Below are 72,089 nucleotides of genomic sequence, written 5' to 3' on the forward strand. Positions count from 1 at the left end.
TTGTTTGAAGAACAGAACCTGCGCCTTTTTTGCCATCTGGGCACAGGTGGCTATGGAACGAGCCCTTACTCAGTCATTGCAACCTAAGATCCATTTTATTTGTGCCTTTTCAATAACTTAAGTGGCATCTCCAAACAGCTATGCTTTTATCACTCATATTTCTTTGAAAGGATTATGTGAGAATTTCTAAGTCCCATCTGCTAAAATATGAATCACAATCCTTGCTACAGCTGTACAAATGATTGTGCTGTATGTGAACTTCCCTGGAGCACAGGAATCTCAGGAGGATCGTATGCCTTCATGGCAGCCATTTATTCTTGGGTGTCCAGCTATCGCCTGTAAATACAGTGTCTGTCTAACTGCTTTCTTGGTGACTCCCCAGATGAGCATAGTCTTGTTCCACTGATCATCGGGTTTCCTCAGATTTTCTCTATGGTATATGTTCTATATTCATTGAGATTTAAAACTAGCAGCCTATTCTTATCATTGATTTTTTTCTGCTCTGTATACCTAAAGCAAGAAACACAAATTGACATGAATCAGGAGCAGGGATGGGAGGGGAGATAATTACTCTGAGAAAAAAATTACATAGTGATTTAAAATATTATTCAACCAAAGATTATATTTTTCTCATCTAATTCTACTCTTGTTACGGGACTGTTTAACTGAAATGAATCTGAGAGGATAATACTCCAAGGTGTTCTTGCCAATAAGTGGCAGAAATGAATAGAGAAGTTCCTTTAATAAAAAGCTTCCCATACCAATTCGATCTAAGGTTTCTGTCAACAAGGTAAACAGAATATGAGACAGCAGTTAATCAGAGCACACATACAAATCCCTGCAGAGACAGGGTAATAACAGTAACAGAAAGTGTATTTCTACTTTTTAAGCACTTACTAGGTGCTGGTTTTAAAACCTGTGTTCTTTATGTATATTATTACATTGTTTCCTCATAACAGTCATGATTGATGCTATTCTCAGCCCTCATTTTACATAAGAGACAACCAAGATAGAGTTTTAAAATATTCCCCAAAATTCACAGGCAGTGAGTGTGCTAAATGTAAATTATGTGCACTTTATGTACTTTTTCTTATCCATTCTTCCTTACATCACCCAGGTGATGTTATTGTTAGTCACATTTCACATTTCTTAACACCAAGGATCTTAGAGGTCAAAACTTTACTCAAGATAATAGTGATTTTTAGTGTTAGAGCCAAGATTCAAATCCAGCCTTAATGAACTCTAAAGCTTCAGCATTTGATGATCACATATTGCTTCCAAAGTCAGAATATAGATGTTGAACTGTCTCATATATTTACATATATTTAAAATTAGATATTGTTTTTGTTTGGATTTGTTTTCATAATCTAGTTTCTGCAAGGCTCCTAAGGAAAAATTACATGTTGTAAGTCTCTGTATCATCCTATGTTTTACATTGCCGTGTTAAGACCCCTGTGTTCATCTGCACCCAATAATCAGATGCTGTATCTTCAGTGGAAGTCAAAAGAAAAATTAGATGACAATTTTCCAAGCTAGTGTCTCATCTAGGTGCCAATTGCACTGTGACCACACTGTTTTCTAATGACTCGTCCCTGTGTACCAATTGAAGACAGGTCTCCCATGTACAGAGTTCTCAGTTTTTCATGTTGTTTTGTTGTTGTTATTGTCCTGACTGGTAAATTCCAAAATTTATATTTCCCTATATACTTTCTAAGAGTTTTATATGTCGTACAGTGCTACCTATCACGCCTGTTTGCCATCTTGCTTCAGGTGGATAGATAGAGGCTGTGCCTAGTAAAGTCATTATCCGCTCTGATCTTCTCTGCTATTTTAAGGACAAAATTGGACATCTCAGGACAGTCAGTTTTCTGATGCATAATGACTTGAAAGAAAGTTCCCAATTGCCTAAATATGTGATATAGCAATTTCTGCAGCCATAGGAATCATTATGCTGTGCCTAAAGACTCTAGGACAGGGATTCTAGAAAGAAGCACATGTCTCCATGGCCGCCAATGCTTAATAACACAATGCATTACTTCTGCTTTGGTGACCAGCCCACAGGTTGTCTCACCACTCACTCTAAGATTGACCAGCTGAGCAGGAAAGCATTGTCCTTACTCATCATGGTTTCTCCCAAAGATTTTGTGTATGATATGGGTTCATTGTGCTTTTGGATTCAAAACGTGAAGAAGACAGAAGCATGACCTTTAGTCATGACTCCTCTGAAGCACAGATCACATAATGGCCTGAATCGTGATCGGGTATGGTAGCAGGGATTAATTACTATGAGACAAACAATCAGCTACTGTATTAAAATATTACTCAACCAAATCTATGATTTTAGGCATGCAAATTCTGCTGAAATAATGAGAATATTTGTTTCAACTTATTTTGAAAAGAAAATTACTCAAGACGGTTTTATCAATGATATTAAGCTGCCACATTGTACAAGGGAATAAAGAGGCTTTTTTGGTAATCCTCCTATACCTCCTCAATCAGGAGCTCCCTATAACTGGGTCAATATAAAGCATTAAATATCTTTAAACAGGGCAGACATTAAAAAAAAAAACCTGCACAGAACATAAAATAACAATGAAAATATTTTTCTGCTTATTGAGCGTTTATTAGATGCTGGTCTGTGTTCGTTACAAAATTATGTCATATATTCGTCATTGTATCTCCATAAAGATACAATTTTTATCTCATTTCACATATGACAATCATGAGATATCAAGAGGTTAAAAATACCATTCAGGCTAATAAAAACAGTGTTAGAGTAAGGATTCATATCCAGCTTTAGTCAACTAAAAAACTTTGGTAATTATGCAAATATATTTCTTCCAGTATAGGACCGTATATATTAAAATTTCAGCTATATATCCACAAATATTCATATATGTAGTGCTGAATTTTGCATTTGTTTTCATAATCCAGATGCTACAAGCCAGAATAAGGTGCATAAGGGGCCTATAGGGTTGGGTGTTTGAAGCTGTAATCAACAAGCAGGTTTTATAGCCCCTTTTTCAATCTATTTAAGGACCAGAGAAATATATTTTATAGATGAGTCTCTATATATTGGAGATGGGTCTCACTCTGTTGCCTAGGCTGGAGTGCAGTGACTCAATCAAAGCTCACTGCAACCTCAGACACCTGGGCTCAAGGGATCCTCCTGCCTCAGCCTCTCAAGTAGCTGGGGCTAAAGGTGCACGCTACCAGGCCTGGCTAACTTTTAAAAATGTTTTGTAGAGATGAGGCCTCACTATATTGCGTAGGCTTATCTTCACCTCTTGGCCTCAAGTGATCCTCCTGCCTCAGCCTCCTGAGTTGCTGGGGTTACATGTGTAAGCCACTGCATGCAGCTTAAATGTTCTTAACAGTCTTCCATTAGTGACATTAGAGGAAGTCACACATGATTTTCCCGACACCCTCTATCCTTACTTTAACAAGATGTAAAAAGACAGGTGCTGGGAATGCCCTACTGGAATCTGGAATTATCCTGATTACTGTCGGGAATCCTGAAGGATTCTGAATATCTGATGCACACCACAGGACCAACAGAATCCCGCCCCTGGAACTGTGCTTTCAGGGAATGCTTCCAGCAAAGGGAGGATCAGTGTGCCCAAACAACCAACACATGAGTTTCCTGGAACCTGAAGTGCAAATTACAGAAGTCAATTTGTATATTTGCTTGATGAGAATAGCTTCTATCACTTTGGTTAATGTTGTTCTGAAATTTGCTGCCCTTATAAACTGGGAGGGTTATTTAGCAAAAATAACCTCAATGGACGGGCTTAACCAAGTTGGCCTAGATGGGTTTTCAGCAGAAATAGAGCCAGGACCCAATCACACACCAATAAAATTTCAACCAACAGGATGAAGGCTATAATACTGGTTTGTGAGTGTACAGTTGAAGGAGTTAGGATATCTAAATTTACACTCTTCTTCCATAGAAAATACCAGACAGATGACAGCGAGAACAGAATAAAAGGAAAAATAAGAAAACCAAACATATACAGATGTAGACATGGATATATTAGGTTTTTGTTTGTTTGTTTGAGGTAGAGTCTCACTATCACCCAGGATGGAGTGCAGTGGCATAATCTCGGCTCACTGCAAACTGTGCCTCCCGGGTTCAGGTGATTCTCCTGCCTCAGCCTCCCAAGTAGCTGGGACTACAGGTGTGCACCACCGTGCCTGACTAATTATTGTGTTTTTAGTAGAGGCGGGGTTTCACCATGTTGGCCAGGCTAGCCTTGAACTCCTCACCTCAGGCGATCCTCCCGCCTCGGCCTCCCAAAGTGTTGGGATTACAGGTGTGAGCCACTGTGCCTGGCCAGGTTCTATCTCATTCTGAAAACCACAAGACAGAAAAAACTCAATCTTTTCCTGAGAACATGGAGGCCAGAATCACCCCAATTGATGACTTCAATAGAATAAAGTCTTCTCAAGACTTGAGACTGCATCTGCAAACTTCTGGCTTCAGGAAACCTCCAGGAGTGAGCCATCCTCAGACTTCACAGAGAATTATGTAAACCCCATCCAGCCATTTCTTAGCCAAATCACTAGCTTACTATTATCATTTGTGCCTCCTCAAAGGCATATTTGCATTGTATAATGCAATGGAAACCATTGCTGAAGAGGTACAAATTAGTACAAGCATTTTGAAAACCAATTTGGTGCTATCTTAAACCTGAAAACATGCATACTTGCCAATGATGCAAATCCAACTGGGCATATGAATGAATAAAACGTATACAGATAGTCACAGCAGCATCACGTGAACTGGAAAAACCTTGGAAGAACCCATAACCTACATCAAGAGAATGGGTAAATTAGGGAACATGATGTTGAATTGAAATTAAACAAGCTGCAGATGCATGCATCACAGATGCATATGAGGCATATAATAATTGGAAAAAGCAAATCACAGTAAATTTTAAATAGTATAATAACATTTTTGTAAACTCTGAAACTAATAAAACTAAATATCATATTGCTTGAGAATAAATGCCTTGTGTAGTAAAAGCTATTTTTAGAGCTATTCATCATGATTCAAGACTGCCCTTACCTCTGGGAGCTAAAGCTGGTGGAGGATGCGTTCAGAGAGAAGCATGTTGGTAATCTTTTCTTTCTTAAATTGTTTGAGTGTTTTCATAGCTACTCATGCTACCAAGTGTGTAGTTTTAAATGCTGAACAAAAAAATTTATGTTCTAAATTTAGAAATGTACTCCTTTCAATAAGATTCCATTACTACATGTGGCATACTTAAATAGAGAAACATTTTTAATAAAATGATTTTCATCTTACCTAGATCTGGGGTATCCATCAACAGAGTCAACATAAAGCATGGAAAATGTGTGCATCAGGCAGAAATTCAAATACTGCACAGGCCATTATTAACAATGACAATAATTATATTTTTGCTTATTGGGCATTTACTAGGGTCTAGGCTCTAAGCTTATTAGCTATGTATATTATGTAACTTATTCTTCATTACAACACCATAAATATGATATTGTTAGTCTCAATTCATATATGAGAACACTAGCATTCATAGTATTGGAATAATGTTTCTTCCAATGTGAGAGAGATTTAAAATTGTCTCTAGTATGTTTATATGTATGTGTACACTAACATTTCAGAATAGACCATGTCAGACTTGGGTTTGTTTAATAGTCTGAACTCTGCAGTCTTTCAGTGATGGAGGAGATGCACGAGAGTGGTTAGAGGCTGTTCTCATCAGAGAGCCACAGCACTGCAGCAGGCTCCTGCAGCCCTCTCACCTACCACTTTTTCAGCAAATGGTGCAATAGAATTATATTAGTGAAAGCCAGAAGTGAGAAAAACAATGACAAACGGACATCATATGTAAATGGTTAGAAATGGGTTTTCACTATTATAATTAATGGTAGTCAAAGTATATGATTTTGCAACACTCTGTCCTCACTTGAACAAAGTACAAGAAACAAGCTACTGGGAATTCTCCAGATGGAACCTGGAACCCTTCTGATTTTGATTGAGAATCTTGATGATTTCAGTTTGCCTCATGTAGACAGCAAGGGCAACATAATCCTGCCTCTGGAACTGTAGCTTCGAGAGAATCCTTGCAGCAAAGATCACTTTGCTGAACAAAATGATGGAGAGGTTGGTGTATTAGAGCCTGAAGAGCAGATAGCTGCTACCTGCATGTGTACTCATTTGATGAGACAGGTTTACCTATAAATACTCCTCAGTTTGGTTGATTTTCCTCTGAATCATGCTCCCCTCATCACCAGGGAGGATTATCTACCAAAAAATGATACTAAGAGGTGTGCTTTAACTAAGCGGTCTCACATCAGCATACAACACAGATAGATCCAAGAATCTAAGACCAGTGAAAGAAACTTCAGTCATCTGAGTCTTGACCATTTCGGACTGCAGACCATAATCCTGGTCCTATGTGGGCTGAGGAAACTAAATGTCAGTATACTATACAGAGACATTAGCAGAGGGAAGAGCCTATAAAAAGGGAGATTTTGAAAAAATCATATATGGAGCCCATACCTACTTGTTAATAGTTCAAACCCTTTTTTTTTTTTTTAAATCTTCTACTTCAAAGACATAAGTAAATATCCCTGGAAAATTCTGATTTCTCATACCTACTGGCTTAAAAGGGACACGTGATGTTTTTTTAGGTCCAACCCTTCTAAAATAAGCAATGTGTCCATTCCTGTAGCCATAGGAGTTATTCTGCTGCACCTAAACCTCCCTTAGCTTAGGAATCTCAGTCAGGATCATATGTCTTCTACCTCCAGTACAGCCATTTTCCTCTGGTGTCCAGCCAGCCCCGTAGGAGGCAAAACCTGTCTGACCACTTGCTACATGATCCAGTAGCTCTGCAGGAAATCTTTATTCTTACTGATAATAGGTTCTCTCACAAATTTTGTGTGTGATACGGATTATTCCTGGTTTTGATTAGAAACCAGAAGCATAACTTTTTATATTTGATATCTTCTGCCATGTCTCCCTTAAAATAAACAACACAAAATGGTTTGAAATATGAATAGGAATAATTGCTGTTTTTTCTGAGTAATAATTCCCCCAGTATTACTATACCAATGTGTTCCTCCTCTACATTCCAGTTTCTTTTCAATCCTTTCTCTTTTGCTGTCTTACCATATATCAGAGTTTAGTTTCAGTATCCATGCTTTTAACCACAGCAAGGGTTTTGATACTTCCTTTGATGTCAGATTTTTCCATCTCAGTTCTCTCCCCAAATATCTTCAACCATAAGGTACCAGTCTAATCTATTCCTTGAGTAAGTTCTCACTAATACCCTCCTCCCAGAATAGATCTTATTTTCTCACTGTTTGCCTTCATACGTACCTTTCTGTTTCTTTATAGCATTTATCATAGCTATAATAAACCTATGACTTCCTTCCCTACTCAGCAATAAATGTAGGTTATAGGTACCCTTTCCTAGGGGAAGACAACACGGGTGGGAGACGGAGTTTACACTTGTGTGTATCAACTCTTATCCCAGCTTGTCTTTTGTTCTGCCCTGATATCACCCCCTGTATTACCTACAATCCAGCGCTATGGGGCCTATACCCAAGGCGAATGGGCAGGGAAGGAATGGGCAGGGAAACACTGACCCACAGCAACTTGAGGGATAGGAAACTCTAAGATTTACATTACTATTCTCCAATATCGTTTCTCGCCCAAGCCCCAAGCTGCCCCTGGCCCAGGTTGCAGACCTCAGCACCACTCCACACACATCAGTTGAGGACAGGCTTTCTCCATGCAGGTTTTCTCAATTTTTATACAGTTTTTTTTTTTTTTAGTTATTAATTTCAAGAATTCATATTTCCCCTTATATAGTCTTTCCTGGTTCTTTGTGGGCAGAGCTAGCTGCTTGTAACTGTTGCCATCTTGGGACTTGCCATCAAGGCCACAGGTAGAGCCCATGTGTAGTCATGAAAACCTCAGGCCCACTGTCTCTCTGTTACTGCAATGACATACATGGACATCATAAGACAACTACTCTGTCCACGCATACTGGCTTGGAACTTTCTAAGACCTTGCCTGCCTAAATAGGCAGCACAGTCATTTCTACTTGCATAGGAATCATTCTGCCTCTCTGAAAGCACAGGATCCGAGGCAAACTCATCCACCTAAACACCACGTAGTCATTTCTTCTCTGGGATCCAGCCATCTTCACAGGAGGCCCGCAAAAATGGTGTCTGACCAGTCAGTCTGTGATTCACTATGTAACCCGGAAATCCTTGCTCTTATACATCGCAGCTTCTCTCAAGTAGTTTTTCCATAATAGAGTTCCTTTTGACTTTTTAATTCAAAGCCAGAAATAGATTATTATCTTTGATTTATGCTGTTAGGTATCCTGAAGTGAACAGCATAGAAGGGCATAATTCACGAACAGGGTAGGGTGGAGGAGGATTTACTCTGAGGGAAAACAAATGTTTGCACTTTTAAAATATTATTCAAACAAAGATTATAATTTCATCATCCAAGCCGGGCTATCATGTGACAGTTTAAGATTTCATTTATTTTTAAAAGATAATATCTCAAGACAATCTTGTCAATAAAATTACATTGCTACACATGGCAGATCTGAATAGAGGGGCTTCTCTCATATTATGCTTCCTATATTACCTCCATACAAGGTTTCCTTCAACAAAGGCATCATAAAACATGAAATATCTGCTCATCAGAGCAAACATGCAAACCCCTAATAGATCGTGGAAAAATAATAGCAACAAAGACTTACTTATTGAGCATTTACTGAGCTCTGGACTCTAAAGCCCATTCTTTGCACACTTTACCTAATTTATTGTTTATAACATCATACACAAATGCTATGGCTAGTCCCATTTCACATGTGAGAAAACTGAGGTGCAAAGAAATCTTCCTCAGGGTCATACAGATAGTATTAGTCAGGATTCAAATGCAGCCTTATTGAACTTAAAATGTTAACATTTAACATGTGAACATTTAATGAGCATAGATTGAATCCACAGTAGGTGTGCAAATGTTAAAATGTCTGCAATTTATTTTTAATCAATTTTGAATATACAGTGTTTTGTTTGGGGTTTATTTCCAGAGTCCAGGTGCTCAGTGGTGGTCAGAGACCGTTCTAATCAAGAAGCTGTTCTCCATGTGAGCTCACTACAAGCAGTTCTTTTGTGTACCTCTCTATCAACAATTGCCACTTAAAAAGTTAGGTTACTGAATGGCAAAACTGCTAAAAAAAAAAAAAAAAAAATGTGCCAAATTGGCCAAATAGGATGAATATTTTTTGGACTTCCATTAGTTTAATTAAAGGTAGTCAAAGTATGTGATTTTAGAGATATTCCAAATCTTATTTGAAAAATGTATAAAAATGTAGCTAATGGGAATGCTTTAGGTGGAATATTAAATTGTCCTGAGTGCAGCTAAAAACCCTGAAAGATTCTGATTGCCTGACCCACACTGTAGAGATCATAGAACCTTGCCTGAGGAATTGTGAATTTCAGAGAATCTTCTTGTTATGGCTATGATCAGAGCTCCCCAAAGATAGAGATCTGGTTTTCTTGTATGCTGAAGAGCACTTGAGAGAGACTGGTTTGTGTATCTAATTGATGAGAAAGGCCTAGTTAATAAATGTCCATAAATGTAGCCAACTTTATTGTAAGTCATGCTGCCCCCAAAATAGCCCTAAGAGTTGTACCTGACCAAATAACTTAGTACAGTTTTACAGGACATGAAGACTGAGGATTCCATCCCCAAACAATGCAATTTCAGTTATCTGAGTTTTTAATCCTGATTGGGATGAGAGAAGGCTGAGTGATAGAAATGTCTGAATATGTGCTATTACTCCTCCTCGAACTCAGGGGAAAAAAGAGAAACTGGCAAAGTGAACATCCTATTTAAAAAAGAAAAAAGGAAAAGATGTGTTTCATTTGATCTTGAAAAACATTAACTAGAAAAAAAGAACAAGCATCTATTTTCCTTTAGAAAAGTGAAGACACAGTCACCAAAATGAATGACCTCATGAGTATGCAGATACTGAAGGAAAAGAGTCATTTTCCAGGACCATTCATGACCAGCATTGGCACAGCTGACAGCCATCTCCACACTCCTCAGATGCCTCCATCAATACCAAGCAGCAGTTGCTTAACCATGGTACGAGTTCCCTCTTCCCAATATGTTCCCCTTGCTACAATATAATGACAAGGATTAACACAACCTTGAAAGTACTTCTCACCAATCCCCTGCTACATACAATGCTTTATTTAACCAAATCAGTCATTTATTTATCAAGTGTGTATTTTGAGGTCCTATCCAAAGTTAAAATTCTATTATTATCATCTCTATTCCATAGCAGGTATAATTAGATGTTTGTTTAATTTCATTTTTCTTTTGGCTTACATTTCTGTTTTTCCCTCAATACAACATGAAAATCATACCTTAAGGTAGAATAAGGTGGGAAGAAACACAGCCAACCATAACACTATCACTGATTTTTTCCCTTTCATTTATTATAACTCAAACAATATCTTTAAAAATTTAGGAAAAAAAGATACATAAGCAAAAATAATTAACTTTTAACTATCAGAAATCTCTAACTAATGCCACATTTCAGTACATGGTCTTTCTGATTTTATACTTTTCATTATGTATATACAAAGAGTCTTATTTTCTGTCAGAGTAAATCACACTCATATATTTTTCCATAACCCATTTTTTTATTAATATATCTTGAACTGCCATTCAGTCATACAATATAGATTTAAATTATTTTATTGCACCAGAAAAATTGCAGTTATTCCATACATTATCAAATGATCCTACATTATTTGGCTTTATGTTGTTTCCAGTATTCTGTGTATTTACAACGAACAGTATAAGATCGCATGCCTCTCAGATCTTTCATTGTCCTCATAGTAGCTTTATAATTATTTCCTTACGTCCTGTGCACCTTGTGTCAGGGTACTGATGTCATGGCTATTGTGAGGTGATTTGATACTGATTAACTTCATTGGGAATGGGTTTCCTAATGCTATGGAAAATTTGCCACACTGATGAGTTCATTAGAGTTAAATCCATCAGAGAGTTAAAGCCATCACTCACAGGTGGCCTATATAATCTTCCGGGTCAGGTCACACTGCTGGTCTGTGGAGGCAGCCATCCTGCCTCCATGTTCTGGTCTCTAAGACTCCCTTGATCCCTTCTTGCCTCCATACTTCATCTTCCAGATCAGCAGCCTACCCTGCAATTCAAAGTCCTCTTCTACAACTCAGAAATCGTGCAGGCCACTGTGGAGACAGGAGGTTAAAGAAAAGTCCCCTCCTGCCTAATTTTCCAAGTCCATGACTCTTTTTAGTTCCTGCCATTATTCAGATTGGACAGCCTCTAACCTGGGCCCCTTCAGATTAGGGAAGTTCATGGAGTCTTCCAGTGGCTGCCTCAATGATGTTTTTGCAACACAGTGCTGCTTCATTGGAAAGGGCTTTGTGATTTGGGTCTTTAAAATGCCCCTATCTACTAGAATGAGTTCCAACTGAAATCTCATGAAATCTAAGGTTTGTGATTGAGACTATTCCTTACTCTGAGTGCTATTAATAGTGATTTTTTTCTCTATGTTTATTTATTTATTTTTTTTGTCGCTGTCATATTAGGCAGGAGGGGACTTTTCTTTAACCTCCTCTCTCCACAGTGGTCTGCACTATTTCTGAGTTGTAGGAGAGCACTTTGAATTGCAGGGGCTGCTGATCTGGAAGAGGAAGTATTGAGGCAAGAAGGGATCAAGGGAGACCTAGCGACCAGAACATGGAGGCAGGACAGCTGCCTCCACGGACCAGCAGTGCTCAATGTGACCTGACCTGGGTAGAAAGGAGTAAAATTGAGATTCTTTTAAAATTTCATCTCTTTTGGGAGTCACTTCATGGCAGCTTTGCCTTTACCCTCTGCTTCCCCATACCTCTTGATAGGGGATATGCCTTTTCTTTATGGGTTAATTCTCATCAAAAAAGAAATATTCTTCCTTCCACTCTCATAAAACAATGACGATGATAAAATCACTCCTTAAATCTTTTTAATTTCTTCCGTTACCTAAATTATACTATCTCAGTGATCTCTGTCTAGTTTTCCCTACTTCACCCAGTTAAGGTGATACTTGATGACCAACACTGAGACTGGGATGACTCTCACTAGAGAGTGACCCTGTATTTCCTGTTTTAATTGTGCCTGTGTTTTGGTCTCTACATTCTAAGTTGACACCAAGACTGAGGACTGGACCCGAAGAAGTTTCCACAGAAGACGGTGTCCAGAGTGACCTCAAAGAAGTGATGGTGCTGAACACAACAGAATCGTTTGTGTATGAGCCCATAGAGCAGAAGAAAATGTTTCATGCCACAGTGGCAACTGAGAATGAAGTCTTCCGAGTGAAGGTTTTTAATATTGACCTAAAGGAGAAGTTCACCCCAAAGAAGATCATTGCCATCTCAAATTATGTTTGCCGCAGTGGGTTCCTGGAGGTATATCCTTTAACAGTTGTGGTTGATGTGAATGCCGACCGAAAAATGGAGATCCCACAAGGATTGATTAGAAGTGCCAACACAACTCCTAAAATCAGTTATCTTTGCTCACAAACTAAAGGAAGTTTTGTGAATGGGGTGTTTGAGGTACATAAGGTAAGCCCACACCATTGTTTTATAGTTTCTCCTGCAACCCCAAATTTTTAAAGTCTTGTCAACTGGAGTTTGGTCAACTTACTCAACACAGGAAATCAACCCCTTCACCCCGCTCCCAGCACTAGAGATAATTGAATAGAGTTCATTTCAGGATATGGGGTACGTTATATCTCAACATTCCTCTTCTTAAGGTGTCACCATGCAAGTTATTTAGAAAGACAGTCACTAGGCTGGGCATGGTGGCTCACGCCTGTAATCCCAACACTTTGGGAGGCCAAGGCGGGGGGATCACGAGGTCGGGAGATCGAGACCATCCTGGCTAACAAGGTGAAACCTCGTCTCTACTAAAAATACAAAAGATTAGCCGGGCGTGGTGGTGGGCGCCTATAGTCCCAGCTACTTGGGAGGCTGAGGCAGGAGAATGGTGTGAACCCGGGAGGCAAAGCTTGCAGTGAGCCAAGATCATGCCACTGCACTCCAACCTGGGCAACAGAGCAAGACACTGTCTCAGGAAAAAAAACAAAAACAAAAGACAGTCACTAGGGAACTTGGCATTTTATCAGCTGTGATGATCTATTCACAGCCACCCTTGTCCAGGGCAGTGCAGTTTATATCAACACACATATCCTTAGAATTTTGTTTCTTTGAGTTCTGCTCCATCTGCATCAATGACAACTTAATTTAATTGTGAACAAAAGAGTTGCTCTCCCAAGCCTGAATCCTGATTGTGACAATCAGAGTAAGAAATCAAATAGACTACTCTGCTTTAGAATGCAGCTATGTCTAACAGTTAGCTAAAATTCTGATCATTTGGACTTCAAAGTGTTCTTGCCTCATCTCATTCATTAATTCATCAGGAGATTGTTGAGCAACTGACTTCTGCATTAAATAATAAGAAAAATATGAAAGCAAAAAGACTAGAAGAGTCACATAGCTTAACTGCTCAATTTATAAATAGGGGCAATAAAATGCAAAAAAAAAAGCTTCGTGAATTCTTAGGCTTACAGTGTGCCTTTCGGTTTCAACACATCATGTAAATATTATGCTTAGCTGATTTAACTTGTTTGAAGTACTGTTTCGTACTCCATTATATATGTCTTCTAAGGTGGCTTACTTTTAATTGTGCTGTTTTCTGTACACTCTGTTTAAATGACTGTACATATGTATGTGGTTGTAGAATTAATGAATGAAGTAATGAGCTACAAACCAGAATAATGTGACTAGATGGATGATCTAGATTTGAGATCTGGGCAGATTGGCAAAGAGCGATTATATGGAGAAGAAAGAAGGAGTTACATATTGAAATAACAGCCTACTTAATGAGAACTGGCAACATTCTTTCTCAAACTTGTAAAGAGCCATGAAGAGCCTCTATTATCTGCTCTTGGGCAGATGTGAAAGATATCTACCAAAGTAATCAGATTTTTCTGTATCCAGGCTCCTTAAAAAATCCCAGCTATGCTGATGTTAAAACAGGAAAAAATTAGTAATCAATTTTTTTTCCTAGAAAAACTCCAGCAGATAACGAACTTCAACAAAAGAGGCTCAAGAGAGGATTGAAAAGGCAGGATTCACAGACCAAGTGTCTGAAGCTATTTGGTACCTGTCATTCAGGACCTCCAGCTCTATTTACTCTATCAAAGACCAAAATTTCCAGAAACACCCTGTATTTCTCATAGATTGGAAAATTATTGATCCAGTTTCAGAAGATAAGTGTTAATTTTCTTTTGCAGAAAAATGTAAGGGGTGAATTCACTTATTATGAAATACAAGATAATACAGGGAAGATGGAAGTGGTGGTGCATGGACGACTGACCACAATCAACTGTGAGGAAGGAGATAAACTGAAACTCACCTGCTTTGAATTGGCACCGAAAAGTGGCAATCACGGGGAGTTGAGATCTGTAATTCATAGTCACATCAAGGTTGGAACTTCATGGGAACATCATTTTTCCAAAGTGGCAAATCGTTTTGTTTATACTTTAAGAAAACTAGACTGCTACTATTACACGGAGAGTTTAGCAAGTGGAAAAGGAACAAAGCCTTGCACTTTACTGGGTGTAAACTTCCCATCATTGTTTTTGAAGAAGGATACTTGTAATCATAATAAAAAAAATTAGAGAGACTTTCAAAGGCTATGATACCTAAGTTAAATAAGAAAGAATTGGTTGCTTTTACCACAGCATGGAGATAATTTAATCAGAATTTGGGTTTGGTTAAGGCACATTTGTTTCAAATGCTGGCTCTGTGATTTTCTAGTTGACTAAAGACTTAACACTAGGAACCTCAAGTTCATCATTTGTGAAATGGGAGAAATATTGTCTACCATAGAGGGTCATCAACTTAGCTCACAGCAGCCCTAAATTACCAAGAATGCATCTGAGCAAATCAGATCACAAAGGTACCTGCCTTTAGTGAGATACATACACTGGTTTACATCTGACAGAGGTAGTTGGGTCTACATAACAAAGTTCATGCTTTTTGCCACACTGACACACACATTCATGTGGGATTCTTGGAACACTAACAAAGGCTAATATTGGAAGGCAAACAGTTCAAAACAAAGGCTGACATATTCAGGCACACACATGCTCTCAGATTGCTTCAGTTCTCGGGAACATCAGTCAAACATTCCAAATCTTCTTTGATAGCAATTGCACCAGGAATACCTTTTGTACTCTCTTCCTTCCTTTCTACCCAATGAAAACCTTCCCCTCAACTCTAGTCATTGGGTACACCAGCTCCTTTCTCTCTCCTGTTGTTCCCTGACATCTCCTGCTCTTTCACTTGCACTCATGCTAAGTAGGAGTGAGTATCTCATTTCACGGTCCCAATTAAAGAGAGAGGTATGACTCAAAGGTCAAGAATTTATTAAAGGAGACAGATGAGAGTGAGAAAAGAATCATTTAGAAAGGAATAGGGGAAGAGATATGGTGCATGGGGAGGAGATACAGTGTGACTGAAGAGAGAAATGTGGGATCACCAGCATCTCAACTGGTCTGTCTTTATCTCTTTCTCCTTCAAGGTCATCAAGGCCAGGAAAAACAAGAAAGACATATTCAATCCTGATTCAAGTATGGAAACTTCACCAGGCTTTTTCTTCTAAAATCTGAATGTCATTGATGGTAATGTTTATGGAGATAGGTCTAAGTGCCTAAAAAATGTACATATACCTGGTTGAAATACGACACTATATATGCACACCATTATCATATATACCAGCTGTTAATCCTATGGAATGGGGTATTGGGAGTGCTTTTTAAATTCTTTATAGGTTTTTTTTTAATAAAATGTCATATGTTGCATCTTCAACTTCTATAATTTGAAAAAAAAAATAAATAAACATTATCTTTTTTCTGAAAGGAATTCTTCCCCAGCAGTCTTTTTACTCCATCCATGAGTTGCTTAAAAGCAAATAGTTTGTGGTCTGCAAATCAGGGTGGGGCACACAGGCCTCAAGCAATATTTGGATTTATACTTTGGGTGTGATCTTTACAGGGTAAATCCCTGGTCAAGAATGAACAGGCTGTGTTCTGCTGAAAGAAACCAGGCTGAAGGGGTAGGTAGGGTGAAATCCAGCTTGTGGTTCAGTTGCCAAGCGCTGTGTTATTGTTTTAGCCCAGAGCAGTAGATACCTTTTCAGAATTGGTCTCCTGGAGGGGGCATAATTGGGTAAATTTTCTGCCAAATAAAGTACCTTCTGGTGATGTGCATGAAGGCACTTGTCTGTGTTAGAGGAATATCTGGGCCTGCCTGATGTGAAATATCTGGTTTTATGCATTTCCTCAAACACCGACTGCTCTTCAGGCACTTTCGAACCATATTTCCTTTTCTCACAATCCACTATAGTGATCTGATCCATTAGAAAGCTGCCGTAGGAAGAGCTGCATTACGCAAACACTGAAGATAATTAATTTTATTTAGAACAGAATAGAATAGCAGAAAGTACGTATCTAAAACTAAAATTTAGCTGAATTTATTGATTATATGTTTGGTACCTGGTACTTTGCAATTATTTTGTGACACGTAATCTTCATATTAGTTCTAGAAGGTTGATTGTTTTCTCCTCTTTACTCACCGTATAATATGTGACAAACACGGAATAGAAAGGCAAAGTCACTTTCTTAATGACCCTTAGATGGTAAATTAGAGAGCTTGATTTAGAGCTCAGGCTGTTGTTCTCTTTGGGGTGTGTGTGTGTTAGGAGAGGGGTATAGGGATGTGGTGGAAGCTGTGAGGGATGGAATGGGGAAGTCTACTGTTGCAGGACTTTTCCTTAGTTCAGGTAAACATGGGAGTCCTTATCATGTGGCCATGAAAAGTTAGGCTCGCAGACAATTTGAAGTGTGAGGAGGGCAGAGTTTATTGGGTGAAAAGGAAAGAGGGAAACGGTCCCTCTGCAAAGCCAGACTCCCTGCTGGTGTGCTTCCCACCTCACAGTTTGAATTTCAGGTTCCACCCAGGAAGAGGAGGGGCCGGGCTCTTCCCCACTGCAAATGGCACAAACTTATGTGGCTCCACCCCAGTGTACACTCCTCTCAGTGTGCAGGCTGGAGTTTCTCTGGGGACCCCTTCCCACCTGGCTGTCTCATTGACCCCTCTAAAGAAGTGCATCTAACTGCCATTAGAATAAGGATAAGGATAAGCATGAAGACCGATCTCAACTGCTTCCTGCTGACAGGGGGCGCTGTTTTGGCAAAACAGCAGTCAAAGTCCCTTAGAGGCTTATTTAAGGGTTCCAAGCAGAAGGGGCCATTGTCCGCCTCTCCAGTTGCATGACTGTTTGGAGTTTGATGGCCTGAAGGGAAGAAGAGACAAACTGTATTATCAGAAAACATGTATCTAAACAAAGGGAGGGGTAAGGACAGCTCAAAAATCCTGAGGCCTTTTATCACTTTGCACAAGGAGAGGGAGGTCACAAGCCCAACTGGTTTAAAAAAAAATTAAAAAAAAAAAAACTTTACCCTTTAGCCAGCATGTTGAGCTTCTGGGTTCCCTTCCCCTGAGCCCAATACTAAGCTGACCAGTTTAAGGTTTGGGAAATTAACTCTTCCCAGTTTGGAGGATGCATCTGTCGGGAGTGTCCCACAGTACAAAGACACAATTGCCTATCAGTGAAGAGAGAACTGAGGGGGAGAAAGGAAAAATGAAAGGTGTTTTTTCAAAGGAGTCCTAAAGGTTCAGGATGCTTCAAAAGGGGTACAGACTGAAAATGAATGGTTACTCATCTAGAAAGAGGGGAGCAGGCATCCCTGGTTCCCATCTCTTCCTAGCAGATACCCGGGGTACATGAGGGAGAGAAGGAAGAGCATCCTCTTTCCCTCTTCCATCCTCACATCCCCAAGTCCCAGCAACCTTGGCAGGCACCACCATGGGTGTTAAAGCGGTTTGCACCCATGAAGCAGGGGGGCCTAGGAGATAGGAATTATCTGTTCTACCTATGTACACCCTACCTCCCCTGCTGTCAATAGCCTTGATTCCCTAGATCTCATTTATGAATTGAGTTTGGGACAAAAATGTGTCTTGAGGGATGTTGCATGGACTCCTTATCATCAGCTGAATGCTAAACTGAAACTGTGGAATTGAGTCCTCCTGCAACAAGGAAGAGAAAAGGATGTCTTGTGACACACCTAGATAACTGGTGGCTATAGTTATGCTTGCTAGGATTTGGGTGCATGGTGCTTGGCTTTGGTTAGCTCCCTTGGTCTTACTTTCCCAAAAAGGAAACTTTCACGTGATGGGCATCCTATTTATTCCCATCACCTGGCAGGATTTTGCAGGATTATTGCTCAGAACTAGGATGCCAATCGAGATTTTTACATTACCCATACCTTTTGTACTTTCTGAGCTGGAGCTGGAGCTTGCTGGTTGGTTCACAGGAACAAGCAAGGTTCATCTAAAATATAGGTAAAAACTTAAAAACAACTAATGAGTTTAGAATTTAATGGCAAATGTATGATAAGTTTTGAAACACAATTTCTCTCTCTCCAGTCCTCATTTTTGGAAAAACAAAAAAACAACAACAATAAAAAACATAAATCATGATAGGACTGAGTTGTTGGCAAAATAGATTGTAGTCTTACACTTGGTCTGATTATTTGCATAAAGTGCAAGAAGAATAATTATTTCTACATAGGCCTTTTGGATTGGCTTTGATGGAACTCTGTTTCACAAGGAGTCTCAGATAAGACCTTTTAAAACCAAGACCAGTTACGGGTTTGTATCCTCAAATGCCTGTGAGGTGAGTGATTCTCTTCTCTTAAGGTCCCAAGATAAACGGAGTTCTTGGACCTGTTAGAAAGTGACATTCTTAGGCTGGGCACAGTGGCTCATGACTGTAGACCCAGCATTTTGGGAGGCCAAGGCCGGCGGATCACTTGAGGTCAGGAGTTCGAGACCAGCCTGGCCAACATGGTGAAACTCCATCTCTACTAAACATACAAAAATTAGCCTGGTGTCGTGGCACATGCCTGTAGTCCCAGCTACTTGGGAGGCTAAGGCAGGAGAATTGCTTGAACCCAGGAGGCGAAGGTTGCAGTGAGCTGAAATCATGCCACTGCACTCCAGCCTAGGTGACAGAGCAAGATTCTGTCTCAAAAAAAAAAAAAAAAATGGAGTGTGAGATGAAGCTGGCCTCCTTGACCTGGGGAGGGAGAGACTCCATGGGGCCATGGCAGAAAACACAGCCATTCACCTGGGGCGCCTTGGGCTCTGTGTCCCAGCCTCAGCAGGGAGGGGAGGGTGGTGAGGGGCCACTGCTCACTGGTTCATCTGTAAAAAGGAAGTAGAAGGCCATGGAGACTGAGGTCAACGGTTCTGACCCCTGGAAGCAACGGGGGTTGGGGCATGATTTCCCTTACCCTCAGAAGTCTGAGGATGAAAGGCTCAGAAAGGAGAGGGAAAAAGTTTCCTTGGTTTGCATCTCACTAACCAATTCTCGAACCCCATTTTGGGCACCAAAAATGTAGGACTTTTCCTTAGTTCAGCTAAAGACAGGAGTGCTCATCACATGGCCATGAAAAATTAGGCTCACAGACAACTTGAAGCATGAGGAGGGCAGGGTTTTTTGGGTGAAAAGGAAAAGAGGAAAACAGGGATGGTCCACAAAGCCAGAGTCCCTGCTAGTGCACTTCCCACTTCACAGATTGAATTCCAGGTTCCCTCCAGGAAGAGGAGGGGCCAGGCTCCTCTCCACTGCACATGGCGCAAACTTATGTGGCTCCATCCCAGTGCACACTCCGCCCAGTGTGCAGGCTGGAGTTTCTCTGGGGACCCCTTCCCATCTGGTTCTCTCACTACTGTGAAGGTCCAAAGCTATCTATGCCCAATAAGGAAAAGAGGCATTAGAGTTTGCCATTGTGGTCTGCGTCAAAGAGTGAAATAATAAAAATGTACTGTTTTACACTACCTTTCTGCTTATGTGTCTTTCATTATAGTAGGCTTAGATGCCAATTAGACATTTTTATATTTTTTTGCCCAATGCTATTCTAATATGTATACACACACACACACACACACACACACATCTGTGTATGTATATGTGTGTATATATGTGTTTAAGATTATTTTGCTCATTTTGGGAAACCAAATTCTGAAGAAACTTCAGATGCTACAGAAGCCAGTTTTCTCACCTACAGTGAGAATACTGAAGTTCAGAGAGATTGAGTGAAGTAGTCAAAATCACAGTATCACTCAGCTAGTAAGGAACAGACATCATCCTAAGATGTCATAGACTGCTAAAACTGCCTCTAAATTCAAATTTGACTTAATGAACACTAAGAAAAGGACTGCTTTATACACAGATGATGTTTGTATTCTCAGCTAGTCTAATATTTCATATGCATATCACTTGATGTAAGCTTTCTGTAATTGCCTATTCTTGAGTATGTGGATGATGGTGATTTGGAGTTAGTGTCATTTAAGAGGGCTACTACATCCTGGCCTTTGCTTGCTTTCCTTAACATCATGCTGATTCCCCTTCAAACTGTACTTTCTAAGGACAATCTATGTTCAAATGAAATAAAAACATTACCCTCTGCCCAAAATAATTTGCCTCTTCAATTTTGTTTTCACTTAAATAGCTTCATCCTCTGATGCCTTGACTGCACTGTGTCATATTTTTCCACCTTACCACATATCAGAGCTTCTCCATGGGACTCAAATCAAGTAGATGAGAAGCTGGAGCTTCCCCTAGATCTGTAGTGTGTAGACCAGAGAGGACAGAACAACTCACAGAGATGCTAATCTGTCCTCATAAACATTTTACAGACTAGTTTGTACCAAGTGGTTTTAAGGTATGCAATAGCGCTAAAGCTGACATTTTAGGCTAAATACCTGTATGTGGAATTACTGGGTCAAATAATATGAGCATAATTACTAATAATGTTGCCAAACTAATATTTCAATTAACACTTCTGAGGACATTTTCCTTAATCATATCATCATCACATTCACAAATCCTGGACATTATTAACCTAATGGATAAGGAATATTCATTGTTTTAAAGTCCCTGATTTCTGTGGGTCTCTTTAAAAAGTGTCATCTTTCTTATTTATTTTAAAAGCAATAGGTATTTCTTCCAGAGAAATAAAAAAAACAACAGAATATCAAAAACATCCATAATTCTATCTTCCAACTTGATGCATGTTTTCCATGTTTATCATGGCATAATCTACAAACAACCATACTTACTCTTATTAATGGAAATTTCTGTGAATTTTTACAAATGCATGTAGTCATGAAACTACCACAAAAGTTAAGATAGAGAATAGTTTCATCATGACAAAAATGTCCTTCCTGCTGCTTTGTTGCCAGCCTTCCTCTCAACTCCAAGCTCCTAGAAACCACTGATCTAGTCTTTACTATACTTTTGCCCTTTACGGAATGTCATAAAATGAAATTAAAAATGTAGACTTTTGAGTCTGGCTTCTTTCACTTACAGTAAAGATCTATCCATGTAGATGTGTGTGTCAGTAGTTACTCCTTTTTATTGCTGAGTACAATTCAATTATGTGGATCTACAACAGTTTGCTTATTCAATTTTCAGGTGAGGGATAATTGAGTTTTTTACATTTTTGCATAATTACAAATAAACTTTCATGAATATTTACATGCAGATTTTTGTGTGAACATACATAATTATTTCAAGCGGATAAAAAAACTTAGAGTAAGCTTGCTGTGTCATGTGGTAAGTGTATGTTTAAATTTATAAGAAATTTCCAAACTCTTTTCTAAAGTGACTGTAAGACTTTTCATTCCCACCAGCAATAAGTAAGAGTTTCAACGGCTCTGTATCCTCCTCAGACCTTAGCATTGTGGATGCGTATTAAGTTTGTAAAAATGGACAAACTCTTTTGCATAAAGGTTATACCACTTGACATTTCCACCAGCAGTGCACGACAGTTTCAGTTTTTCCAAATCTTTGTCAGCACTTGGTATGGGTAATCTATTTTAATTTTAGCTGTTCTAATAAATGTATAATGGTATCTCACTGTAGTTTTAGTTTCCATTTCCTTAAAGATGAATTATGTTGAGTGTATTTTTATGTGCTTATTTGACACCCACGCATCATCTTTTTGCCCATTTTAAACATTTAATTGGTTGTTCTGCAATTATTGAATTTTGAGTGTTCTTTATAAATTCTGGATACAGGATCTTTTAGTTTTTTGAGACAGAGTCTTACTCTGTCACCCAGGCTGGAGTCCAGTGGTGTGATCTCAGCTCACTGCAACCTCTGCCTCCCGGGTTCAAGTGATTCTCCTGCCTCAGCCTCCCGAGTAGCTGCGATTACAGATGCCCACCACCACGCCTAGCTATTTTTTTTTTTTTTTTTTTTTTTGGATTTTAGTAGAGACGGGGTTTCACCATGTTGGCCAGGCTGATCTCAAACTCCTGACCTCGGGTGAGCCACACACCTCGGCCTCCCGAAGTGCTGGGATTACAGGCGTGAGCCACTGTGCCTGGCCTGGATACAGGGTCTTCAGCAGCTATGTGACTAACAAATATTAAGCCACAATCTATGGTTTGCCTTTCAATGCTCTTAATGGTACCTTTTGAAGAACAGAAGTTCTTCATTTTGATGAAGTTCAAATTATTAAGCATTTATGTTATGTAGATTGTGCTTCTGGTGTGATATCTAAAAAATCTTTAATCTTTCCCTAGACCAAGATCACACAGATTTTCTCCCATGTCTTCTAGAAGTTTTATGGTTTTGGATGTTTATGAAAAGCCAATGATCCATTTGGACTTTATTTTTGTATAAAGAGTGAGGAATGGCTCAGATTTGTTTTTTTAAGTACAGGTATCTAATTGTTCTTGTACTTTATTTTAGTCTTTTCTCCATTGAACTGTGTTTGTACTTTTGTAGAAAATCAATAGACTGTAAATTTACAAGCCTAGTTTTGGCTCTCTAGTTTTCCATCAGGCTTTATGCTTATTCTTTCTCCAATAACACAAATTGTCTTATTATTTATATACCTTTTAAAATATTTCTAAATCATTGCCCTATGGGACAAAATATACATTTTTAATTATGCAGTATCTACTTTCAAATAATACTGCACTGCTTCACATGTTGTACAGGATCTTCTAACAGTATACTCCTAATTCTTCCCTCTTGTATTTTGTGCAATCGTTGTCATGTAGTTTACTTTTAAATTTGTATAAACATATAATACATTGATAAAGTATTTTTGCTTGAGACAAGGGATTGACAAATTAAATGAGATACTGTAATGAATGAGAAACAGATGTTTATTGTGATCATCTGTTGATATTCTGAATTTGTTTATCCAGCAATTATCCTATCCTAATTTGGTGGAGAGAGGAGCCTGTGAACTGCTGCTCTCAGGTAACTTACAATCTGACTGAAGAAGATGTATCACGTATTCTTCAATTAAATGCTGCTTAGACCAGTTGGCTTGAATTGGTCCTTTTTATTTCTCTATGTTTTTTTACTGGCCTTAATAACCTGGATGGAGAAAAAAAAAAACATGCAGTCTGAGATGCGGTCAATAAGTGGCCCCTCCTCTGTTTGCAGTCACTATGGCCTTCTAAAGTGTATATCACCTTCTGATAAAATTATTTTGTTCCCACCCTTCTAATACATTGGTTTGTCTTGGATCATACTCCCAAAGTGAATATCTGACCTGAGAAGTACACTCCAACTTAGCAAGGTCATATATGCATATTTCTCAAGTCTTGGCCTCCACTCCTACAGAGACAGCAGGCAGTGCAACCGACACTGAGACTTGGGGAAGAGCACCAAGTAGTGGCAGGAGATGGGTAGGAGGGTGTGGTGGAAGGTCAAGAGTAGGGGTTTACATGGACTCAAGTGCCCTGGACTATGGTAGGTGCAGGCGTGGTGGGACTGGCGAGGGAAATGTGTCCTCAAAGTATCTATTGTGTGTCTACTTTCAAAGACATTACTCAGAATGACTTTTCCAACTCTGGGCAAGCTTTCTGCTTTAGACTTGTAGTGTTACTGAGGAGCTCTTTCTTGGGCTCTGTGTGCATAACAGTATGCGCCTCTGCCTTGAAAAGCCCATGTTCTCTTAACTGTGTATCTAGAACACGTGTTTCCTAAGAGGGAGGTTCCTCAGTTCTGGGAGATGGACGTGTACTAAATATCAATGTCTTCCATTCCATATCCTGTTCAATGGCTCCAGTCCAGCTTCCTGACAGAAAGCAAAACATATCACCCCCTTGGAGAGTTGACTTTGCTCCATGCAGTTCCCACCTTTATGATGCTATGAACTCCGGATGTCAGCTGTGGTTTTTCTCCATTTTTTGACAGTGTGAAGAATGTAAGTCGAACCTTATCTCCTTCCTTACATTGCATTGTGTCCTCGTTTCTAACCACCAATACTTCCATTTCCCCAGTCTTGTCACTTAGGTCAAATAATACATTTTTCTTCTTTTCTGTTACCTGTAAAAGAAAATCAACATCCAGCCTCTGATAATCTGATTAAGGAATGCCACATCAGTCACACATCAGACATGCTAGAAGAAGGCTCTAAAAAGAAATACAGTTAATTCTTGAACAACACAGATTTTACCTGTGCAGGTCCATTTATATGGGAATTGTCCTCTGTCTCTGCCACCCCAAGACGGCAAGAGCAACCCTCCTCTTCCTCCTTCCTCCTCAGTCTACTTAACATGAAGACAGTGATGAAGAACTTTGATGATCTACTGCCACTTAATGAATAGTCAGTATATTTTCTTTTTTGTGATTTTCTTAATAACATTTTTCTCTACCTCACTTTTTAAGAATATAGTATATAATATGTATAACACAAAAATGTGTTAAGTGACTGTTTATATTGTCTGTAAGGCTTCTGGTCAAGAGTAGGCTATTAAGTAGTTAAGTTTTTGGGGAATCAAAAATTATATGCAGATTTTCGACTGCTCGGGGTCAGCAGCCCTAATCCCTACATTGTTCAAGGGTCAACTTGAAGAAAAAGTTTCTGCTTTGAAACTAGCAGGTATATATCTAATAGATGTTAGCAAGTTCACACAGAGGAGGCAGACGTGTCTTACTTAGAATATGCTGTCTCCTATGCCCATCTTTCCAGTCCCAAACTTCTTTCCTTTAGGAGGAGGCCAGGGTGGCCCATAGAAGCAACAACTGCTGGATAGAGAGGATGGAGCTTCTCCAGGGCCAGTAGCCAGATTAGTCAGGGGAAAAAAGAAGACCCTGGGGTTGGAAGAGAGCTATTTTTTTTATTTTTTTATTTTTTTATTTTTTGAAACAGAGTTTCGCTCCTTCACCCAGGCTGGAGTGCGATGGCGCAATCTTGGCTCACTGCAACCTCCACCCCACTGGGTTCAAGCCATTCTCCTGCCTCAGCCTCCAGAGTAGCTGGGATTATATATAGGTCCCTACCAATACACCCGGCTAATTTTTGTATTTTTACTAGAGACAGGTTTTGCCACATTGGCCAGGATGATCTGGAACTCCTCAACTCTGGCGATCCACCCGCCTTGGCCTCCCAAAGTGCTAGGATTACAGGCATGAGCTGCCGTGCCCAGCCTGAAGACAGCTATTTAAAACAACAAGTCCAGGAGAGACATGAGGTAATGATGCAAGATCCAGCTGAGAGTCTAGTAAGTAATCAAAGACAAGAAATAATTCACAATCAAGTCTAGATCAAAAGGAAACAGGAGGTTGGTCAGTTACTTAGGAGATTGATCGTATTTTAGCTTTAATTTTATGGACTAAATCAATATATGTTAGTGGCCAGATTAAAAGCTGAAAACTGGGACAAAGAACATGACCTTCCTATCCAAGGTCATTTTACACTTGAGTTTTCCAAGAGGACTGGAGAGTCTTCCTATCAATTCCTTCTAAAACTAACCCAGGGCAGCAGAGGTTATTCTGAGGCTCTGAATGCAGGGGCAGCAGGTTCCCTCTCTACGGTTCTTCAGGTCCTGCCCTAGACCAGAAAAAGTCATTCCACAAGGCTAGTTCCCTGAAGCTCAGAGTCATAATACTTTATTATTTCTCACTTCTAATAAGTCTCCTCGAGGAGTGCCTCTGCCCGGCCACCCCACCGTCTGAGAAGTGAAGAGGGCCTCTGCCCGGCCGCCCCACCGTCTGGGAAGTGAGGAGGGCCTCTGCCCAGCCGCCCCACCGTCTGGGAAGTGAGGAGGGCCTCTGCCCAGCCGCCCCACCGTCTGGAAAGAGAGGAGCGCCGGCCGCTGTGCAACCTTCCAAGTGTGAAGTGATAGCCTTGTATGTGATCTTTTCTGTCTTCCCCAAGTTTGTATTTTCGACATTAAAGTTTACTTTTAATTAAAAAGAAATAAATAAATAAGTCTCCTCAAGCTAACTCTTTCTTCTGTTTTCTTCATTTAATCACAGTTCTTTAATCCTGACTTGCATATTGGTTTTTCAGGTCAATTAATTTGGTTGATTACTCAACTACACTTATTTTGCAATCACAACAATAGTCACTTAAAATAAAGATAATACGGACAAAGTACAAAAATAATGCAGAAATAAAAACTATGTGAACGAACTAATTCCTTTTTCAGCGGCTACTGGGATAAGAATAAGTTGAAACAGGATTGTGACATTTTTGACAATAAAAACAATTTTTGAGTTTTTGTATGAATTTTGGCATGTTAACTCTGCAGCTCTTTAGAACTTTGTATTTTTTTATTTTGTCTATATGGACATTAACACCTTTTCTAAAGTCTCTTTAAGATCAGATGGAAAATACGTTATTCTTACTAATCAATATGAAATTAGCTATGAAAACTTACCTTCTGGACTACAAACAACCCATTCACAATTGTTCCAAGGGGCTGAGTTTGAAGCGTGTTGATCTTTGGGGTTTCACCAGCTTTTCTCATAATGTTCAGCGGGACATCAACCTTTTGGTCAGATTTAGCATCTAACACACATGAGGCGCTATTTACCTCTAAGAAACCACTGTGCTGATAATATCTTGATATTATAATAATTCTCTTTGGAATGAATTTATCTTTCAGCAGTGTATTAAAAACTTTTACAAAGAAGAATTCCTTCTCTGTAGCCACCGTAGCATGAAACATCTCTTGCTTGCCTTCTTGGGTCTCAAACGTGAAGGGCTTTGTTGCTTTCAGTACCATAACTGGCAAACCGTCTTTCCGAAACTCTTCTCTGATAGATTCCTGCTGGGCCACCCTCTGTTTCTGCTCAGGCTGAAGACAAGAGAAGAAAGATATCAGCTGTGAGTCAAAAAGGTACTATTGAGAGGACCTTCCTTCACCCACAGTGCTAAGCCTCAGGAAGCCACAGAAGACAGGTGGAATCAAGGGAAGAGACATAGAGGGGATAAGAAGAGACTTGAGGCCTAGAATGATCTAGATGGAACAGAGAGGGCAGAAGGAAGATTTCAACTCCTGTATTCAGATAAGACGGTGTAACATGTTTTGGAGGTAGGATCCCTAAAACCAAATCCTTGCTTTGCCATGTGCTATATAAAAAGACTTCATCAGATTTCTGAAATATTGCTAAGCCTCGGGGTAAATCTGATAAATCTGATTCCATCTTCTATGGATTCCATTCGGGCATAATATATCCTTGTTTCTCTATCCAATACTGTCCTAAACATTCATTTTACTCTGGTATAAAAGTGAGGGAGCTCAGTGACCTGCACAGGGTTCCCCAAATTCCTAGGGAGGTGTTGTACGTAACAAAATGTAGACTATGTTTAATGTGAGTTAAGGGGGAGACCTAGGTCAGAGATCTTACAAGTGAGTTAAAGGAGAAATTTAAAAGGAGAATTGATACTACATTTGTAGATTTACCCTTAAATAATGAATTATGCACTAAGGTTTACATTTTAAAAATATATCTTATTATTTGAAATTATAAAAAAAGAAATAATTTAAATACATAAAAATAGATTTGGTTAAACAAAATATGGTATAGTCACAAATAGATTACTATGCAAATATTAAAAATGCTTTAGAGAAATAATGTGATAAACTGTTATAACTGACTCAATAAAGGGAAAGGTCCTAAACAGATAAAAAATATCTTTCTTTTTGGATAAATAAGCAGTTAAAGCACACACACAAACACACTACAGAGATATTTACCAACATCAATATTTTTTTTCCTAGATGATACAATTATAGGTAATTTTATTCGCTTCTCTGTGTTTTTTATTTTTCTGAATTAACAGAGGTAAGATACCTTTTTTGGTTTGTTTTGGGAGAAAATACTACTTTTTAAAGGCAACTTGCCATCTAGAACCAAATGGAAATACAGGGAAAAACAAACAGAGGCATAAAAAGTCAAGTGTAGGAGTCTCGAAGGCTGTCTCTGATGTGACCTGAAGCTTGGGCCAGTGGAGCTGGGGCCAGTAAGGGGCCCTGATGGGCAGTATAACTGACTGCATTTGGATCAATGCAGGCAAAGGTCAGTTCCACTGAGTTCCACTACAAAAGTCCTCTTTGGTCCATGTATCTTTAGTTGAGTCTTCCAGACTGAATGATGCATATTTTCTTTACTGGTGATGGAATCACACCATTTATACTTGAACCTTGTTTTCTGAAAAATCCAGAAGTTTCTGGGCCAAACCCAGAGGAAATGGCTCCTCTAGACAAAGAGAATGAAGTATGTGTCATCAGTTTCTAGAGCTCACACAGCTATAAAATGGTGTAACACCTGCTTCACAGGAGATGAAATTGCATGTGTGGTGGATTCTGTGTTGGGCCTTTCCGATATTGCCTGCCGCTCCCTCAGGACTAAAGTAATCATTCTCATCAATGAGACTCTCCAGGCACTACTCTCTCAGCTAAACAGGGCCACCTCACCTTGTCCATGCAGGTGTATAAAGGGCTTTTTTACATTACTTTTAAAAAACAATTTGCTGTCAAGAACTAAGGGAAAATACAGGGGAAAACAAACAGAGGCATGCCAGGCCGAGTGTAAGAGTCTCTGCAATGGATCTCTGATGTGACCCAGAGCCTGGGTCTGTGCAAACCACAGACTCCCCCACCAGTCTTGGGAGCCCTGAAGGGCATTCTCAGCTCCCGAGCTCCCTGTGGGGTAGGCCAAGGCCTCTATTGCAACTACATTGGACTTGACATTCTTCCTCTTCTACTCCTTTCACTTCCTCACAGATACTAATTCTGAAAGTGCTCTAAAATAGACTTCCTGTAAACAACTGTCTATCTCAGAGTTTTCGTCTTATAGAATCCAAACCATAACAGAGGGTTAATGTGTCCAGGCCCTGACAGAGATTAGAAGCTCAACAGGTGTTTAATCGGATCAATCAGAGGTAGTTCCTGTTTTTGTGACTCAGAGTGCTTTTCACACTGTGGCCTTAATTCCCTTATTTGCATGCTCTGAGATAAAGAACAGAGAACAATGTGGGAAATGACAGTGACAGTGATGCTCTTACAAGGACAAAGACCACTCCACTCTCCTCATCCTACCTTAACATGAGGAGAGACTTTTGGTGCAGCACGTTGCTTTGTGACATCATTTCTGATGGCTGCAGATGCAGCAGGACTCATTTCAGGTTGACTTAGTGGCTTTGGTTTTGTTACCGATTTGTATTTCTTATCAACTGATTAAAAAATGGAAGACATGGCCAATAAGCATATAAACATATGAGCAGTGCACATTTTCAAATGTCACCAGAAATAAATACTAAAACCATATTAAGATATCTTCAAGAGCAGTTAATTTTTCTAAAAAAAAAAAAAAAAAAAAAATTCTTGTTTTAAAATGAAAGAAACTGGACCTGGCACAGACACCTGTAATCCCAGCACTTTGGGAGGCCAAGGCTGGAGGATCAACCCGAGGCCAGGAGTTTGAGACCAGCTTAGTCAACATAGGGAGACCCTATCTTTATAAAAAATATTTTCAAAATTAGCCAGGTGCAATGTCACATGTTTTCAGTCTCAGCTACTTGGGAGGGTGAGGCAGGAGGATAACTTAAGCCCAGGAGTTCAAAGCTGCAGTGAGTCGTGATCACACCACTGCACTCCAGCTTGGGTGACACAGTGAGACCTTGTCTGTCTCAAAAAAACAAAAAACAAAAAAACAAAAACAAAAGACAAAAAACAAAAGAAACTATGAAGTCTTAGTCTTAAATCGGTATAACACTTTGGAAAATGGTTTGGGACACTATTTATTGAAATTCAGTATCTACTTACCTTAACATCCAGTAATTCCATTCACAGGTGTACAGTCAAGAGAAACACACATACAAATACAAACATACAAAGATAAGTACATAAGGCTTATAATAAATATTCATAGCAGCATTTTTCACAATGGCCTCAAATGACTAAAATAACAATCAAAAATAGACCAATTATCTCTATATATATGTATATGTATATGAGTTTATATGTGTATGTAATTTTCAATTAAATGGAATCTTATGTAGTAGTGAAAAATGAATAAACTACTGCTATGAAACAAGGGCTGATTTCTTTTCTTTTCTTTTTTTTTTTTTGAGGCAGAGTCTCACTCCGTCACCCAAGCTGGAGTGCAGTGGCCCAATCTCGTCTCACTGCAACCTCCACCTCCCAGGTTCAAGTGATTCTCCTGCCTCAGCCTCCTGAGTAGCTGGGATTACAGGTTCATGCCACCATGCCTGACTAATTTTTGTATTTTTTTAGTAAAGACGGGGTTTCACCATGTGGGTCAGGCTGGTCTTAAACTCCTCACCTTGTGATCCGCCTACCTCAGCCTCCCAAAGTGCTGGGATTACAGGCATGAGCCACCACACCTGGCCACAGATTTCTAATTATGTTCTACAAGGCCTTGCCTTGTCCTTCTATCGAGGGGACCTCATCCTGCCCTCTGAAGACTCTCTGTACTTCAGCTACACTGGCCTTCTTTCAGTCCTCAAGCAGGTCAACACCTGCTGTCATAGGGATTTTCACAGTGTTCCCTCTGACTGAAGGTACCTTTAACTCCTATGCATTTTTCAGAGCTTAGTGCAAGGGTCACTTCCCTATGGAACCCACTTTGACCAACACCAACTCTAATTCGTGGCTTATGTTAATGCTCCTTTGACACATGCTGCTGAAGAACCATCTTCCTTTCCATTAGAGCATTTGTCTCAATTAATTACATTCATAAATTTTCCTGTAAGAAAAATATCTACTTTCCCTTTAGAATATAAGCTGTATAAAATTTGGATTTGTTTTTAACACCTTGTTTTATCATAAGAACCTAAAAGCTTTCCTTGTACCTATTAGCAATTCAATAGATATTTACTGAATGGATGAAGAAATGGATGGATGGGTGGCATGTTGGCTCCTCACTAATGCCTACAAAATGCAGTTGTATACTTTGGCTGGGCTCCTCCACATCTATGGTCAGGTTATATGTTATTGTGAAAAGCCAACTCCTAGTCCTGATTTTTAAAAAGACCATGTAACAAGATGGTCGTGTTTAATGACTTAAGGCACTCTCAGGCAGAAGAGGGCCTGAGAAATTATTAGATGTCATTTCTGATAGAATTTGAACAACTCTGGGCTGAAATAGCAAGGCAATCACTTTGATTTTACTAAAAAGAGAAACAATACTGTTTTATGAGGTAGTAGGTACTCTGTCATTACCTTTCAAAGATCAGAAAGTGGTTGACTGTCTGACAGGGATATTGTAGCAGGATCTCTGCTCTAGAAAGAAGTTACACTAACCTTCTAATGATAAGTTAGTTCCATGCAACTGGTTTCAGAAAGGTATGCAGATAAAGTCTCTTCTATGTTCACAGCATCGGCGAGAAAACAGCATCAAGGAGGCCAAGGGAATCAACCTACCATTCTACCACATCACATCAGCCATACTTCATCTCACACACAGTGGTACCAATATTTGTGGACAAGCTTGTCTGCCCACTATAAATCTCTCATTTGCCTTAATAATCAGGTGGACATTGTTACTGATTATCTCATTTATCATTTTCAGCATTTTATTTTAATCTTGCAGGACTTCTGTAGACTGTGATCACATTTTCTCTTCGCTTCCTTTTTCTATGCTTATGAGTCCTTCTATTTTCTCATCTTGCTTCATACAAAAGCTTCTCCTGTCTACTAATTATTGCCTCTGTCTTCACTAAAGATTCTCCAGGTATCTTCTACCTTCCATGGGGTGAGGTTGTGAGTAGAAGAGCATATAGCACTCTACATGCAGACATGCCATGGCAACAGAGAAGGATCACTTAACCAAGAATGATAGTAACTGTTCAAAAAAATGAAACAAAAGCTTTTCATACAATAATAGAAATAGCATGGACACACAAAAATTTCCTACATTCAAAAGAGGCCTAAGTATGTCCACGGATGGAATTTGAGAGCGATGAAGGAACTCAGTTGCCTTCTTGTAGAGCATGCAGGAAGCATACTTTGTGTTTTGTTGTTGTTGTTGTTGTTGTTGTTGTTTGAGACAGGGTCTCACTGTTGTTGCCCAGGCAGGGGTGCAGAGGCATGATCTCAGCTTACTGCAACCTCTGCCTCCCGGGTTCAAGTGATTCTCGTGCCTCAGTCTCCCGAGTAGCTGGCATTACAGACGCCTGCCACCATGCCTGGCTAATTTTTGTATTTGTAGTAGAGACAAAGTTTCACCATGTTGACCAGGCGGATCTCGAACTCTTGACCTCAAGTGATCCATCTGCCTTGGCCTCCCAAAGTGCTGGGATTAAAGGCGTGAGCCACTGCACCTGGCCCAAAAGCATACTTTGAATCCTACAACTGTTACATTTGGAGACTCTCATTTGGGACAGCCTCTGGATGATCTACTCCTGAGTCTCCAAGTTAGTCCCAAACTGGATCTTTTTTAGCTAAGTAGAATAACAAAATCCCAGAATCATTAGAACAGCAAAATGGGGAGAAGATTGTAGAAGGGGAAATTTTGTGCTATCCTGGTCAAAGAGAAGAATTAATTCTTGATTTATTGCCAAAATAAAAGATATTTCTAAACATCTCAGCCTATGTTTGCCAATAGATTCCTGTCTTATCGCAGATAAGAAACACAGGGCAGTTGGTTACATGGAAGTAACATGGGTAGTTACTGCCATCTAAGGGCCATCTTAAAGAACTACACCTTCTAACTTAAAGCCTGGGAAAACAACCACTCCTTTCTCATTAGCGCCTTAGAAACTACCTAACAGTTTACATCTGTATAGAATTATGGACGTACATAGTATCACTTATGTGGCTTCATTTAACCTTCTTATAAACCATGTGTGAGAAGCCATGTCACCGTGTTGTACACCCACAAATGCTATTAAAAGCTGTTGTAATCTTTGCTGTTACGGTTTTACTTTGAATCCTAAAACTGTTGCATTTGGAGACTCTCATTTGGGACAGTCCTGGAGTGATATGCTCCTTTGTTAGCTCTTTTTTGTTCTTCAGACATAAAGCCGGGACGTATCAATTGTTCTCAGTAAACAAACTCAGGAATTTAAACTAAATGTATATAATTCAGATGGAGATGATGAGTGATTTATTGAATAATCTTAAAAAAGTCTTTTTGTTGTGGGTAATTTATACTGTCACTGGAGATAGAGAGGAGAGAGAGTCCCTGAAGGAGGATTCTCCCTCCCTGAAGAAGGAGGAGATCATCCCCTAAAGAAAGAAGCATAGCCTGGGACCATAGAAAGATAGGGACATGGAGAGGAATAAACAGACTGTGTGAAGGAAAAAAAGGTGCTCAATATCCTGGTTTACAATTTTCCAATGCAATAATTTATATTTTTGAGACTTCAGTAGAATGTGCGAGCATTACATACTGTGGAAATGGAGTTGGGAAAAGTTAACTTTGAAATTCTACATCCATATTCACTGTAATTGAACTGGAGACAAAGATGGGCAAGGAGAAAAGATGATAAATGGAAGTGGTCACCCTAAAGGCTGGAACAAGAGATGCAAACCAAGGCTGGAATGGATTTGTGGAATTTGTAACAAACACTTCCTACAAGTGATTCTCAGTAAAAGGGGGCAAAGAGACAGGTGCACTAAGTTAGCAAACAAATTCCAACAGTGTGCACTGGGGGTCATATCCCAGGGACGCCATGAAAGGAAAGGCCCAGGCTTGGCAGAGAAAGGGACTGGGCAGGTGCGGGACTACCACATTACCTTTCTCCTTCTCTTCCTGAAGACGTTTTGCCAAAAGCATATAATTCAACTTCTGAAAAATAAGAATGGTCTTCTTCACTGCAGACACTACACCAGCATTTTGAATCATCAAGTTAGCTACTTGTATTCTGTTTGCAGTACGTAGTATGCCTGTGGCGATATTAAACTCGTCTGAAAGAAAGAACTTAAACCTATCCAGTTCCTCATCAGTGATGTTATCCAGGCCCGTTAGCAAGAGTATCTCCTTGTATTTACTCTCCATCTGACGACTTTGGGATCAACCTATAAGGAATCCAAAGCATGTAAGATTACAACACCAAAAAGGATTCTACATTCAAAATAAAGCAAGGTGAGCTATTAATATTTTTAAAGAAAAATAAACAAAATGTTTGCAGTAGTAAAAGAGATTTGAATGGGACATAGGTAAGAACTTCTTAAGCAAGGTGATCCCTATTCCTAGGAAAGACATCTTCAGAAAGTATACAACACCTCTAGAATTCTTAGAAAACAGGATACATCAGCTGGGCATGGTAGCTCACGCCTGTAATCCCAGCACTCTGGAAGGCCAAAGCGGGCGGATCACCTGAGGTCAGGAGTTTGAGACCAGCCTGGCCAATATGGCAAAACCCCATCTCTACTAAAAATACAAAAATTAGCCGGGCGTGGTGGTGGGGGCCTGTAATCCCAACTACTCAGGAAGCTGAGGCAGGAGAATCGCTTGACCCAGGAGGTGGAGGTCACAGTGAGCCAAGATCGCGCCATTGCACTCCAGCTTGGGTGACAAGAGCAAAACTTTGTCTCAAAACAAACAAACAAACAAACAAACAAAAACACTACAACAAAAAGGAAACAGGATACATTTTCCTTTTATTTTTAAAATAGATTTATCGAGGCATAACTGGCATACAACACAGTGCATATATTGGAAGTATACAATCTGATAAATTTTGGCATATATATATACCTGATGAAGTGCAATTAATCAATTTGTTCTTTCATGGATCATGCTTTCACTGTCTTATTTAAGAAATCTTTTCCAATCTCAAGATGAGAAGATTTTATGTTTTCCTCTAAAAATATTATGGTTTAATCATTTTATTTGGGTGTATGTACTGTTTTGAGTTATTTTGTATATGGTATAAGCAATGACTCAAAGTTCATTTATTTTTCATATGAATATGAAATTTCCCAGAACCGTATATTAAAAAGACTATCCTTTTTAACGATTTTTTTTACCTTTGCAAAAATCAGTTGTCCAAATATGAGTGAGTCTATTTCTGGATTCTTTATTCTGTCCATCAACCTATTTTTGTATCTTGTTGCCAAAATCACATTGTAGTAATATAGTTGTTTATGTATAGTACCCAAAATAATACACAAAACATTATAAATAATAATTCAAAAGTTTATAACTATAAGATTAATATGCAGAAATGCATTCCTTTATTCTAGCACCACTCCAAGAGTGAAAAAAATCACGTAAAAAAGTAATTTCCAATAGCAACAAAACTACAAAGTACATAAGAACATCTAATACAATATATTTAAGAGTTTTAAAGGGAACCTTATAAAACTTCATTGGGAGATTTAGAAGACCTACTTAAGTGGGTGTATGTGTGATATTTTAAATGGGAAAACTTGATAAAATGAAGACAGCAATGTTGTCAAATTAATCTATAAACTCCCATCCAAAATCTCAAAGGGTTTTTCATAGAACTTATCAGAATGATCTTAAAACCTAAATGAAAAAAATAAAGACAAAAACCTGCAAAACATGTTGAATTGTTTATTAGGATGTAGTATCCCTACTACTAGGTATCAATACTTACTACAAATGTATAATAATTCAATCGATATGGCAGTGGCATAGAGAAAAATGAACTAATAAATAGAGTGTGGAAACAGGACCACATGTAAGTTAAAGCATGGTACATAATCAAAGTGGCATTAGAAATCACGAGGAAAGAATGGCCAACTATAAAAAGTATTCAGGCAAATGATAATATTCGGGGAATGATATATTTGGCCTTTCTCTTATATCATACACAAATATATATCTGGCTGGATTAATTATCTAAACAGAATAGTAATGATGTTGAATAAAACACAGAATTTCTCAATACATTGAAGTAGAAGGAGGTTTCTTAAACAAGGCACAAAAAGGACAAGCCAGAAAAAAAAAAAAACTTTGTCAAATGTGATTGCATGCATATTCTTAATTTCTTTGTAGGAAACACACACACACGTGCACACACACACACTAAACAAAGTGATTATATAAGGCAAAAACTGGGCAGATACCTGAAAAATATATATATATATATATAGTTAATAGAAGTTTTGCTTTTGGAATACATGGAGAACCATGTATCACTAAGAAAACAATAAACAGTCTATTTGAAAAGTGTGCAAAAGATGTGAATGAGCAATTTGCTCAAGTATCCAATAAACATAAAAAAGATGTTTGACATTATTAGCAATTAATGACTTCCAGAGCAGCAACATATAAAGTGGAAGAAATAAGCCGAGGAACAGGAAAAGATGTTTATGAGCTGAAAATAACTGATTGTAAATTTTAGGGAAGCTTGAACACCCCCATCAGTAGAGTCAATGTTAATAAATTCTAAACTATCACTGTTAATGGCCTCATAATGTTTTTCCTTATATGCTGGTAAGAGCTGGACAAACTCTACTTAAACATGTAGAGTTCATGAGTGAAAATTAAAACTATTATCAGGACCATTTTCAAAATAAGAAATACATTAAAAATATTTGTAATGATAAAGCCATCCAAATGCCCCCGTCCTACTGATGAAAGCAAGGAAGGACACTACCTTTGCTGAATATCTACAATCAGCTTGGCATGATTCCTGCTTTCCTACTTGTCTATAAGAAACTAATCTTCCTATAAGCCTCTTATATAATAACAATCACATTTTAATCACATTTTAATAAGATTGACTCATCATTTTCTCTGAAGTTATGTTGTCTTATAAATGAAAAACTTGCATTTTACTTCATAATATCTGTTAACTTAAAAAATGCTTGTATTTGCTATTGGCATAAAAGTCAGTCTTACAAACAGGCTGATAGATAAACCCCAACGGGATCTGAAGCTTAAGGAACACCAGCTCAGAGACACCAGAGGACATGGCTAAAGTGAGTAAAAGATAAATGAACCCATCCTTTCAGAGCTCATGTCCATTTTCCCAGGTTCAAGTTCTCAGAGGGGTGCATAGCATGGCTGGCCTTTCCTCAGTTGTCTTTTTCGGCGGAGAAACGGTTCAGTCTCTCCTCTCTAACCCAGCTCCTCCATGGTGCTTACCTCCTGATCCCTGGGACGATCAGCAAACCGGGTCTGCCACCTTCTCTTCAGAGAGCTTAACTAACAGAGGGCTCAGGAGAGCATGCCCAAATAACCTACGTGACTTTCAAAGCTACAAAGACTCTGACACTTCTGAACAGCTTCACACGTACCCCTAATAAACACTTCCCGCCACCTGCAGGCCCGGTGTGGGTAGGAGTGACAACTGGAGCTCTCATTGGCTGAGCTGGTTTGGGTTCTCACTAGCAGCCACAGAAGAAAATTTCTATAGAAACTTGTATCTGAGTCATGCCACATAGTTACACTGATTGGAAACAGAAAGTGGCTAGGAAACTGTAAAAAATGACCGAAGATGACTTAGTGATACGCTTTGTGACTAAGGAGACTGGTGATGACATTTTTTCTGGTATAAACAAGCACACTGATCTCAGAGGGTATCTACAAGCATTGCCAGTATGCCAGTGCAGCTTCTTGTCTTCAAAGCATAAGAGAATCTGGAAATGAGACCAAAGTGAAAGTACAGACATTCTATTGTGGAGCAAAAGCAAGGATACCCTCAAGGGACGAGTGCAGGCACTCAAAGATTGAGTCACAGGCAATGTGGTTCATGTACTACATGAATAAGCACAATGAAGGTATGGGGTACTCTATGATAAAGAGGAAGGCTTTTCTGGGAAATGGGCGGGCAATTCCCGGAATCGGGGTGCCACCCTTTTCTTGACTAAAGATGGTTAATCCAGAACTGTCATGGCGTCAGGTGCATGATGGGAGTGGGAATTCCCCCATGGAAGTTTTATGATATTAAGGCACAATGAAGCTAAGGGTCAGCAGTCAGCCAAGTTTTCGACCGTCTTGGCTTTAACCAGTTGCAGCCGGTTTCTTCTGTGTTACATTCTCATCTGTGCCTAAGTAGGAAGTCTGCAATCTGTCTTCGTTGTCATAGCCTGTTGTAACAGTTCCCGTCTACTAGTGGGGCAGTCCCTCTGCTAACCATTTTGACCCCATTTTTATTGCTTGTAGCCACATGCAAGTAATCGTGCCTCATTCCCTCACTGACTGCTTGCCTCAAAAGCATATATACAGTCTTTCTTCCTAACCAGGCTCCTAACCCTAAATTCAGAGCTTGAGGGCTTGATTCTAGTCTGCAATTTACTTGAGGTTTTCCTTTTTTATTCATTGAATTAACAATTATGCACTGAACATCTAATATGATGTATTAGATTCTGAGAATATAAAAGTTAGTAAGACAAAGTTCCAGATGTTCAGCGGCTTTGCCAAGTCATGGAAACAGACATGTAATTTAATAATCACAATAGGACATAATGATAAGTGTTATAATTAAAGCATGCTCAAGATGCGATGGGAGCAGAGGAAGAGCACCTAACCATGCCCACGTAATCAGCCCAGAACTGCAGGACCTCCTTCACTTTCTGCTGCAAGGCTTGTTTCTACACTTTTGCCAGCTGTCAGCTCAAATAGCACCTTATCTGTGGGGCTTCTCTGACCAGCATGTTCTCTACCTCTTCCCCGCATTATTTTTTCCCACACGTGTTACTGACCACCATCTGACATACTGCATATGTCATTTGTTTGTTTATTCTCTGGCTCATGCTCCTAAAATGTAACACACATGAGGGAAGAGATTTCTGCCCACTGGCTCACTGCATCCACTTCACCTGATACAGTGCCAGGCATAGAGAAAGTGTTCAAAAAATATTTGTTGAATGAGTGAATGCATGAGTGAGTGGATCACACAAGGCAAAAGAACACCAAAGAGAACAATAGGTAAGAATTAAAAAGCCTGCGAAGTGTATGAATTTGGTAACCTACTGAGTAAATGAGAGAAAGCTCCCTGTTGAGGGAGAACCCAACAAGCACCACCCCGGAGAGGCATAGTGATTTGAGGCTTCAAGTCCTGTAAAAGGTGAGTTAAGTGATTAAACTGGGGAGTGGTCTCAATGAGGAGAAGGTACACTGCTGCACCCAGGGCAGGCAGACAAGTGCTCATCCTTCAGCTTTGTTTTACCAAGAAATTTGATCGGAGAGATACCCGACTGGGTGACAAGACACAGAAAGGAAAGGAAGCAACCGTGCTGAAAAGGGAAGTTTGTTAATAGTCTCACAGAGAAAAGTGGGATCCCCAAGCCCTTTCCCCACTGACTCCTAGAGTACTGACAGCAAGGTTTACGCCATAAGCAGAAGACTGGAGGATCCCACTGTAGCGACTGGCCCAAGAGGGGAAAAACTCCCACCGTTACTGACATTTTGAGTTTTTCCAGCATGAAGACTCAGGTCCTTTCGTGCTAATCCTATAATTAAACTAACTCATAAATAAACCAGGCCAACACAAAAAGAATTCAATTCAGTTTTGTGTGTATATATGTATAGATATTTCTTTCTTAAATATGAGTAAACAGATATAAATAACATTCAGAAAAGCCTCCAACTTAAAAAAAAAAAAAACAGAAAACAAATCAGAAGAAGGCACTTAAACAAGGACAAAGCAGAGGGTAGAAGAAGAAATATATATGTGAGAGATAAGAAAAGACATTGCATCCATGAAACAAAAAGACAGTGCTAATACTTGTAAAAAATGAACAAATTAACAGGAGAGATTTTATAAATATATTTTCTAAATGTGATAGCAGAAAAGTTTTAAAGCTAATAGGGTGATAAAGTTGAAGAGCTCTTTCTAAAAGTATACCTAGAAAACAATAAAATGGAAAAACAGAAAAGATAAGAGATATACAAGTTTATGCCAGGATGAATAATAACCAGCTAATAAGCATTTAAACAAGAATGAGTGGAGAAAAAAGAAAGTTATCAAATAAATATCGAATGTGATAAATGAGAAAGAACACACACAAAAGCATGTCATTTCGCATTTTTTTTCCAGTTTTTTTTTTTTTTTAGTAGACTTTATTTTTTAAATCAGTTTTAGGCTCACAGTAAAACTGAGCTGCAGGCACAGGTTTCCACATACCCCTTTCCCTCACACATGCACAGCCTCCCCATTATCAACGTTTCCACCAGGGTAGACCCTGCATGGACACATCATTATCACCCAGACTCCACAGTTTACATTAGGGTACACTTGGTGTTGTACATTCTGTGGGTTTGGACAAATGTATAATGGGTATCCACCATTATAGTATCATACAGGGTGGTTTCACTGCCCTAAAATCCTCTGTGCTCTGTCTAGTCATCTCTCCCCACAAATACTGGCAACCACCCACTGATCTTTTTACTGTCTCCACAGTATTGCTGTTTCCGGAATTTCATATAGTTGAAGTCATACAGTATATAGCCTTTTCAGACTTTCACTTAGTAATCTGCATTTAAGATTCCTCCATGGGTGTTCGTGGCTTGATGGCTCATCTCTTTTTCGCATTAAAAAATATTCCATTGTCTCCATTTCTCTCAGTTTATCCATTCATATACTGAAGAACATGTTAGTTGCTTCCAAGTTTTTACAATTATGAATAAACCTTCTATAAATATCTGTGGCATGTTTTTATGTGGACTTAATTTTTCAACTTTGGGTAAATATCAAGGAATGCAATTGCTGTACTGTATAATAAGATATAATAAGAGTATGTTTAGTCTTGTAAGAAACCACTAACTGGTTTTTTATACATTGATTTGGTCAAAAAATGTTTATGGGCAAACGGAAGGTATCTAATAAGTACTGCATTGAATAGTTTTAAGAATAAAGAGAAAATCTATTACTCTGAAGACTTTTATATCTTGTCCACAGATTTCTTAAAAAGGTATGCTTTAGAAATAGATCATATAAAGAATTGTTCAGACTTGTTTAGTGACACCTCAATTTCAGAACTTTTGTAAAGAAATCACAAGTAAAAGCAAACACCTCAAGGCAATTAAATGTTAATTTTTAAAAATGTATCTAAACAGTGATTTCCACACTTTAGCATGCATCAGAATTTCCTGGGGGAAGCTTGTGAAAATGCAGATTTTAGGCCTCACCCCCAGCATTTCTGACAAGTTCCTGGGTGATTCTGATGCTGTTGGTCTTGGCACAACACTTAGAGAACCACTGCTTTAATATCTAATCTCTGGCATTTAAACTAATAAGCAATGTCCATATGCCTTTGTACTTTCTAATAGTAAATAAACAAAAGAACAGTTCTGATATGCCTTCAATAACAAACTTTAAATCTTTAGACTCTTGAAATGTTCTACTTAAATGTAATAGAACCTATAACTTATTCATCTTGGCTCACAATGATTCCCATGAGTTCAAAAGACAGAGCCACAGGACAGTCTAATACCAGATAATCTATCAGACTTCATGAAAGCATTTGTTCACAAAATACATAGCTATTAGGGTACAGGGACGACCTTGCTTTTATCTTCTCCATGCATCTTCTCTACAGAAAATTCAATAAGAAATTATGAAGATTTTTATACTCAGAATGAGAATTCAACTTATCATGAATGTACACATAAACATCACAATGAACCATCATACTCAAGCCTCAGATTCAGGAACTTCTTAATCAGGGCAACAGTAATATTCCATAAAACGTATTTGTCCCATTCATTCTAATCACATACTATAATGAAAGAAATCCTGTTATTTGTGTGAATAAAATACCTTGCAAGATAGGACTAATGTCTTTGTAAAGGGTATTAGCAAATAAATCAAATCTGTTGACCTGGGTCTGATTATAATGAAATGCTTGCATCAAATAAAAATCTTTGGAAGTCAAGTTGCAAACTTTCTAAATTTCCAAAAGTAGATAACCTGAAATAATGCTTGTCAGGAGACATGATAATCTGTAGGACCTCAGTCATCACATCCAATTTGGGAAATGCTTCAGAGCCCCTCTGACTGCAGAATAATTTTATTAATAACATTGGTACTGCAGAAGTCAAAATCCAGAGGCTCCTCAGGCTCTCGAGTATTGATTTGCAGACTATCACCATTCCTCCTTCTTCCAAAAATAGCATCTAAGGGTCACCATAACCTTGGTAATACATTCAAAGTGCAGTTAAAATCCCTGGCATAGGATTTGATCCAAAAATAAACAGTCTAAAAGGACAATTAAGTTAATTTTAAAAGTAACAGACTCTTCCTGACACGTAAACTCTTAAAACACTCCAGCCTTTACAGTGTGGCCCAGACGCTAGAGAGCCCTTCCTAGCCAAGTCCCTGGAGAAGTAAGCTCCAGCTCCCTGAAAACAGGAGGAAGTGGAGCAGCTCCTGCCACTCTTAATTTTTGTTTTCAATTTCATTGATTTCGGCTCTAATTTTTTAAAACTGTATTTTCTTATGCTTACTTTGCATTTAATTTACTCTTATTTTTCTAGTTTCTTAATGTGGGAGCTTAGATGATTGATTTTTAGGTCTTTCTTTTTTTCTAGCAACATGCTTTTAAAATTACAAAACACCAAGGAGAGAGAAGATCCTAAAAGCTTCCTGAGAAAGAATAGATCATATCTGAGGATTAGGAATAAGAATAGAATTGGCATTCTTGACAGCCACACTAGAAGCTAGAAGAGAGTGGAGCAATTCCTTTAACATTTGAGGAAAACAATTTTCAGCCTAGTCTTCTATACCTAGCTGATAATTATAATTACATGTACATGTAAGGAAGGAATAAAATTATTCAGGAATCTCCACGTCTTTGTTTGTTTGGGCCTCTCTAACAAAAATACTATAGACTAAGTGGCTCATAAACAACAATTTATATACACATTTATTTCTCACAATTCTGGAGGCTGGGAAGTCCAAGATCAACACACCAGCATATTCAGTATCTGGTGAAGACTTGCTTCCTGGTTCACAGGGAGTCATCTTTTTTCTTTTCTTTTTCTCTTACTTTTTTTTAGAGGCAAGGTCTTGCCATGTTGCCAAAGCTGGGCTCTAACTCCTGGACAGCAGGTGTGTGCCACCACACCTACCAAGATGACAGCTTTTTGCTGTGTCCTCACACGGCAGAAGAAATGAAAGTGCTCCCTGGGCACTATCCCACGTAGTATAAGAGCACTAATCCTACTCACGAAGTCCATACCCTCAAGATCTAATCACCTCCCCAAAGCCCCACCTCCTAATATCATCACATTAGGGGTTAAAATTTTAACATATGAATTTTGGGGGTAACACAAACATTCAGTCAACAAGGATGATGTCACCCCAGGAAAATGGTGACCAGAAGCCCTTGAACTTTGACTTGTACAGAGCTAGACTGAAACTTGTTCAAAGCAGGGGGACAGAAAGCTCAAAAAAGAATATTTCCTAAGGAAAAAGTGTGTGAGATATATGTATAAGTGTTGCAGGTAGTGGGTGGTTGCAGAGAAATTACCTGAATTTATTTTGAGAGAAATTTTACTATTTTGGATTTCTTAAAATAATTAGCAATAAGCACATCAAGATGGAATAAATTATTAAAGATGTGTCACTGACTTCAGAAAAAAATAAAGATGCATAAAGTAGGAATCTAACCATACTACATGGCTTAACGATTAGTTTTATCTAGAGAGTTATGGTAATTTAAAACACCAAACAGTGATTTAATCAACAATTGTGAAATGACCATATTGGGAAAGTGGGAAGAGAGACAATGCACATGTATTGGTAAGATGCAGAGTTCCAACAATGTAAGAAACGAGGTGTAAGAAAACCAAATTTGTATCTTCTATTGCAGCAAATCAATAGATAATGGAGTGGCTAAAATTGAAAACTAGGAAGATAACATATTATTATGAAAGGTTAAAAAACGTTGCCTCGAGTGAGTGGGAATTGGGAGTGGGAAGGTATGAGGCAGGGGACTACTCTTTTATTATCATCCTTGTAATATTGTTGAATTTCAATCAATAGTAATATAATAATTGAATGAAAATAAATTTAAAACATAAATAGCTCTACTAAATGCTCGCTGAAGTATCTTCCTATTCTAAGGCTCTATATTCTATACCATTTAGCTCTACTAAATTTTAGCTCTACTAAATGCTCACCAAAGTATCTTCCTATTCTAAGGCTCTATATTCTATACCATCCTAAGGATCTATATTCTACACTATTAATCCAAATATGATCTGTGATAAAATATAATAATATTTCAGAAATAGAATTCATTACTTCCAGCTAAGTGAATTTGGAAAGGTCCAATTAAAGAAAATAACGCACTTGGACGATTCCTATTAGAAGGAATAAGAGTTTTAACATATGGAAATACAAAGAGTGGAATTCTAGGCCAATGGAATTGAACAGTCAGTACTTATGGGCCACCTATATATAACCAATTATTGATGCGTTCTCTAGAGTCCCTGATTGCCTCTGGCACAGAGAGCTAACCTTTACCACTCAGCCAGTAAGCCAATAAGTGAGAGGTCTTTTTCACAGGTTATCTCATGTAACTGCAACCCATAAGTGAGGGAACAGAATTTAAAGAAGTTAAGTCATTTGCTCCAGAGTACCCTGCTAGTATGTGGTATAGTCAGAATTTAAACCCAATTATTTTCTAAAATTTTCTAAAATTCCAATTCTCTTTCCATCACTCTGCCCTGTTTTTGGCATATTTGTACATAATTTATATATTCTATATAATGTGATCAAATGAAAAAAACCCTGGAGAGTTAGGGCCTTCCCTCTTCCAAGCCCTTATTTCTGGTTCTTGCTTACCACATCCTTCCCTTCTCCTTTCACACAGCTCAAAACACAGCTAGACTTTCTATTGGAGAGAAAGCAACTATCTTGAATTGCTCAAGATTCCTACTGCAAACAACATAAGCTATTTTTGATAGTTTAAGGAAACAGAAACTTTATTAAAAATATTAAACCCAGGCCAGGCACGGTGCCTTATGCCTGTAATCCCAGCACTTTGGGGGGCCAAGGCGGGGGGATCACTTGAAGCGAGGAGTTCAAGGCCAGCCTGAGCAACAAACAGCGACCTTGTCTCTCCAAAGAATTTTAAAAATTAGCAGGGCGTGGTGACACACGCCTGTAGTCCCAATTACTTGGGAGGTTGAGGCAGGAGGATCACTTGATTGTCTAGGAGTTTGAGGCTGCAGTGAGCTGTGATCACACCACTACACTCCAGCCCGAGTGACAGAGCAAAACCCTGTCTGAAATACACACACACGCACACACACCCCCCCCTCAGAGATCACTGGAGAATCTGAAGGACTGAAGGAACAAAGTCAAGACTAAACTCACAGAATAAAAGAAAAACAAAAAACAAAACTGTGTTTCCCACACCTTCTCCCTCCACCGACATACACACACACCAAACCAGGCAACAAAACTATTCTGAATAAGTTCACTGTTTCTGTTCCATAAACATATAATGCCAAGACCTGACAACACTGCAATTGCTCAATCTACAGTACAACTGCAACTTCCGTATGTACTTTGCAATTGCTGCTACTGCCTAAAACCGAGATGTCTCTGAAGCCAGCCGCATCAGCAAGATGGAAACTCCATGGAGAGCCAGGTTCTCATGTTGATGACTTCTAAATCAAGCCTCCCTTGGAAGCATCTGACAGGGCAAGCCTAGGTCACCTGTGTCCATCTGGGTTGCAAGAAAAAGAAACTGAGAATTTGACTCCTGTCTTCTGCGTTGGGGACATGAGAATTATTACATGTGAATTATTTAAAAGATTCTGGGAAGGCACAAATGTGACACATGGCCACTAAAAACTCATTCAAGAGAGATAAGGATTCCAGAATTACTCCCAGATTTCTGGGTCAGGAAAGTAGGTGAATGATAGTGTCATTACAGAAACAGGGAGCACCCAAGGAGGAGCAGGTCAAAGTAAGTGAGGAAAATGTGGGTTTAGCGCTGGAGGTGTTGCGTTTGAAGTGCCCATGAGATATGTAAATGGGGATGTTTAATTGAATATATGAGCCTGGAGCTTAGATAAAAGGTCAGAACTCCAGACAGTAACGTGGGCAGCATCCAAATACAGATGGCAGCCGATACTGCAGAACAAGATGAGACTGTCAGGAGAGGCCACCATGAATGAGAAGGGGGCAGGCCTCCAAGCCACGTAGAGCTCAGACAGCAAGTGATTGGGCTAAAGAGGAAGAGTCAAGAAGGAAGACTTACAAAGAAAGGTCAGAGCAGTAGAGAAAAGAAGCCAGACCTGGTGGAGTGCTGGAAGGCAAGGCAAAGAGTATTTCAAGGAAGACGACACTCAGTGGTGTACTTTGTACTTGAGTATTGCTAAAAGAGTAGATCTTAAATGTTCTCTCTCTCACACACACACACACACACACACAAAATATGTGAGGTGGCAGACATGTTTATTAGCTTGATTATAGGATCATTTCACAATGTACACAAATATCAAAACATCACATTGTATACTACAAATACATACAATTTTTATTTGTTGATTATACCTCAATAAAGCTGGCGGTGGAGTGTGAGGGGAAAGAAGGATAGGACTCAGATCTAGCAAATCCTGTTTCAGATCTAGGAAATATCCAACAGATAATTATTTGCTTCCACCAGATTTTACCCATCATTCTATGATGTTTAATTTGGTTTCCTCTACTTATATTTGATCTCAATGTACTGAAACAGGGAGCAGGTAAAAAGACAACAAGGGTGAGGCAAAAATATTAATAAAAGCCAGACAATAGATCCTAAAGCTCTTCCAGCTTCTGAACCACTTATCTTTGTCCTCATTGTCAGTATCTCTCCTCTTTCCACCTCGTAAACATGGATGCTTTGTTTGTGACATGAGGCTGTCTCTGCTTTCCTTTTGGCCAGCTCATCAGAGAGCTCTGGGGCCAGGCCTTTCCTGGCCTCCCTCTGCCCACATACACTAGGCTCCAGGAGAATCTGAACATACCTCACCCTCTACTTCATCCTCCTCCCCCATCTGGCTAATTCCTACACACCTCCAGGTCTTTCTTTATATCTCACTTTCTCCAAAACTATTGTCAAATCCTGCAAGCCCAAGTCTGAGTTAAGTGCTCCTGTTGTTTATTTTTCCATCATGTCCAGGACATTCCATCACACCAAAAGTGGAAAGAAGTAAACTCACACGCTTGGGCACCATACCCGTGCAGGTTAAAATCCCTGCTCCACCCACTTGTGTGGTCTTGAGCAGGTCTCTTAATCTATTGAAGGCTGACAGTCCCTAATCCTAGAAGGTGTTGTGAAAATTAAGAGTTTACACATTTAAAACACTAAGCAAAGTAACTGAAAGATAGAAAGAACTCAGTAAACTCTATCCGTTATTATTATGACTATCAATATATTGTTTTATGAGGTCTAATGTCTTGTCTGCCTTTTTCAGTGAAGTGTATAAACTCCTTGTGGGCAGAAACTGAATCTGTATAAAATAATTACAAACTCGAATCACCAAGACTCACCACCTTAAAACTCCAAGTGTACATTTAAAACTTTGTACTACACATTTTTATTTAAATGCATAACGAAAAATTCAACCTTTACATATCCTAAATCATTGATTGTCTTAGGACTCTAAGTACTTTCTCATTCTTACTTCCCTTTTACTGTTAACGGAACCACAACTCTCCCACTGACGTAGGCTCCCAACCCAACAGTCTCTACTTCTTCCCTTTTCCTTGACCCCTACACTACTCAATGTCTTTTATATGGACAATTCTAGTGATAGGGCTGAGTCAGGGGAGATGGTAAGGATGATGGCAGTCAGGTGAGGTTGCAATAAAAAAAAAAAAAAAACAATGATCACCATGGCTGAGACTAAGGTAACATTTAAATGTCAGTGGAAGGAACCATATTTGTGCTGAACTGTGGAAGCATACCTGAAGACAAGGATGGGGGGATCAGGAGGATGATTCTGGTATTTACAGCCCAACATTTATATTAATCAATTATTAATAAATTCTTAAGAACCTATGATGCCATCTGTATGTTATAAAAAGCAATGCCAGGCTTTTCCTTTATTCCGGAAAGTTTTTTTTTTTTTTTTTTTTTGAGATGGAGTCTTGCTCTGTCACCCAGGCTGGAATGCAGTGGCGCGATCTCGGCTCACTGCAAATTCTGCCTCCTAGGTTTAAGCACTTCTCCTGTCTCAGCCTCCCGAGTAGCTTGGATTACAGGTGCCCACCACCATGCCCAGCTAATTTTTGTATTTTTAGTAGAGATGGGGTTTCACCATGTTGGCCAAGCTGGTCTTGAACTCCTGACCTCAAGTGATCCACCTGCCTCGGCCTCCCAAAGTGCTGGGATTACAGTCGTAAGCCACCACGCCTGGCCAAGTCTATTTTTAAAATATAATAGTGATAAATGGCAGAGTTTGGTAGATTTCTGCATTGCCAGAGTGATCCTTTGATCCCTAAGTTTTTTTGCATAATTAAAACATTTTCAGTTTATTCTTACTTCTTTCCTGTTTCTCATTTAACAAAGTAGATGAAGGGAAATTACAAAATAGTGGAAAGATTTAATGCAACTGGTGATAAGTTGGGTCTCTAGGTGGAACATCGGGTGGACAGAAAAAGAGGAAGAGGCATAGATGAGGCACGGGATAATTTTGATGTTATCTGGCCTGCTTGAGGTCTGAGGGTGACTGAAGTGCCTCTGGAAAATGACTTTGAGGTGTGTCACAAAAGTTGTGTCTCTGACACTTGGATCCTACATCTTCCTGAACATGTGGCCAAGATGTTTTTTCAATAAAAAAACATGCCTTAGAACCACGAGAGGAAGGAATGCCAGGATTCAGGAGCTGCATGACTCAGCTGGGCCTGATGTTTGCTGCTTCATAATGTCAAGGGCATGACTTACAGCTTCAGTCTGGTTTCCCCCAATTCAATATCAAAACATATGCCTCCATGGAGGCAAATGATGTTCCTCCACCAAGCCCCATCTTCAATGAAACTGCAGTATCTAAATAACTGCAGCTTTTTCTTTCTATGTATTGATGTCTGATATGATTTAAATATTTGTCTCCTTCAAAACTCGTGTTGAAATTTAATCCCTGATGTGGTAAGATTGAGAGGTGGGGTCTTGAAGAGGTGATGGGTCATGAGGGCTCTGCTCTCATGAATGGATTAATGGCTTAATGGACTAATGGCTTAAGATGGGAGTGGAACTTGTGGCTTTAAAAGAAGAGGAAGAGAGACCTAAGCTAGCTCACTAAGCTGCCTGGGGTGATGCTCTCTGCTGCCTGGGAACTCTGCAGAGTCCCCCACAAGTAAGAAGGCCTCACCAGACGGGCTCCTCAACCTTGGACTTCTCAGCCTCCAGAACTGTAAAAAATAAATTTCATTTCATTATAAATTACCCAGTTTCAGGTATTCTGTTATAAGCAACACAAAACGGACTGCAATAATGACTAAGAGCAGCTGTGTTCACAGGTATCTCCATATTCACACTTTAACTTAGTTCATCACCAAACCCATTAGGTCTTCTTGCCTTCCTTTATCCTTTATTCAAAGAAAACACTGACTAGTTTCTTAAGAAAACTTGGTTAAGGACTGTCATTTGTATGAGATGGAAAAAGTGTCTGTAGCCCGGGAGACCATTTCTGGCATGAGAGACCAGCTGTGAGCCCGGGAGACCATTTCTGGCATGAGAGACCAGCTGTGAGCTTCTGACCTAGGTGCTTACAAGCATTATTTCAATTTAATATTCCAAACAATCCTGCAAAGTGAGTACTGTTATTATTCTTATTTTATAGATGAGAAAATAGAGGCTTAGCGGTGTCGTGTGAATGGACCAAGGTCATACAATTAGTGGATGGTAGAAATAAGATTTGAACTTCACCTGGCGTAACCAAAGCACATCCTCCTAAGCACTACAAAACACTGCCTCCTGGTGGCAAAATGAAGAAGTTCAACTCCATAACCAAAAGGATAAAACCCACAGTAGATCAGGAAATAGAAGCACAGAAAGTAGACATACAGCATGTCACTTGCTTGAAGAAGCCCTTGTGTTGGATTGTTTGTTCAACCCCCTTACCTACAGGCTCCCCTGCTTAGTTTCACTATCTGGTTCTTCCTTAAGAAGTTTCTTTCCTAGTTTCACTCTTTTACTCTCAGGATAGCTGAATGCAAAACGAAACAAGCAAACAAAAGAAAAAAAAACAAAAACCAAAAAACACGCGATCACTCTGCTTAGTTCTTTAAATTATGTACCAGTCAAAACAAAAATGGCCACTCAAAACATGTACCCTGACTCCCAGAATCACATGATCACAAGAATATACACATGGTTTCCTATGACAAAGTTATTCTTCTAGGCTTTCCATAAATCACTGCTCTTTCATCTCTGCCCTGCCTATTCTATTGGCTTTTAGTTTTAGTTCAGTAACTACTTGTTTTCAGTAACTGGACTGAAGGCTGTTACCATCTAGATCCCTCAACCCGGCAACCAAAGTGCCTATTCTCCCAGCTGCTAGAAGTGTTACAGCTGACACCTGACTCTGTGCTCCAGGACTGCCCTATGCTGAAGGGAACTGCCTTCCCCAAAGTTGCATCCTTCTGTGGAGAAAGCCTGAAACCAAAGATTGGTCAATGAGGAGGTTCAAGGTCACAGCCTTCTTGCCTCACTTAGGCATAACTAGAGGCCATCCCAGTTCTAGGGTTCGCAGGGGAATTGGCTGCAGCCCTCATTACAATTTAACTTCTCCCTCTGCCCAACCCATTTTCCCTCTCTCCTTTATAGGTGTTACCAAGAGCACCCACTAAATAAACTTCTTGCAGGCAAATCTAACAGTCTGTTTCTTGGGGACACAACATAAGATGACATTTAAACTCTTAACTTCAGTCATATTCACAATTACTGTCACTTTAAATAAAGTGCAGGAATGCAGTGTAAAGATACATACACCAGAAAAGGATGTGAGTATAATGTGCAAAAATACACCACAAGGTAAAAATAATACATGAATTTAAAGTCTATGAATCAGTCTCTCTCGCATGCTGCTAGAAAGTGTGTGATTGCTTCACATTTCATAATTTTGTCATTGTAATTGTCACCATGCCACTAAAATTCCATGCCTTTCAATGTTGTTTTTGTTTTTATCTCTAAATAAAAATGTTTAATTAAATGTCTTCTATGGACACTTCGGACCAAGTCCAAAACTTTACCTTAAGGTGAAAACTCTTACTATCTTTCCTACAAGGTTGTGCTTGGGAGGTTATTTGTTTGTCTTTTACTTTTTACCATGAGCTGTTTGTCTAGTCTACTGACATGGTAACTGAAGACACAGATCCCTCTGTCAGAGTCAGCATCAAACATGTGTAAGGCATGGTTTGACTCTAGGAAACCATCAGGGAAATAATTTTTGATCATTCTTTGAGTTAAAAATTGTCTTTTACATTGATGCTAAAGACTTTCCCTAAGCAACCTCTACCACATTAGCATAAAATGTGTGAGTTTCAAAGATTCCACCTCAAATGGCTCCCTTGTGTTCAGCACCATCACTCCCTCCTGGTATTCTTCTTCCTGTGTAACTTCCTATTGGCCTCTCTTCTCTTTCAGTCTCTTACTGAAATGGAAATATGAGAATGAAGGGGCAGGCTGCATGTGGGAAAGATGAATCACCATTAAAGGAGAAACCGCAATCCCAATGCTAGACTTGTAGAAATTGGCTTGTATGGTCCTGAAAATGGTAAAAATAATTAATAAAAATAACTTTAAATGTTACTTAATAAAGTAACAGATAATACAGCTAGAAAAGAGAATTATGGGATAAAGGTTACATTTTTTATATTGAGCCATTCTTGGTCTTATAAGTAAAGAAGACAGAAAAGCTTGTCTCCAATCCTATTAATTCCTTAAAGCCATGTGTGGCATTACAACCACTGAAAAATGCTGGGTAGAGTCAGTCCACAATGACATACTTGTCACGACATGCTTTGGTAGGCTCTGCCTTTCCCTTTACTTATTCTAGGCTGGGTCCCTTTTGACTACTGTCATCAGTGAAGAGGAGGAGAAACTCCTCTGATTTCTGAAGATTCACAAGTTACAAGACTATCTTACATGCTTGAGGATGGCCAGCATGTAACTGGTGACAATGAATAAAATTATATACTTATAAAGTGCAATCGTTACTTTATCCTGATCATCTCTGTTTTCAGAGCAATCTGTAGGATGGGATGAATCAAGGCAGCCAGCTGAAGTCCTGCCCTCTGGGTGCCCTTGGGGGAAGGTATTTGGAGAGTAACTCAGGGGGTGATGTGTAAGGAAGTGGTAAGAAATGTTATGAGTGTGTGTGTGTTCACTGACACACCAGCAATTGCCAAAGCAAAAACGGTGGCTTCGTCCCTCTCTACTGAAAAGGGCCTGCTTAGAATGGGGATGCTTCAACTGCCATCACCTATAAAAATATTGTAGCATGAAAGGGGCCTCAAGGACACACAGAACAGAAAGTAAATGGTAACCACTGGAGTCAGCAATGTAGCAGGGCCAGAAGAAACACAGGGTGACTGCCCAAGGGCATGCACACCCTAAACATAGCCCTATTTCTAATGTTCAAATTAAGGAAAAAAACAACTAAGTGAAATACTTAGGTGAGTCATCTTATCATGAATTAAAAATTATTGAAATAAGAGGGCAATTATAACCTAACAATTCTAGTTCCTGATATTTACTGTAGGAAACAAATATATAAACTCATTTAAACAAATGACTATTCACAATTTTAACAGTAAAACATGAAAATATTATCTGAACATGCAAAACTAAGAGACTAACCACCAAAGTGACTCAGGAAATGATTCACCATGTTGCATAAGCTGAAAACAATTAAGTTACTACATAATATGTAGAAGATGACCTAAATTTTATAAATATATATGCAGCAGGAGTTTGTAATAGCAGATAACAATTTTAGCCCTAACTATGCATAAAGTTAAACTCCAAAATACTTACTCCGCAATTACACAGATTAGAGACTGGCCCCTGTTCTTGACCCAGGTCCACATTATCAGACTGAAGGATGTTAAAGCTTATTTTCTAAGGAAAAGGAAGAACATAGTGAAGGGTAAGGTGGGAGAGGTGAAACATAGGCAACCCCATGTCAGGAAGTGGAGAAGGAGGTGAATCCTCATGTCCTAAGTATTCTCTAGGCCCAGCCACAATCCGAGGAATAGGAACAATTGTTACCCACGTTCAGACAGAGAAACCAAGATGCAGAGGGAAGAGGATAGGTTACTGGCCTGAGGTTACAAAGCTGTAAGTAGAGGAGTCAAAATTTGATACCAGGGCCTGGGCACACCGGCTCATGCCTGTAATCCTACAACTTTGGGAGATGGAGATGGATGGATCAATTGAGGTCAGGAGTTCGAAACCAGCCTGGTCAACATGGTGAAACCCCGTCTCCATTAGAAATACAACAAAATTAGCTAAGTACGGTGGCGGGCACCTGTAATCCCAGCTACTTGGGAGGCCAAGGCAGAATTGCTTGAATCCAGGAGGCAGAGGTTGCAGTGAGCTGAGATCACACCACTGCACTCCAGCCTCAGCGACACAGTGAGGTTCTGTCTCAAAAAATAAATAGATAAATAAATAAATAAATAAATAAATAAACAAATAATTTGATCCCAGAAAATGTATTTCCAGAGGCTGAAATCTTAACCCCATACCAACTGGACTCTGCAAAAAAAAAATACTGAAAGCACATTAACCCATACAAATACACGAACACACACAACTTCATGCCACTTACTAATGGAAAAGAAGTACTAATGACAGCATATATATAATTCCACAAGATCTAGCACGATACTTCAATTCCCCTTCCTAGCTATATAATATTAAAAGGCATCTAAATCTCCTGAGGGTCAGTGCAGTGACGTAGACAGAACACATTGAATTCTGGGAGAAAAATTGGATTTAATATTTCCTACAGATTAACAAATAGGAAATCTTACTCACTACTGGTAGCATAGGGAGATACAACTTGTTTGGAACATAATGTTATATTATCTATTAATTTTGAAGATGCATACATCTTAAGACACAGCACTCCCAGTCCCAGCGAAACTTTTAGCAGCACTGTTAAAGCCAAAAAAGAGGAAACCTGTCAAAGGGACAAATATATTGTAGCATATTCATGGATACTCATGTGCTGGAATACATTACAGCTGTGAAAATGAACTGCAGTTATGATATAAATGAAGATCAGCAAGTTACAGAGGAATGTATGCCACATTTTATTTATTTATTTAAATATATATATATTTGAGACGGAGTCTTGTTCTGTCGCCAGGCTGGAGTGCAGTGGCACAATCTGAGCTCACTGCAACCTCCATCTCCCAGGTTCAAGTGATTCCCCTGCCTCAGCCTCCCAAGTAGCTGGGATTACAGGTGCCCACCATCATGCCTGGCTTTTTTTTTTTTTTTGTATTGTAGTAGAGACAACCATGTCGGCTAGGGTGGTCTTGATCTTCTGACCTCGTGATCGCTCGCCTCGGCATCCCAAAGTGCTGGGATCACAGGTGTGAGCCACTGCGTTTGGCATATTTAAATTACAAAAATGTATAAAAACTTAATATATTGTTCATTGTTATAAAACTTAAAAGAAAAGCAGAGAGATAATAAGACACAAAATTAGGTGTAACTTCAGGGAAGTGGAAAGTGACTAGAAACAGAGGACACACAGGAGCTTCAGAAATGATGGTAATATTCTATTAGGTTGGTGCAAACATAATTGCAGTTTTTGCCATTTAAAAGTAATGCCAAACACCACAACTACTTGTGCACCAATCTAATACTAATATTTCATAAATTGGGTGGTAGGTACATCACTGTTCATTGAGCTGGTGTACTTTTACACCTTAACCATTGTTTAAAAGTATTCTGTATGTAGTATTCAACAATTTTAAGAAATCAAGGCCGGGTGCGGTGGCTCAGGCCTATAATCCCAGCACTTTGGGAGGCCGAGGCAGGTGGATCACTTGAGGTCAGGAGTTCGAGACCAGCTTGGCCAACATGGTGAAACCTCGTCTCTACTAAAAATATAAAAGCTTAGCTGAGTGTGGTGGCATGCACCAGTAATCCCTGCTACTTGGGAGGCTGAAACTGGAAAACTGCTTGAAACTGGGAGGCAAAGGTTGCAGTGAGCCAAGATCGCACTACTGCACTCCAGCCTGGGTGACAGAGTGAGACTCTGTCTCCGAAAAAAAAAAAAGAAAAGAAAAAGAAATCAAGTGTTCTCACGGAATTTTTTTAAGTATTAGTAACTTCACATACCATAAAAATTGTTTGCAATGATTTATGAAGATTTACATTTAAAAAATCAACTTTCCAAAACTCAGAATGTCATTTTACCTGTTTGCCTTGTATGTCTAATTTATTTGGGGCCAATTATTCTTAGTCTAGGCTGTTTATGCAAAAAAGGTAAAAAAAAAAAAAAAACCTGAATATCAAAAAAATTATTATTTATTTTATTAAGGCCATTTCTTTTTGTCTGTTACAAAAGCAATTTAAATCATTACTGAAAAAAAAAAAATCCAGAAAAGGTAGCCAAACAAAAGCAGACAAAGAACAACACTCATAATCCCACCATCCAGAGAGAGAAGCACTACAGGTATTAACTCTTCTGCAGAAATCCCTTCAGATCATTTCCATTGCTATCTGTAAATTAATGTAATTATGGGAAGTGCTTATTTTTGTTGTACATGCTCTATAATCAAGCATTAGAGTCAGTCTAAATCAAAAGGAAGAAAACGTTTAAATCTATCCCTTCTCTCTTTGTCTCTATATCCCAAGAGATTTGTGAAATGATTCAGCCGTTTCCCCAAGGCAGGAAAAAAAATAAAGCATGGATAGAGAATAGTTTTTGTTATAAATGTCAACTCGAATCAATTTGGTAGTGGTTGCATGCGCTCTGTTTTGAGACACTTTGTGAAAATGTACCTGAGCTATGGATTCTCAGTGCTGAGGGCTCAGGAAGAGAAAGGTGAATGAATCTGCCACTCCGGCCTACAGGGCCTCTGCTTACGTGACAGCTCCCTCTGTTACCTCTGTTTTCCTGGCTACGTGCTCAAGAATGCTCTCTGCTATGTTCTGCACCTTTTTCTTGGCCTTCCTCCTTTGCTGAAAGATACCTAGTTTACTCTGTCTGATATAGAAAATGTATGTAAATTAAGCATTTTAAGGTACCACGCTTGCCTTGAAGTAAAAAAAAAAATACTCTTAAAATATTATAAGGGATGCTTGGAAATCTGTAGTGGTTAGAAGCATTTAACATTTTAGTCTCTTAATTGACAATATCATACATTGTATATTATCAAGAGTTCCCTAAGAAGGTAAGACCACTAAAAAGGACAGCCTCAAACTTTTAATTCGATGCCTTATACTGGTGACTATGGATGTTCATTTTCATGTCAGGGATATTATAGTGAAAGGAGGGATCGAATTGAGAAGAAATTGCAAAGAGTATGGAATTAGACTAGGGTCTCATATATTAAATCTCAATAAAATTTGAGTCATCACATAACACAGGTCCATTTTCACAAAATCTCATGTTATCACAAGCCAGATTATAAACTGTCTTGGTAGAGTACATCTGGGCTTTAGGATGACTCCACTACCAGAGACAAGGGTGCTGGTTCCTGATTCAACATAAACACATGCTACTGTATGCTGAAAAGATCCTTCTTTAATTAGTTGCCCCAACCTTCTCCTTTGTGCTTCAAGAGAGGCAACTTTGTGTAGTAGAAAGAGCAGACACTTAAACATTTTTAACACATCTTCAAATCCTACTTCTTCATTCACTAGCTAGTTGACTTTAGGAGGGTTACTTAGCCTCCTCCCCCTCTGATTCTTGTCTGTAAAATAAAAATATAATGCCTATCTTGCAGTAGTGTTGTGAAGAGAAACAGGATAATGTGTAAATCGCCTAGCACAATGAATAGCTCATAGTCTGAGCTTAATAAATGTTGGTTGTGTCATGTACACCAGGGGAATAATAATCTAGTATTTAATAAATAAATTGCTATTTATTTTCACTTAAAAAATTTATGGATTTTGGTGCTCTATATATACACGGGCTCCTTTTCCAGCTTTAAGAGACAATTTAAATTTATTTCTTTGTAAGACTGCCTCTGTAAATTTTTCATAATTTCTGTGGCTTGCCATTTCTTTCCTGAGGTATGATCATAGACAGAATTGCAAAAGGCACTCTCAGGGCAGACACACTATGGCTTGGTAGAGTCAGAGCTAGGACCAACCAAGAAGAAGAATGTCTGTAACTATCTGTAGGTACCAGCAGGCTGGAGAGCAGAGGTATGACATAAACTGCTTCAAGACTTAGAGGTACCTTTCATTCCCCGAGGGTGCAGGATGATGGGGGGGATGGGGGGTATACAGACACTAAACTGGCCTTTAGTGACAAAAACAAACAAAAAGTATTCCCTTCATCCTTCAATATTGTCACCTGCTTGTGATCTAGGTGATTTCCTACTCATTAGGTTACTCTGAGATTTAGGCAGCTCCAAGGTACAGAAAATCTGGGATAGTAAGAAAGAAAATAAAGTCGGGGAGTAGGCAGATCCCTACCTCTCTTTCACCCCTATAAGGGCATGAATTCTTGAACTGCAGGAGACAGAAAAGTCTGAATTCTGCCCCAGTCTCAGGCAAACCGCTAAGTCTTGTAACGGTGTAGTCTCTGAGACCTGACATTCCTTACTAGGCACTGTGCCAATACATCAGATTCTCAGTCCCTGATCAGGATGAAGCCCTTTCACATACATATTTCATGTAATTTTAATAATAAAATTAGGTAGTATCTCCCCAAATTTCATAATAGAATAAATTAGAAGGAATTAGAAACAGAGGCTTCTAACTCCAAGGTGAATTATTGCCCCCTGGGCTATAGCTACATCCTCCCACTCTTTATTCCTTCCAGTCCCCTCACCTCCCAGCCTGCAACCCAAAATCATTATCTTTAGGAAATTCTCACCACATGTGGACACACATAGTTTCACAGTCATAATGAAGTATAGAATTGTGCTAAGAACAGAGAGATAGTACAAAATAGTACAGGTAATTATACAGTAGGCAATCCAAGTGAGAATGGATTTTGGAACCAGAATGCCTGGGCTCACATCCTCATTTCTCCACTTAACTAAGTTATCTGAGTAATCCTGGTCAAGTCCCTTCCCCTTCTATGTTTAAATTTTCTTATCTATCAAATGGAGATAATAGCAGTACCTATTTAATGAAATTGTTGTGAGGATCACATAAGTTAATGTACATGAAACACTCAGACGAATGCTTGTTATATGACACAAACTATAAGTATTAATTCACATTACCAAATCAGTAAATCAATTTTCTAACTCAAGAATTGCAGGCACTGAAACCACTCAGCCACAAAGGAGAAATAAAGTGAAACTCAATGCCATTCTGAGACAGTGTTACATTCCCAGGAAGGGTCTTCTTCATTTTTTTCATTTTGTCCATCTCCAGATAATTTATGAAAATACATTTAAAAAAATCTCTATAGTATAGTTCAGAGTTGAGTCAGAATAAGCAATTTCTACCATGAATTCAGGTATCTTAAGCCTACCAGCTAATGCTAGCTCATAGCTGAAGACCTTTCACATACCCAGGAATGATCATTTAAATATCTTAAATCCATCAGTGTAGATATCCAAATCCTTTTGAGACAGAATTTTTTCACATTGAACTTTCATCTCGCCATGGAAAAGATCAACCACTAAGAGACACATAATCTACAGATTATGTGCCCAAGTTTCTTCATATTGGCGGCACAAGCCAGGCACTGTGCTGGCCCTGAGAAATACAACAGAGGGCTATACAGACAGCCCCTTACCTCACAGAGCTGAAAAATCAAGAGTCGTGTGCGCTCTCCAAAAGTTGCCACTAACCATATATGACTATTTCAATTCAAAATTAATTAAAATTAAATATTAATAAAAGTAAAAATGTATTTCTTCAGTCATGCTAGCCACATTCCAAGTGTTTCATAGTCATACATGCTTAGTGGCTACTGTACTGGACAACAGAGATATAGAATATGTCCAGCATTATGAAAAGTTCTATTGTGTATTGCTGACCTAGAGAAAGATGAAAATAAGTATAGAGGCAATGAGAATACAGTGTGAAAATGCTATGATGGAAAAACACGGGATGCTGAAGGAAAAATCTATAAAGTCAGACTTGGTAGGAGATAGGGACTAGAGAAAAATTCCTGGAGTTAGTGACATCTAAGCTGAGACTGTTTGTTTAACAAACATCTTCTGAGCATGTGCCATACTCCGTATGTACCATGTGCTGGAGATACAGGAAAGAATAAACAAAGACTCTTTCTGATAGAGCTTTAGTGGAGGAAGATAAGAAACGAACACACTCCTCAGATAATTTCTGGTTATCATGAGTGCTATGGAGAAAAAAACAGGATGACAAAAAGAGGCTACTTCAATCCACTGAAAAGGTAGGACTCGGTTGAATTTGAAAGTCTTAAAAACATAGTGGCACAAGCTTCAAGGTTGTGTGACTTTTTTTTTTTTTCCCATCAGTGCTCAGTCACCTTGAGAAAGTTCAAGAAAGTCAGACTGTTGGGGTCTTCTAACAGTAGAATGGTGGGTCCGTAGAATTAAGAATATGGCAAGGGTTATTAACACCCTGGACCATGAAATTCAACTTTAACAGAAAAGGCAGTGAAGGCAGTTGGACTAATACACACTGAGAAAATAGGTCGAAAACTGCAGATCTGAATGGGGCAAGAGGAAACAAATGGCAGGGACAACTGGCCACAGGATTGAAAGGACAGTCAGAGCCAGGTAGGCAATAGTTAGAGAGCAAAATGTTCAAATTTTACTCTTCAGAGAAGAAAAGTTCCAGGGAGTGGCCACAGAACTGGGTGGACAAAATAGACCAGAGGTGAAAGCAACGCAGGTGAAAATGCACACATGTGAGATTGTGACTTGCCCCTTAAGGCACAACTCAGGATTCAATCCACAAGGTCACCATAGACCTACTTTATTTTTTTCCCTCCCAAAGACTACTAGACCTATCACATCACTCTGTGCCCATTTCAGGGAACAACTTTTCTTTTTTCAAGTCACCTGCTTGGATTGAAAGCAGGAACATAACTACATCTCCTAATGGGCTGGTGTCTGCTCAGATCAGCAACCAAGTACCCAAATTCCCCAGCTGGAATTGATTCTCCTTGATAGAGGATGCCCTACAGCTCTAGGATCCTCCCATGTTACCAGCAAAAGCCAGAGGATCACTTAATCTTGGCTTTCAGGCCTAACCTCACCTCTAAAAACAAGATCAGTCTAAGAAAAGGGAGACTTATTTAAAGAGCAGCAAGAAAATCCCCCAGCCTCAAATAATTCCCCCAACTGGGTTTACATTTGCACATTGGCTTTAATAACTGCCTTCTCTGGCCTTAAAAAAAAATGAGAACAAAATGTCATTCTTACTCCCAGCCTTATCCCCTCATTTTAGCTTCTACCATGGGAATCGTTTGTGCTTCAGCCAAGGCTGTATGGTCTGCAATCAAATTAGGAACCCTGACACCATGCCCACAACGAGTGAACTGACAGATAAAACCTGGCAAAATCATCATGCAAAGTAAACTTTCCAGAAACATGGTCTGCCCTTTCTCTACCTTATAATGCTTAGGGTATTCCTACTCACACTTTCAGACCTTGCTCTTTTGACTCTCCATGTTAATGAAGACTTTCCCAACCCTTAGCCACCTTCACCTATAAAACACTCTCTCCTATATGACACTACTATTTCTCTACTGCAACTTTAAAAAGATCTATCTGGCCTCCTTATAAAACCATTTGTGAACAAGGGAAATGTTTTTTTAAGTTCATCTTTATTTTTCTGGTTCTTCTGTAATATCTAATACATCAAACGCATGTAATGAATATTTTTGGTAGAAAAGAAGAAAAAGCAGGACCAAGGGAAAGAGGGAGGAAGGAAAGAAAGAGTGCATGACATCAGGAAGGAGAGGAACAATGGGTCAGTTGGAGAGAAATGATGAAATTCTAGATGTTCCTATTACAAAAGGTGGAGGCAGGAATAAGTAGAGAAGTGGCTATGAAACCCATTCTGAACCTAAGCCTGTATTAGTCTCTAGGGTCTAGAAAGTCTACAATGTTCCTTTACAACAATTGAATCTGCATTCCTGTGTCCTTTGTCTTACATTTTCCTGTAGAGGAAAGCAAAGCTTAGTGGAGAGGCTAAAGTCAAAGACCTGGTTCTTGGTTGTGTGGCTAGTTGGTCCTGTAACCCCAAATGAACCACTTAAACCCCCGAATCTCAGTGTCAGCAGGCTAGTCATATCTGCTCTATGTTCTTTTGGGGAAGTTCAAGTGAGATAATGGAAGTGAAAAATCTTTGTAAAATCTAAAGGGCACTGAGAATGGATGAAATTACTGTCACTGGATTTACATCTACATGGCTCCCAGATCTACCATCCCCCAGGCCAAAGTATAGATTCAGTCTACCCAGGGTCTCATCTACATACACAACAAGAAGTACACCTTGCTTTCATCATAAGTATGTTAGACAACATCACATATACTCATATGATATGGTTTGGCTGTGTGTCCCCACCCAAGACTCACCTTGAATTGTAATAAGCCCCACGTGTTGTAGGAGGGACCTGGTAGGAGGTAACTGGGCGTTGCGGGGCAGTTTCTCCATGCTGTTCCCATGATAGTGAGTGGGTTCTCATGAGATCTGATGGTTTTATGTGTCTGGTATTTCCCTTTCTGGCACTCACTCTCTCTCCTGCTGCCCTGAGAAGGGGTGCCTTCTGCCTAGATTGTAAATTTCCTGAGGCCTCCCCAGCCATGCAGAACTGTGAGTCAATTAAACCTCTTTTCTTTATAAATTACCCAGTCTCGAGTATTTCTTCATAGCAGCGTGAGAATGAACTAATACGGTAAATTGGTACTGGGATAGTGAGGCACTGCTGTAAAGACACCCGAAAATGTAGAAGCGACTTTGGAACTGTGTAACAGACAGAGGTTAGAACAGTTTGGAGGGCTCAGAAGAAGACAAGAAGATGTGGAAAAGTTTGAAACTTGCTAGAGACTTGTTGAATGGTTTTGACCAAAATGCTGATAGTGATATGGACAATGAAATTCAGACTGAGGCAGTCTCAGGTGGAGATGAATAACTTCTTGGGAGCTGGAGCAAACATCACTCTTGCTATGCTTCAGCAAAGAAACTGGCAGCATTTTGCCCCTGCCCTAGAGATCTGTGGAACTTTGAACTTAAGAGAGATGATTTAGGGTATCTAGTGGAAGAAATTTCTAAGTGGCAATGTGTTCAAGAGGGAGCAGATCATAAAAGCTTGGAAAATTTGCAGCCTGACAATGTAGTGGAAAAGAAAAACCCATTTCCTGGGGAGAAAATCATGCCAGCTGCAGAAATTTGCATAAGTAATGAGAAGGCAAATGTTAATCACCAAGTAAATGGGGAAAATGTCTCCAGGGCACGTCAGAGACCTATACAGCAGCCCCTCCCATGGTGGGGCTCGGTGGCCTAGGAGGGAAAAATCACTTCCTGGTCTGGGACCAGGTGCCCCTTGCTCTATGCAGCCTTGGGAAACAATGCACTGGATCCCAGCTGCTTCAAATCCTGCTGTGGCTAAAATGGGCCAATGTACAGCTCAATCCAGTGCTTCAGAGGGTGCAAGCTCCAAGCCTTCCCCGTGGTGTTGGGCCTGCAGTTATGCAGAAGACAAGAATTGAGGTTTGGGAACTTCTGCCTAGATTTCAGACGATGTATGGAAATGCCTGCATGTCCAGGCAGAGGTGTGCTGCAGGGGCAAAGCCCTCGTGGAGAACCTCTGCTAGGGCAGTGTGGAAGGGAAATATGAAATAGGAGCCCCTACACAGAGTCTCCACTGGGGCACTGTCTAGTGGAGCTGTGAGAAGAGGGCCACTGTCCTCCAGTTCCCAGGAAGTAGATCCACAAACAGCTTGCCCCAAGTGCCTGGAAAAGCAGCACTCAACACCAGCCCGTGAAAACATCCAGGAGGGGAGCTGTACCCTGCAAAGTCATAGGGGCAGAGCTGCCCAAAGCCATGGGAGCCCACCTCTTGCATCATCACGCCCTGAATGTGAGACACGGAGTCAAAGGAGATCATTTGGGGGCTTTAAGATTTGACTGCCCCACTGGATTTTGGCCTTGCATGGGGCCTGTAGTCGCTTCTTTTTGGCCAATTTCTCCCATTTGGAATGAGTATATTTACTCAATACCTATACCCCCACTGAATCTAAGAAGTAACTAACTTGCTTTTGGTTTTACAGGCTCATAGGGAGAAGGGACTTGCCTTGTCTCAGATGAGACTTTGGACTTGGACTTTTGGGTTAATGCTGAAAAGACTTTGGGGGACTGTTGGAAGGGCATGATTGTGTTTTGAAATGTGAGGACATGAGATTTGGAAGGGGCCAGGGGTGGGAAGTTATAGTTTGCCTCTGGGTCCCCACCCAAATCTCACCTTAAATTGTAATAATTCCCACATGTCGTGGGAGGCACCCAGTGGGAGATAACTGGATCATGGGAGTGGTTTCCCCTATGCTGTTCTCATGATGGTGAGTGAGTTCTCATGAGATCTGGTAGTTTTATACTCTTCCGGCATTTTCCCTGCTGGTGCTCATTCTGTCTCCTGACACCCTATGAAGAAATGAATCCACCATGATTATAAGTCTTCTGAGGCTTCCCTAGTCATGCAGAACTGTGAGTAAATTAAACCTCTTTCCTTTATAAATTACCCAATCTTGGATATTTCTTCATAGCAGTGTGAGAACAGGATAATACATCATAGTTTTCACAATTCCCACATTTTTCTTTTTTTGCATCTACTATGTTAGTGTGGGTTCACAATATTCCTCAGCTTAGTGTTCATCTCAAAGAGTCACAGCAGCAAAACCTGCTCTAGGCCAATCTGCAGAGACACCCATCTCCTCTTTCCACCTCACCAAGACAGGAATTAGAACAAGGGTAGGTGGAGGAAGATTTTCATAGTCCTCAACCCATTGCTTTTGGATCTAGGCCTGACATACATGAGCAAGGTGACTGAAATAATCATTTTCCTTATTTTTAAGGTGGTGCTTACCATTGACTAGAATACAAGACAGATACACTCACTCCTGAGTCTTCTCTTTTTCCACTGCCTTGCACACACCTCTCCTTTCTTCTCACTTTCACTTCCATACCCTTCCTGAATAACAAATCTGCGATAGGAAAGGAAATTCTAGAGCCACGGTGACAAGAGGGCTTCTCCCCTGATAATGAAGCAATCTGGCATCATGGCTGCAGGCATGGACTCCGAACCCACACTGCCCACAGCAGCAGCCATAAGCCACACGTAGCTCTCAAACATCCTAAATGTGCAACTGAGGAACTGAATTTTATATTGTATTTAATTTAAAACTCATATTCAATTCAGTTACTGAAAATAAGTATGACTGAAATAAATTAAATATGTAAACCTTCATTTCCAACTAAATTCTATGAAATCTAAATACTAACGAAATATTTCTGATTAAAATTTATCATTCAAATTGAGATGTGCTGTAAGATTAAAATACACACCAGACTTCAAAGACTTAATACAAAAAATGTAAAATGTCTTATTAGTGATTTTTATAGTGATTACATGTTGAAGTGATAATATTTTGGATATATTGGGCTTAATCAGACATATTAAATTGACTTCATTTGTCTCTTTCTACTTTTTTGAGGTAGCTACTGGAAAATTTTAAATCATACATGTGCTTGCATTATATTTTTATTGGACAATGCTTTTCTGGAGCATGGAATACATGGGTTCAAATTTCATTTCTACCACTTTCTAGCTAGGAGATGTGCTCAAATGTGTTTTCTGGTCCTTTTATGAAAAGTGGACCAATAATAGTACCTACGACATAGAGCTGGTGTGAAATATAAGTGAATTATATGTGTCACAGGATGTTTCAGGGGTTGTTTCACCAGCCAGAAACCCCAGTGGCCTGTGGCACCTTTGCCTGAGTTTTGCTGGGGTCTGCTGGGCTCATTCCACCTACTCAGCCTGGCAGGCTGTGCTTGGCCTGCACTACCAGCCCAGATCCCATGCCTGCCAAAGGTCAGCCAGGCACAGAGCAGCAAGGGTTGTGTGAGCAAGCAAGTGTGGAGTCCAGCCACTGCACACAGCCAGGCACTCCAGCTGCTGCGGCAGGGCAGGCAGCTTCAGGCGCCAGCATAGGCACTGGCTCCATGTGAGGCTACAGCTGGACCAGAAGTACTGCAAGCAGTTTCTGTCGCAAGCACTGGTGCCTGGACAAGGGGAATGCAGTAGCATCCAAAAGCTTCCAGATGCCAGAAACCACAGACCTCCAAAGAGGGTGTTATAGCCCTCGTCCATGGAGCCCCTCGGTCTGGGCCACAGTTCTTCTTTCTCATAGCCTGCAACATGGTGAGCGGGGGCCATGTTTCTGCCCTGTTTGTGTTACAGCTATTTCAGTCCTACCATTCAGTGGTCCTGAGTTCTTGCCCCATGTCCAGGAAGAATGAAGTAAGTGGACAACTGCAGGGTGAGCAAGGTGGAGAGGAGCTTTACTGAGTGATGGAACATCTTTTGGGAGACCCGAAGTGGGTAGCTCCTATATACAAGCAAGTTGTCCCGATGAGTGTCCCACTCTCAGCAGACAGTAGACCCGGAGTGAGTAGTTCCTATCTGCAGGCACGTTGTCCTGAGGAGTTGAGGAGACCTGAAGTGGGTAGCTCCTTCCGCAGCTAGTAATCCCGATGTCTGTGTGAGTCTAGCTGAGTCTGTGGTTTTTATGTGCTCAGAAGAGAGAAAGTGTGTGGCTATTGGTCCATGGGTGGTCATAGGTGGGCCTGGAAAAAACACCATAAGTTCTCACTCCAGGCTGCAGACTCCACCCAAGACTGACAGCCTGGCCCCCACACTTTGGGGCATCCTTGGTTTGAAGGTGGGGCTTCACTGGGGACCTACCCCTTTCTGACTGGGAGCCTGTCTTCCTTCTGTCTCCATCAATCATGTTGTCCACAAGCACCCAGGCTGTTCATGGCAAGGTCACGACAGTGCCTGGGCTCAGCTACAACTTTGCTCCACATTGGAGCAGGTGCTAGGTGCAGGGAGAGGCCAGGGAGTGAGAGCAGGCACTTCTGAGACTGCAGGGGAAGGGGAGGCTTCCAAACCCCCAAAAGCACAGCAATGCTGGGTCCAGAGCTGCAGCTGGGTGGCTGCAGCCATGCCCAGGGAGCACAGGTCTTCCACTCTACCAATTCAGAGGCAGGCAGGGTTCCCACCTGTTCCTGGCTCCCACAGGCTCTGTGGAGCACACAGGTCCAGCCACGCATCCCCCACAATAGCCAGCATCTTCACAGTGGCTGTTCTAGACAGGCTTCCACTGCTATCACATGTAAGTGTGTAATTCATGAATAGTTCATGTCACATGGTGTGCTCCATATATGTTACCTATTATTATGCTTATAGCTATCATGTTTGTGGGAACAGCAAGAAACCAGAAAAGGACTGTGAAATGTGAGAAAGAAAAAATTTTTCTCTTTCTTCTGAAAGCCTTGTAGAAAATATCCATTCAGATCTGGGTGGAAAATGCCTGAGGCCTTGCTCCCAGGACATGCAGCTGCACACTAGGACACCACTGACATCCCCTCACGGGCTGTGGATCAGAACATTCTCTGTCTCCTGCATACTTTCTTACAAAATCCCAAAAGGCACAACTAATGAAAGGTTGTCCTGATAAAATGTAGAAAGTGATATTAGTAAAAATGTGGCACTGAATCACAAGTGTGAAGGCTCTCTGCCACAACTAGCCTTATACCTTTCAGAAAGTCCTTAGTTTCTCTGGATTCTGTTTCCTCATCAATTAAGTAGAGATAATAGGAAGTGCTATTATGAGGATTAAATAAGATGGTAGGGTAGAGAGAGCTCTGTAAACTACATAGTACTGTGCCAATGCCAATACCTTTTACTTTTAGAATGACTACTGCAGGGTTAGCCTTCTTCCTGGACAAAACATATAGATGTTTCTATAAGATTATTTCCAGAGATCACAAAGACCTGCCAGTCTTCCAAACTTTCTCTAAACTGGTCTGTGGCAAAGTAGTCAAATCCTATGCTGTAGAAAGTTCCAATAATCCTCTGGGAAACAAAAATGCAAAAGACATCCAATTTAGGGATAAACTAGTAACTCGCCATCATCTATTAACATCTTGTCTCTTTAGAGCTTCAGTGACCTGATAAGTCTTTGAGGAAATGAGCCACAGTTTAGGTAGGTTTTCATTTATTCTTTTACTCTTTAAATCAACAGATGTACACGTGTGTGTGTGTGTGTGTGTGTGTGTGTGTGTTTGTGTGTGATATAGCATGTTACTGAAATAAGAATTACTAAAGCAGGATAAGAAAAATGGAGCAGGACTGCAAGGGGAGTGGATGGTGTGATTTCAACTGGGTAGCCAGCTATGTCTCCTTGAGAAGGTACCATTTAAGCAAAGACCTGAAGGAGTTGATTATGCAGCCACCTGGGGAAGAATGTTGCAGAAAGAGGAAAAAACTCTTGTGAAAACTCTAGGACAGGAGCATACCCATGACTAAATGGAATTGAAACAAAAAAATACGAAATATAAATGAAACAAAAGGCTGGTTCTTTGAAAAGATAAATAAAATTGATAGACCATTAGCAAGATTAACCAAGAAAAGAAGAAAATCCAAATAAGCTCAATAAGAAATGAAATGGGAGATATTACAACTGATACCACAGAAATATGAAAGATCATTCAAGGCTACTATGAACACCTTTATGTGTATAAACTAGAAAGCCTAGAAGAGATGGATAAATTTCTGGAAAGATGTAACTCTCCTAGCTTAAATCAGGAAAAATTAGATACCCTGAACAGACCAATAACAACCAGCGAGATTGAAGTGGTAATTTTAAAATTACCAACGAAAAAAGTTCAGGACCACACAGATTCACCGCAAAATTCTACCAGACATTCAAAGAAGAATTGGGACCAATCCTACTGACACTATTCCACATTACAGAGAAAGAGGGAACCCTCCCTAATTCATTCTATGAAGCCAGTATCACTCTAATGCCAAAACCAGGAAAGGACACAACAAAAAAAGAAAACTACAGACCTAATATTCCCAGTGAACACAGATCCTAAAATCCTTAACAAAATACTAGCTAACCAAATCCAACAACATATCAAAAAAGTAGTCCACCATGATCAAGTGGGTTTCACACCAGGATGGAGGGATGGAGGGATGGTTTATCATATGCAAGTCAAGAAATGTGATCAAAAACAAAAATCACATGATCATCTCAATAGATGTGGAAAAAGCATTCAACAAAATCCAGCATCCCTTTATAATTAAAACTTAGCAAATTGGCCTACAATGGACATACCTCAATATAATAAAAGCCATCTATGACAAACCCACAGCCAACACAATACTGAATGGGGAAAAGTTGAAAGTATTCCCTCTGAGAACTGGAACAAGACAAGGATGCCCACTTTCACCACTCCTCTTCAACACAGTACTGGAAGTCCTAGCCAGAGCAATCAGACAAGAAAAAGAAATAAAGCACATCCAAATCAGAAAACAGGAAGTCAAACAGTTGCTGTTTGTGGCAATATCAAAATTTAACTAGAAAACCCTAAAGACTCCTCCAGAAAGCTCCTAGAACTGATGAAATAATTCAGCAAAGTTTCTGGATACAAAATTAATGCACACAAATCAGTAGCTTTTCTATATATCAACAGTGACCAAGCTGAAAATCAAATCAAAAATGCAACCCCCTTTACAATAGCTGCAAAATAAAATAAAATAAAATAAAATACTTGGGAATATACCTAACCAAGGAGGTGAAAGACCTCTACAAGGAAAACTACAAAACACTGCTGAAAGAAACCACAGATGACACACACAAATGGAAACACATCCCATGCTCAGGGATGGGTAGAATTAATATTATGAAAATGACCATACTGCCAAAAGCAATCTACAAATTCAATGCAATTCCCATCAAGATACCACCACCATCCTTCACAGAATTAGAAAAAACAATTCTAAAATTCATATGGGACCAAAAAATAGCTCACATAGCCAAAGCAAGACTAAGCAAAAAGAACAAATCTGAAGGCATCATGTTATCTGATTTCAAACTATACTATAAGGCCATAGTCACCAAAACAGCACACCAATACAGCATACTCTACTGGTATAAAAATAGGCACATAGACCAATGGAACAGAATAGAGAACCCAGAAATAAACCCAAATACTTACAGTCAACTGATCTTCAACAAAGCAAACAAAAACATAAAGTGGGGAAAAGACACCCTATTCAACAAATGGTACTGGGCTAATTGGCTAGCTACATGCAGGAACAATGAAACTGGATCCTCATCTCTCACCTTATACAAAAATCAACTCAAGATGGATTAAGGACTGAAATCTAAGACCTGAAACTATAAAAATTCTAGAAGATAACATTGGAAAAAACCCTTCTAGACATTGCTTTAGGCAAGAATTTCATGATTAAGAACCCAAAAGCAAATGCAATAAAAACAAAGATCAGTAGGTGGGATTTAATTAAACTAAAGGACTTTTGCACAGCAAAAGGAACAGTCAGCAGAGTAAATAGACAACCCACAGAGTGGGAAAATAATCTTCACAATCTATACAACTGACAAAGTACTAATATCCAGAATCTACAATCAACTCAAACAAGTCAACAAGAAAAAAAAATTCCATCAAAAAGTGGGATAAGGATATGAATCGACAATTCTCAAAAGAAAATATACAAATGGCCAACAAACATGAAAAAATGCTCAACATCACTAATGATCAGGGAAATGCAAATCAAAACCACAATGTGACATCACCTGACTCCTGAAAGAATGGCCATAATCAAAAAAAAAAAAAAAAAAAAAAGTAGACGTTGGCATGGAAGCAGTGAACAGGGAACACTTCTACACTGCTGGTGGGAATGTAAACTAGTACAACCACTATGGAAAACAGCATGGAGATTCCTTAAAGAACTAAAAGTAGAACTACCACTTGATTCAGCAATCCCACTACTGGGTATCTACCCAGAAGAAAAGAAGTCATTACATGAAAAAGATACTTGCACACGCATGTTTATAGCAGCACAATTTGCAATTGCAAAAACGTGGAACCAACCCAAATGCCCATCAACCAATGAGTGGATGAAGAAACTGTAGTATATATACACAGTGGAATACTACTCAGCCTTAAAAAAGGAATGAATTAATTGCATTCACGGCAACCCGGATGAGATTGGAGACTATTATTCTCAGAGAAGACCAAGACCATGGTCCACACAAAACCTCCCTTAGGAGCCATCCTATGGCATCTCATTTTGAGAAAAAATATCTGTGCTATCATCAAACTTTTGGGTGTGCAGGTTATCTGACCATAGTCAGACTGATTTTTTATATTAGAAGCACCACTAGGTACAAGAGGCCCAAACCCTATTTCCTTTAGACCCTCTAGCTGTGCCATTGGTATACCACGGTCTATGGACCTCAAAATGCCATTAAAAAAATTAAGCAGATTTCAAAGAAAAAAAATCTTAGACCATCAGCCAACCTATTGCCAGAGTGTGAGAAGCTGATGGAAATGACTTGATAAGAACAATCAGTACCTTTAATAAACTATGCTACCCAAAGTCTGCTTGACTAAAATCAGTTAGAAAAATATGTGTTCCTTCTCTATTTCCTGCCCCTCTAGATTACAGAAATGGTATCTGCACCAAGCAGACAACTGAGATCAAACCCTTCACTGCACACATAATAATTTTTTTAGCGGCTAAAGTATCATATGTTCACAGTCCTCTCTTTTGTACATAGGTTCAGAAGTTAGAATGTCTAGAGCACATCAGAGAAGGGTTTGGGGTAGGGTGAGAGTATGGGACCCTTGCAACATCACATTCCATTTACCATTTAGGGAATTTACATACTTGCACTAATGTGCTATAGGTGAGGGTAAAGGCAGGTAGAGCTCTAATAACAATGCTTACTGGGGATGGCTTTCTTCTAATTTAGTATTTAGCATCTACAACGAACAGTAAGTAGGATAAGAATCATCTTCACTAGACAAAACCGCCCTAGTTAAATACCAGCTCACAAAAACAACCACAGCAAGAACAGATAGGATTGGGTAAAGAAATCTGTTCTTTGACCTCAAATTAGACCAACAGTTATTCTAATAGCAAAGTGAATAGGAATTAGGCCAAGGACAGTCCACATCTTCTTTGGAAGGTTCTGGGTATGTATAGCCTTGTTCAAGAAGGCTAATATAACCTGGCGCAGGGTTTATTAAAAAGCATTACAAAGGAAAGCAAAATAGACGTTGTTGTTACTTAAAACTAGTTAGGTGGTGGTTGCACAACATTGTGAATGTACTAAATGCCACAGAATTGCTCACTTTAAAATGGTTCCTTTTATATTATGTGGGTTTCACCTCAATTAACAAGAGAGAAAGAGAACTTGCTCCTGAACAGTTACACGAAAAAACTACATCTGTAA

The 72,089-nt window shown here is 39.5% G+C and overlaps 2 protein-coding genes and 1 pseudogene across 2 annotated transcripts in view; 1 reads left to right on the forward strand and 2 right to left on the reverse strand.

Annotated features, from left to right (window-relative positions):
- The window catches only part of IFI16 (interferon, gamma-inducible protein 16), a 41,915-nt gene extending 25,877 nt beyond the window's left edge, over positions 1-16,038 (forward strand). The window contains exons 8-11 of the mRNA XM_011978622.1: positions 9,995-10,162; positions 12,253-12,672; positions 14,406-14,597; positions 15,698-16,038. Coding sequence (XP_011834012.1) covers positions 9,995-10,162; positions 12,253-12,672; positions 14,406-14,597; positions 15,698-15,778 — 861 coding nt within the window. The 3' untranslated portion in view covers positions 15,779-16,038. The remainder of the gene's footprint in view (positions 1-9,994; positions 10,163-12,252; positions 12,673-14,405; positions 14,598-15,697) is intronic.
- Positions 16,039-23,406: 7,368 nt separating this feature from the next.
- Positions 23,407-37,860, reverse strand: AIM2 (absent in melanoma 2). Its single transcript, XM_011978679.1, has 6 exons — positions 37,592-37,860; positions 34,267-34,548; positions 29,605-29,738; positions 26,938-27,357; positions 24,410-24,598; positions 23,407-23,641 (listed from the first exon to the last, which is right to left on the reverse strand). The coding sequence occupies exons 2-6, from the start codon at positions 34,526-34,528 to the stop codon at positions 23,615-23,617; spliced, it is 1,032 nt and encodes a 343-aa protein (XP_011834069.1). The 5' UTR covers positions 34,529-34,548; positions 37,592-37,860; the 3' UTR covers positions 23,407-23,614.
- A 4,328-nt stretch (positions 37,861-42,188) lies between these two features.
- On the reverse strand, positions 42,189-47,626 carry LOC105538842 (annotated as a pseudogene).
- Positions 47,627-72,089: the final 24,463 nt, after the last annotated feature.

This window comes from Mandrillus leucophaeus, unplaced genomic scaffold, assembly GCF_000951045.1.
Source record: "Mandrillus leucophaeus isolate KB7577 unplaced genomic scaffold, Mleu.le_1.0 Scaffold1034, whole genome shotgun sequence".
NCBI lineage: Eukaryota > Metazoa > Chordata > Mammalia > Primates > Cercopithecidae > Mandrillus > Mandrillus leucophaeus.

Coding starts and splice junctions, on each gene's coding strand:
- AIM2 (XM_011978679.1), bottom strand. CDS start 34,528: ATGGAGAGTAAATACAAGGAGATACTCTTGCTAACGGGCCTGGATAAC. Junction 27,358..29,604: donor AAGTCTCTCCTCATGTTAAG/GTAGGATGAGGA, acceptor TCTTGTCTTCAG/CCTGAGCAGAAACAGAGGGT. Junction 23,642..24,409: donor GAGTTCATAGCATCATAAAG/GTGGGAACTGCA, acceptor TTCTCCATCCAG/GTTATTAAGGCCAGTAAAAA.